The 72,089-nt window shown below is 44.5% G+C and overlaps 1 protein-coding gene and 2 long non-coding RNA genes across 3 annotated transcripts; 2 read left to right on the top strand and 1 right to left on the bottom strand.

Annotated features, from left to right (window-relative positions):
• Window positions 1-1,944: 1,944 nt before the first annotated feature.
• LOC123406098 (replication protein A 70 kDa DNA-binding subunit B-like) lies at window positions 1,945-6,161 on the bottom strand. The gene is made up of 13 exons (XM_045099587.1): window positions 6,022-6,161; window positions 5,086-5,359; window positions 4,902-5,004; window positions 4,661-4,791; window positions 4,501-4,582; window positions 4,291-4,423; window positions 4,024-4,178; window positions 3,520-3,940; window positions 3,305-3,429; window positions 3,046-3,198; window positions 2,481-2,546; window positions 2,194-2,259; window positions 1,945-2,112 (listed from the first exon to the last, which is right to left on the bottom strand). The coding sequence occupies exons 1-13, from the start codon at window positions 6,091-6,093 to the stop codon at window positions 2,031-2,033; spliced, it is 1,863 nt and encodes a 620-aa protein (XP_044955522.1). The 5' UTR covers window positions 6,094-6,161; the 3' UTR covers window positions 1,945-2,030.
• A 17,711-nt stretch (window positions 6,162-23,872) lies between these two features.
• Window positions 23,873-25,636, top strand: LOC123403014. The gene is made up of 3 exons (XR_006611387.1): window positions 23,873-24,147; window positions 24,246-24,424; window positions 25,396-25,636. It is a non-coding gene; the product is annotated as an uncharacterized LOC123403014 (long non-coding RNA).
• Window positions 25,637-41,925: 16,289 nt separating this feature from the next.
• LOC123402328 lies at window positions 41,926-42,617 on the top strand. Its single transcript, XR_006611258.1, has 4 exons — window positions 41,926-42,173; window positions 42,244-42,279; window positions 42,397-42,495; window positions 42,578-42,617. It is a non-coding gene; the product is annotated as an uncharacterized LOC123402328 (long non-coding RNA).
• Window positions 42,618-72,089: the final 29,472 nt, after the last annotated feature.

The raw sequence follows: 72,089 nt of genomic DNA, 5'->3' as shown, positions 1-72,089 counted from the left end.
CCGTCTGCCACGAGCTCTGCTGCAAAGTCTTCACCACCTTTATTGAAGACTAAAATGATTGCTGGAAGAGGCCTCAGGCCAAGTCCTAGTAAAGTCATCAACGTTCCTTCTCCATCAGAAGGAAGCGAAGAATTTGATGAGTAGACACTTCAAGAAATCATCAGGAACAAACATGAACGGGTTGCACAAACCTCCGGCAGCTCCATTCCTCTAGCCATGGACCCAAAGGTTTTAATCGAATTCATCGACCTCTCGTATGAAGATCCTAACACCCCTGTTGATGACTTAAAACTTCCCCTCGGTGTAAGCCACATGGTGGCCACTTTCATCAATGAGGCAAAGTGGAAAGAGCAGCAAGTCAAACAAGCAAAGGCTGCTAAAATCAAGAAGGAGAAATTCCTCAGGCAGAATCTTCTCAAGATGATGCATGAAGCACTTGTATCAACTCAGCCTGAACTCAAAACTCTAACAGACAAGTATACAACTCTTCACACTACTCCTGAAGGCGTCAAGGTGAATTTCATCAAGGCTGCATCAGATGATGTTGATGAATACAACAAGAGAACGGGCCCTCCAAAGTAGCAAATAGCCCCTCAGACAAGCTACACTATTCAGCTGACTATGGAAGACGAAACTGATGAACCAACCACTCAAGAAATTCCTCAAGATATTCCAGCTGAAGAAAATGCTCCAGGTGACGAGACTGCCAGGCCTGACACTGCACCAGTGCCTGAAGAAACTGTCCCTTCTCCACAACTCCCAAATGGGAAGAAAGTGACTCCGTCTGCATCAAACGTGAAGAAGACCAAAGCTGCTGAGAAAGAAGCAAAGAATAGAAAAGCTTCTATGACCTCAGAAACCTCAGAGGCCAAACGCTTGAAGGTTACTAAGTCAAAGTCTTCAACTGCCCCGGTGGATGCTATTCCTCTGAATGTAGCTCCATCTTACTTGATCGTTCCCTTCGGAGTTGACTATGTCATTCCTGAAGGTGATGAAGAAATGGAGGATGCTGAAGATGAAGAAATAATGGATGAGGAAATACGGATAGACGATATTCCGCAGTCCACCATTCCTCCAAAGAGCACTGAACAACAAGTGGGTGATGATGATAATAGGTGCAACACTCCAGTGATTCATGATGATTTCTGGGAAGAGACACATCCTCGCTCACCCAGGTGAACTCAAATTCCTCCGACTCCTGCTGCAACTGAAATCCTCACAGGTTCTGATGGGAAAACCTTTCGTGAGGAATCTGCTCAAGAATCTTCTGCATCAGCTGAATACAATGCAGCGACAAATACTGCAACTACCTCCTCGAACAAGCAAATTCCTCAGATTGAGGAAAATCTTCAAACTGAGGAAAATTCTCAAACTGAAGAAAATGCTACTGCGCCCAACACTGAAGCTGCTATTGTTGTGGTAAACACAGAAACAACAATGATAGTGGCTACTCCTCAAGAATAGCAACACAATCTTCAACCACAGCAGAATCAACCTTTCTCCAAACGGCCAAAGTTCCAGAAATAGGCATTCTATGAAGAACGCATGTACTTCACTGGCGAAAATCCATATGATAAGCTTCGCATCAGGCACAGGAAGTTTTGGACAAGAAATCAACTCAACTATTATGCTTCAGTGCTCTGTGGGAGAAACAAGATATTTCAGTATACCCATATTCCTCATTGTGATATGGAGGAAATACCTTGCTTTGCTGCAATCCTCAACATTCTTCATGAAGCTGGATTACTGCCTTTCTGCACTGACATCAGTGATTGGAACACTGACATCATTCTTCAGTTCTACGCCACTCTTCACAGCTCTAGCGACCCAAAGGATGTCAATACTTGGGTTTTCGATTGGATGACTCAGCACATGCACTACAAAGCGCCTGCAACTAAATTGCTTCGAGCTCTTCCAATCTCAATTCCCTCAGAGGATGCAGTTCTTATGTATGATGAACGTGAACTACCCAACAGACTGATGGAAGTCCTCATGAAGCCTTTGTCACTATTAGTTTTATTCACTTTTTCTTAATTTTCTTTGTTGGCAGCCACCGGCCTTCGGCGGCTCTTCCCAGTGTCAGAAGGAGAGACAACAGTGTTGTCCATTTTACTGCAAATGTTATAATAAATGGAAGTACATCAGCCTAGGAGACAAATTATAATGCAACGAATTCTCGGAGGGCACACTCACGATTTCTTAGGAGGGGTAGGATCGTCAGCGGAAGTTGGGGACACAAGTGTAAGCTCTTCAGCGCTACTGTCATTCATGTTCCAAAAATGAGTTCAGAAGAGACACATATAAAGCAGACGAACATCACATTATAATATTTGTGTTCTCAAAAATAATTCAGAAAAGACACATAGACAGAGGAACATGACATTATGATATTTCACATCGATAATGTCATGCTATATTGTGTAAACAATGCTCGTACTACAGAAATTAGAATGCATCGAATTCTCGAAAAGGATACTCACGATTTCTTAGGAGGGGTAGGATCGTCAGCGGAACTTGGGGATACAACTGTAAGCTCTTCAGCACTGCTGTGATTGATGTTACGAAAAAGATTTCAGAACAGACACATAGAAAGAAGATGAACAGGATATTATAATATTTCACGTGCACAATATCATACTATGTTCTGTAAATAATGCTTGAAAAAGTAGTTGCATCAATAAAGATGGATTGTAGAACTGAATAACCAGCATGATTCAAAAGAATCCAAGAAAACCAACAAGCTGAGCGAGGGGGTAAGATCTAGCCTACAACAACCAAATAATTTGAGTAATAATAATTGACTGCATAATTACATCTTCAAACAAAGATAAATATTAGTCCGCGTAGATGTAAGGTAGGACTAATAAGTAACTAAAAGGTACGCAAAGTCCAAAATGGAACAACGTGTATTAAATCCGCGGTTCAGTCCCAGAGCTCAACTAAAATGGAGGTGAGATGAAACATGGTGTGCAAAGTATGGAAGCAGAGCAAAAAAAATAGTGTGTATAAGCTAAACCAAAGGCAGACAGAGAGACAGAGAGGAACCTGGATGGAGGACTGCAGTGTTGTGCTAGATGCAGGGTTAAAAGAGGGGCACATGCAACGCTCTTAAGTGTTTTGCTTTGTACCTCCAAGTTCTTGTCCTTGTTCCTCTTTTGTTCATTTGTGCTTTCTACCTCCAAGTTCTTGTCCTTGTGCCTGTTTTGTTCATTTGTGTATGGCACAAGCGAGATTAGAATGACTTTATCGAAGACAACAAAGAGCGAACGATAGTTCTTTTCAATTTGAGGAGAAACATATATACATGGGAAGTGTAATTGGCAGTAGTGCAGTTCCATCACTTGAAGCATCATTTGGAGTAAACTCGGTTGACGACTCTACTCCAACAAAGCCATCAGTAGCCTTTCTCTTCAGGAGATGACGAAGTGGCTAAAGATAAGAGGGAAAACCGTTTTGTTAACACAACTGCATGATGGACATAATTTAGCTAACAAATACTTCAGATTTTGAAGGGCATACCACGCGTGATGCACTTGTCTTTTTTATTTCTTTTTCAGCCACTATGGGGAGCTCGGGGATGGTGTCTACAGAGTTGTCTTTGGTGGAAAGAGTAAGCGCATGATCTCTTGAAGATCCACTTGGGGTCGCTACGGGCATCACCGCAGGAGCACGAGTATCATGTGGGATAGAGTTCTGCCTCCCAAGAAAGGTCTCAATGCCATTGACTTGGAATGAAATGTTTCTCTGTGAGAGGCTCTTCTGCGTCACCGAGACAGCAAGGGTGTATTTCTGAGACACAACTGCAGCAATTTCACGAGGAAGTCCAGATGACCTTAGGAGTGCCATTACAGATTTTCCAACAAGTTGTTGTGCAACTCGGTTAAAAAAGACAAACTCTGCTGCGCCTGTGCCATCTGTTCCTTCTAAAAAAAGACGGAATCTGCATAGGGAAAGGAATGGTTTCATTAATTGAGTGATCAGGAGGTGTGTCTTGCATTATGTTTTTTCGATATGAGATCATACTTTGGGTAAGCTTTCGTTGAGACACATCCTGCACTGCATCTGAACTCCGAGCCATAAGAGGTAGCAGAACGGTGGCACTTAGAGCATGATTGGAACCACCATGGTTGCTCAGGCATCACCTTTGTAATTGTGACAGTGCAAAGAAAATCCGTGTTCTGCCAAAGGAAAAGGTGTGGTACAGATGTTTTGTCAAAGGTTGTATTGTGTAATTTTTGGCAAGAACAAAAGCACACAGGATAACTGAATTAAGGCATGATAGAAATGCACCTCTGTTTCCCATGGATCCATGTTTCGCAGCTCGTCAACACTTTTGTGTGGGAGGTCACCTCGGTTGCGTTTTACGGCAAACTTCTCAGCACCATTCGATATCCATTGAATTTTTGGGAAATCATCACCCAACCTGTGTTTGCACAGAAATGTGGCTGAAATTGTGACAAGATGATCTTTAAATAACCTAGCTGTAAAGTGCACACAAACCTTTCAAAGCAGTCATCTATCTCAGGAATGTCCTCGTTTAGATACCATCTACATGCAGATCCTCCGCTCAGAGTTTCATCATCTGCGTAACAGTCGAGATCACATTCAGCGTGAAAAGGTAGTATTGACAACTGGTTGTAACACAAAATATTTGACTTACTATTGTAAGACTTCATCAGAAGACCAACAAAAATACCAATAACAGGTGAGTTTTGTCCATTGTCATAAACAAGTTGTGCTTCAAATTCAACAGCCCTTTGTCCCCAAAGAACGATTTTCATTTCAGTGTTCCTATAAATAAAATAACACACTGATATTTATAGTTGATTCACATGAGCTATTTCTGTGATGATGAAGACCTTGCTTATGCAAATATGTTCTAAGTCACTGATTAAGCTGACCTGTTATCTCTGAGAGCAATAACTCGCTTTGGAGTGTCAGTTGTGTTTGTAGGCATGCGTACGTGCGCTAGTTGTGACACACCAACAATCTGGCCAATGACATCTGCAACGGAATTTAAGGTTGAATACACTTTCTCATTTATGTAGTATATAAAAGTGTTTTATATTTAGTCACAGGGCTTACCAACAAAGAAATCCTGAGCACCAACACGCGATGGAAGTTCGGAAAATGGCATTAGCTTGTAGACATACATAGGGAACTCTGGATGAATATCCTCCGTATGCACAACAGTGGTCCATGGTGTGAACCTAATCATGTACTTGGCAGGGAATGGCTTGTAAGAAGCTTTGCTTGGAACAACCAAGAATTTCTTGAAGCAATAAACTTTTTGTTCTTCAACAAGCTGTTTGAACTTGGTTGCTTCATTTCCAGGAATTTCAGCATAAATATGGTTACCCTGTTGATAGATGAATTTTAGAGAGAAGAATAGAGAAAATGTGTGTGTTGGAGATTCAAATTAACATGCTACAATATAACACACAAAATGGAAAACAACAGAGTACCTCTGTGCGGCGTTCTAACTGTATGTAGTATAAAGGAAAGTAATCTAGAGAGCTAGTTATCTTATAAATTCATCAACATGCTGGTGAGGGTGAGTGATTTTTAAATTAAGGGCTCCATTTTCATATTGTGAACCACAATTCTGTATAAAGAAGGATGTTGTATATTACATGAGAAGTTGAAGGATTGTGTGATCCTAATTAGTAAAGGTGCAGTGACAAGTAGCAGATGGCATATTAAACCTAGGAACCTATATATTCATCAACTATCAGCGTATGGTGTGGTTCTAGAGTGGATCAAGTGGCATAGTTAAGAGTGTGCATCTAGCAAACAAAACGACAGACTTTGAATACCTAATCTCTTGTGACAGTGAAGCTCATAGTTATTGTCATAATTCATTTTAGTACAGGACTATCGCCATGTGATGCATGTATGGATGTAGGAAAAGTTGTACTAATAAAGGAGCATTATCATATTTCTTTATCAAGCAAACGGTGCTAATTATTACAGGCAAATTTTTTTGAGTAAATACAATATTATGTGGGAGAGAGGCGTTACCTTCTCATCCACCAACACAAGGTCAACATGTATTGGAGGCTGTCCATCTCGTGTTCCACAATAGTCCCACATACGTGCAACACGCACACAAATAGACCAGTGCCGACTTGCCGGTGACACATCAGACAGAGAGTGGAAAGTCATCTGAAAATGCACAAAAAGAACAAAAGGCGAGGACATAAATCTTTGAAGCAAAACAAGCTGGTCGGGTGAATGCAGGTTGGCAAGAGAATCGAATAAATATCATAGGAAGTGACTAAATTTTTTATGCAGCATAACTGATAGGGTGAATGGAGTTACCAGTAGAGTACAACCGCGAGCGCCAATAAAATCGAATAAACGTCGTACTAACTGAGCATAGAAAATATAAACCATTTGTTTGCAACGACAATGAATGTGCATTATTGGTATATAGTATATACACATATTACAAACGTGTATCTTTGAGTTATTGGAGCGATCCAAAGATTTCACGGTACACAATATTTTTTGTCCATCGTGTGTAGTTCTACTTGTCGTCTTCTATAACAATCTTCAGATCTGCCCTTGATGTGACGCGCGAGAGAGCTACATAGAGCTGTCCATGAGAGAATACAGGGTTTCTAAGATAAAGACCAACCGCGTTAAGAGATTGTCCCTGGCTTTTATTGATGGTCATTGCATAGCAAACTCTAATTGGAAACTGATGGCGTTCTAGACTGAATGTCCATTTTTTGTTTTTCGTGCAAAGCATGATCTTAGGGATGTAAACGATTTCACCTATGTTCGAGCCAGTCAGAATTCGTGCCTCAATCAAACGATCTCCTAAATCTGTGATCAGCATTCGTGTCCCATTACAAAGACCCTCACTCTGATTCAGGTTTCGCAGGAGCATAATCGGTATACCTTTCTTGAGAACCAACCGATGCTCTGGATAATTGTTCACACTAAGCATGTTCAAGTATTCAGTTGGGTAAATAGCTTCCATATCACTAAATTTTTCAGAAATTTTTAAGACACAGTCGTAACTTAGGTATTCTCTAGTCCGTCCTGGAACCATAATTAGCATAACATCATTGATCTCATCACATACGTCATGTGTAGGGCATAGTATCGCACGATCACAGAGATATGTTGGGTCCATAAAGTTATTAGTAAAGTCAATATACACAGCGTCTATGATAGCCCAAATCTTGTCATCACCTTCCATGATCAGAAGATCCAAAGGAAGTTCTATCCAAGATGGCTCTGTTTCATCACCTCTACGAAATGCAGGGAATGTTCCATCGCCAACAGCCAAGACAAAGTCACTGAACTTTGCTAATTGGACCGCAGCATTTGCATCAAGGGATGGTGCTTTTAATCTCATGTTTGTGTTTAAGTGTAAAACCTTTGCATGTGCCCATAAATGCGAACTTGTGATTGCTGCATTAATAGTTTGACTTCTTACACCACCTTCTACAACAGGTAGAATTTGCCTAAGATCCCCACCCAACACCATCACCTTTCCACCAAAAGGAAGCAGAGCTAATTCCTGGTTATCTTCAGAAAGCACATCACGCATAGATCTATCAACTGCTTCAAAGCAACACCGATCTCTCATTAGAGCTTCATCCCATATTATAAGCGAAGCTGATTTGATCAATCACCCAAGCATTGAACCGCGCTTCATATCACAAATGGCGGTTTCATGAATGTCAATGGGTATTTTAAAGCGTGAATGTGCTGTTCTGCCACCTGGAAGAAGCAAGGATGCCACACCGGAAGACGCAACGGTAAGAACAACCAAACGTTGGGATCAAAGGTATGTGGTAATAGAAGTCCATAGGAAGGTTTTCCCGGTTCCACCATAGCCAGACACAAAGTACAACTCTGGTGGTCCAGTGGTGACACTATCGACGATACGATGGTATGCAATGCGTTGTTCATTGTTTAGACGTTCATATAGACTTGGGCTCTAAACTAATAACTCCGGTACATTGTATGATAGTTCTTCATCAACCAGTCTATTTTCAAATGCATTTGAACTACTCTCAATAAGAGGAGGCAAGTTGTAATTTGATGGGCTATGACCATTTTTTTTAAATAGTTCATGCAGTTCCTGTAAAACCATGTGTTTTAAAGAGTCATCAGGCACATTGTATGACATATTATTTGAATTGCGTCGCAAGTTGTATACTATATCATCACCCATAGCTCGCCAATATTTTTCAAAAAAACCACGTTCGTCGCCTATACCACAATAGATAAACATCATAACAAAAAGTGAGCGAATCTGTCGGCCCATACCCCAGCGAACAGCCTCATCGAAAGCTTTTATCCACTCCTGATCATCACCTAACAAACCTCTCGCAGAACAAGCTTCTTTAAATGTGTCATACACAATACCTTCAAAGGTTCTGACATCTTCGTACGATTCAGCTGCTTTCACATACATAAGAAGCATTCACAGGTAATAACAATCACCGGCATTTGGAGGCACGTGATACATACGACCTATCTTTGTACCATGTCGTCTTGCATTCCACCTACGACGCTCTGTAATCCAAACAAAATGTTGTGGATACTCGCAATATGTCAGATGCCTACCTTCTGGAAATTGTGCATTTGCTTCAAACCACGCGGTTAGTGTTGTTCGTTGAAGGAAAGGTGTAGAAACTAATGATGGTAAGCTCGTAGTTGATTTAAAGATAACATTGTTCATGTTTGGAAGATGACAGGTAAGACGTTCAACAGGAGGGTAATGGTGGTGGATGTCATAGCCATACATTTGCCAAAGAGATTCTTTGTCACAAAGATATCGAGCTTTTAGAAAATTATTTATTTCATCTACTTCATATTTTTTGGCACCTAATTTTCCCCTCAGTTCAAACTTTCTACGTTTTACGCTACAAGAACTTTCTGGCACATCACTAACATCGTCATCAGCACCATGCTTTCTCTTTTTGTATTTTGTGAAAACAACATTTGAACGGTCTGTTCCTTTCGTCACGTATTTGAACAGGTACTTTAAGACCTCACTTTTATTGCACCACTCTACATTCATATGAGCTTGGAATTTCTTCAAGAGTTTCATGCAATACGGAACAACATGTCTGTTATCAAGAACAGTACCCTTTTTGTTTATTTTTATACCAGAATCACGTCGTCTATACATGACAAAACCCTTATCGTCAACTGTTGTTTCATTCTGAAATTCTTTTGGAAAAAAATTTGTGCACATATTATCTTTCATACAGGGGCAGTTTTTATTGGCCACACCACAGGGTCCGTGCATCATAAACTCTTCGACTAAGGCATAGCCAAGAGGATCCACTGCTGGATCAGGAATCTCGGCTGAGATGTATGAATTTGCAAGGTCGGTTACACCCGCGCCTGTCCTACCTTGAAGCCAGATAAGGACATGTATGTGCGGCAAACCGCGCTTCTGAAACTCCACACTCTATAAAACTATATCAATATAATGTAAGTGTTATCAAACTACTATAGAGCTATGGGACTGTTTACAAATCAATTGTGGGCACAATAGGTACCCGCGCATACAGGACCAAAAGTCCGACCCTTCATGATTCCATTCATGAACTGGTCTAGCTTCAGCTTGAAGACTCGACACACAAGATCAGATCGATCTGTGGTTTTTTGTCCAGGCTCAAATACAAGGGCATCTTTGATCTCAGCCCACTTTGGGTTACACGTGAATGTGACAAATAAATGAGGCGGACCAAAAACACGGCATATTGCTACACCATCTTGGAAATTTTGTTGACCATATCGATCTCCACCTGTGAAGGCTGCAGGGACAATTCTCTTTTTACCTATACTGCTACCGTCAAGATGTCCCTGCCCAATAGCATCAGCAACACCTTGGAAATGTTCGCATCTAAAGTCGTCTTGATGCTCTGCTATGTATGTTAGCCTGCCCTCTTCAACACTTGCGAAACTATCAACTTGTGATTGTGAAGATAATCTTCCACAGCAAAGAAACGGATTGAATTGATCTTTTTTATAATGATAGCAGTAGCAGTAGTACTCTGCCATTGAGACACGATTTCTACCCTCAGGAAGTGGGAGGTCACTTGTGATATCTACAGAGTGTGTAAAGTCTATCTCTCTGTGAGGTATGCCGAGCTGAAATCCTCGTCGACCATACGGGAACAATAAAGGGTACTGCAATGGCATGAAAGCGGGATGGAGGCTAGACACATGGTGTAGTCCTTTTTCCATACTATCTACAATAACATCGCGTTTATAATTTTCCACACCAAAATCACCAATAATTAGACCAGCAAGTTCATTGCATGCAGGCAGATTGTATTGTACTGAATCAGTTTTTTCTGCACCAACAATTCTAATACCAATTCTTTCATCGCCTTGGTTTTGAAGCCGATCTCTAGCCATTCTAAATGTCTGTACAAGAGGATTAAACTCATCAAGCATCTTCATTAAACCATCAGCTATCTCTCTATCAATACCACTGTCTTTTTCGCCATCTTCACTCATCACGGCATTAATTCGATTTGTTACCTCATTTTGTGTGTCATGAATATATAGCTCAACAAATTTTGGAGTGGCACCTCTATTTGGTAGAAGTGATCCAATACGGTGATACACCTGACCATGAATTTTAAATACATATGGACCACCACCTTGATTAATATGTTTATCAATATCTGCTCCCATGGAGGTGAAAGCAAAAAGGGAATTGTATTGTCTGATTTTATCCAAGAAGTGCTTACAACGTGAATCACCATCAAACCTAAGTAGTTCTGACAGAAAAGGTGGTGGGTTTTTAAATATGGGCATTGACACTTTACCGCCTTTGCAACATAAATTATATATGATGCGACGCTCAGACACACATGTTTCTCTCTTACATCTCTCACGGAACCAAAACACAGCGCCACAGAATTGGCAGTTGTACTCAGGCGCTCCCAGATACGACCTCTTGTTATACGATGCTGTAGATAGAACACATTAGATGTTTTCACAAAGTGTTCAAGGCATATGACCTTTAATCACAAAGGTACCTTTTAAGAACTCTGTGTAGTCAGAAGAAAATAGGGAGCGTGTAGTAGATGTAGTCTGGTAGGGGTAACCTTAAAACAAACAAAATAATTAATTTAGCACAGTCCCATAACGAGTCAGTTATTGTTTTTACACTCGATTGTGACACGACACAAGGATGGCAGACCTGTTTGATGCCATACACGCATTTTTCTCTTTCGCATTCGCTAACGCCTTCTTAACTGGCTGTATGTACGCGACACAACCGGAAAAAAACCAGCTCCTACGGTGTAATATGTGTTAAAAGGGTACTATGTCAATAGCATTTAATTAGACTACTGATGATCCGTACCCATAAATGCATTGTTTGCACCAGAGGATGATGATCCAGGCACATTACTCAAAGCGCCTAAACACGTGATTTACACATAAGTTCAAATCACACACACTGCAATGTTCTAATCAGAATAATAATCTACGAGTGTGTCAAACCGTAACACACTTCGAAACAGGGCGAGACGTGCTACCACTCTGTTACGACTTTGAGAAACTGATCGACTGCGTGCAGCAGCACGGTCGTCAGCAGGATCAGTGGGATTCATGTTCCCTGTTTTTTGATGTGCACAAATATAACATATGCTCAAAGAAAAATAAATGGAAACAAGTATATAGAAGGTAAGCAGAAGCAACTCAAGGCAGATAAAAAGAGTGGAAAGAGCACCTTAGTTGTAGAGTAAATATGGTCAGCACATGAAACAACGAGCCAAACTTGATTATCAACCGATGATACCAATTCCTGAGAAAATATAATGTAACATAAGTTCAGCAGACGGCCTAATTTTGTGACCAAGTAAATCATGACAACCACATGCTATATTCAGCAACAATCACTTCCTTATGAAATTTGTTATGTTATTGTATATGTGTTTGTTTTCTTATTCCTATAACGCAAGCTTTGGTATCTATTCTGAAATCTATAGGTGTGACATGTTGCCTAGTGACAATGGAATCTTCCCTTGGCATCTATTCTGAAATAGAAACAGTTTTCTTAGGGTGGATAGCTTTTCGAAATCTGAAGGTATGGTTCCTGTGAAGAGGTTATCTTGAATATCTACAACAGATAGGCTGCTGCAGTTAGCCAAGGAGGTCAGAAAATGCCAATCCCTTGACTCTGTAGCCTGCAGCTCATTATTTTCTGCTTCAAATACAGTCATATATGTTAAAAGATACATAACACTGAGGAACTCGGCATTCGGAACAGGCAAAGTTAAACGAGCGGCAGCAATGAATATCTCAATACTGAAGATGGTACCTTCAGCCTGCTGCTTCACAATTTCACACCAACAAATACAGAAGCTAACACTTGCTGGATACATAAACTATAAACAAAGTACTCTACACTTGACAAAAAAATAGAACTATCATAACTGAAAGGTAGACAAGTTAATTGACACTTTTGTGATTGGAAGATACCGTACAACAAATAATCAAACTACTGGTAGTTGTTCACCTTGACTGAAGCAATGCAGACTCACAAATAGAACAGAGAATGAAGTGTACGTAGTAACTTAGAAGCGGTAGAGTTATGAACATTGTTCACGGTGAGGCCCCTAAATGGTTCCTACAGCTATTTTATACACTCAATCCAATGCCCTCTCAGCTCCGATATATGCATCATGTAGCCAGAAGAAATATCTCTCCAGAGCCGCCTCGTATGGAGCGGGCACTCTCTAACGAAAAATCGATGCAAATCATACCTGAAGGACAGAGAGGATCCACTAAGCAGATGAAACAACGATCCAAGGCTGACGATGAACCGAGCAGTGCGTTTTCTGAAGAAAAAGGAATTGCAGACATAAAAACAAACACCTTATGAGCGTCAGTTAACTGAGAAATGTAGCATTTGTTATATGATTGTACAAAAGAACAACTATCTGAATGTTTATAATATATCTGAAGGAAGTAAAAGGATAACACTAGAAGCCACACAAAGAATATTCACTCAATTAAGAAAGAGGTTGTTCTAATCGAACTTGATAAAGAAAATAACAAGAGGGGCAAGGAGAAGAAGAGAGCACATACATGAACTTGACGGGGTTAGGATCAGCGGGCCACCGACTGCCGATCTGTGTCCCCGTCATGGCGTTCAATCACCTTGAACTCCAGCACCGCCTCACCTGAGGGCGGGCCAAGCCTTAGCCATGGAGATTCAGAGATTTATTGAAGAGAGGGAGTAAAGAATGGACAGGGTGAGTGGACTTCCACCAGCGGCTTCCTTGCCAATGACAAACTCGAGGGGCAAGCATGACCAGGCACAACCAACATATAGACAAACAGGGGAGAGAGCCTGGATTGGATCAGGGACTCACCGGTGACGACGCCGGTTCGGTGGAGCAGCGCTGCGGTTTGAGCTCTTCCCGGGGTTGCCGGTGCAGCTGTGGAGATGCAGCACTCCCTTTGATGTCAGGGCTCGGTGCTGGCGGCTAGCACCGAATCGGTGGAGATAACGGCGGGTGGAGCAAGGCGGAAGGAGGAGCACAGGATGAGAGCGATGGACGTATATAAGAAGGAGATTGGACGCAATACAACGGCTGCTATATGAGCTGCGTCCACCACACCGCAAGGACAAGTCAGAGTTTAATACAGTTCATAGACCAGTGCACCGGGCGCAGCAAAAAATAGGCTCCATAGCCATCTCTCACGCCCACACGCAACGCACCTGACACACGCACGAAACGTCCCTGCCGTGCTCGAAACGACCCTGCCACAGCTTCAGCTCGGGCCTACCTGAGATGGCCAGAAAATTCAATCGTCGCGTGCCCATCCATGCACGGGAGCGCTACCCTGCGGCCCATCCACGCGCGAACATCCACGCACGAACAGTGCCGTTTGCCTATGTAGAATACGCGAGAACGCGCCCTTGCTGCGTAGCTTCTTGTTGTGGATGGTAACGACCTGGATACGCATGCGGCAAGAAGTTGGGTGCATGGCAAAAGAGAAGGTGCATATGAACAACAATCATAGTCATTAAACATGTTACTCTTGCAATGTCTGTATTAATTAATTAGAGCCTGGGCTATTCATTTTGTTAATTCTCGGATTCTTACTATTTTCTAAAACTTTTAGTCATCTAAAATGTAAAGTCTTCACAAATCTACCAAAATAAGAAATTAGACAATTCTAATTGTATCACACTTTCATGTAGATAATACTTCCTCCATCCGGAAATACTTTTCCTAGAAATGCATGTATGTAGACTTATTTTAGTTATAGATACATTCATTTTATTCATCTTTAGGACAAGTATTTTCGGACGGAGGGAGTATATTAAGTGAAGTGTTTATCACCTCGGTCGATGTATTCCAGTTCTGCTAATCCATGATGGTTAGTACGCCGGAAAAGCGTAACCATTTGATTTGATAATATCATTTCGCCATTAAACTTGCTGAAAATTACTAACCTATGTCGTGATGTAAAAATATTGTCTCCTCTCAACCTAGACTGATCGTTTTCCAGGTGAGATCGAATAAGTTCAAATCATTTTTTTCTGGACATGGTAGGTACTGGAATGAGAGCATAACAGTCATTCTATTGCGATAGAGTACCCGAGTCATGTGAAATAATAAAGCTTGTGATAGTACACCAGTATACGTACAAGTGAGAATTAATAATACCATATCTATATGCACGCTCTTTGCATTCCACGGTTTCAACATTGACATAGTGGTTCTGACCAAAATCATGCATGTGATTAAGCCTCCTTCGAGGTGTTCGATCAGAACATTAGCTGTGATGGTAACATGATTTACCATTTTAGTAGGAGAGAGCTGGATAGTTATTTTCCTACATTGAATCCTTCAATGCTCTATTTCCATTGGTTTGGTAATTTGACAAGCAAGATATATATGTGTGTGAAAATTAGTTGATTAAATTTATGCACTGATTTGGTTGTTCATTGGACTGCTGCTAGCTTATTGGAGGTGCTCGCCTTATATTTGATGTAATGTTTTAGCAAAAAACCAATGTCACGATCATCTTTTGGGTCTGTTTGTACATACTACCAAAAAGGCATATCCTGATACAAAATTGAACAACATATCCTACAAGGTTAAACTAAAAAAACATATCATGGTAAAAGGCCTCGAATTAGAGTCAGATGTATTAGTCATACACTCATATGACTTAAAGTAACACTAAATTATTGTTGTAATGTTATATCCATATTTCTTTTCATTGACATTACATTGAAAATTCACTAAGGGTTGGCTCTTATGATTTGTCGCGTTGAAGTTCATATATATTTTTTCCTTTTTCATCGATGGAAATACTAAAGTGCACATACAACTAGGAAGCAAAGTTTATTTCCCCCACTCTCATTAGCCTTTGAGGTACCTGCTATTCTTAGGTCACACAATTCAAGGACAGCGTACATACATGATAATGATTTCAATTAACTATTACATCACGTGTTTCTATATATTTCTATATAGGCTGCTCTGTCATAAGGGATCATAATGTTCATTTCCGCCAAAGAGTACTACAATTAAACTCAAACATGTCAAAAACAAAGGAGAAAGGGGAAGTGATTTTGTTGTCGTGCATGGGAAAATACGATTCTATATAAGTCATGGGATAAAAATCTGATAGAACTTCTCAACTTGTAACACGACAAGCTATATCTAAATTGTGGAATACCTGCTCATGATTTTTGTTTCACATCAAATGTTCATTTACATCATATTTTATTTCCGTTTGCATGATCATATTTGGCATGCTAATAACTCTTTCTATCAGCACACATATTCTCACATGCCAGATGCCAAATTTATGTAACCTTAATAAGGCAAGGTTGTTTCGAAGACAGATCACTATGCTAATATTTGTGCTGGGAATGCACTGTGAAGTCCCGATTCATTCATTCACAGAACATAAATCGTATAGTGATGGAACTTTTTTGGCCAAGAATAATGGAAGCCAAAGAAAACGTTTGTGCATGTTTCAAACAAAGAAGTTCGTGTACTTCGGTTATTCATGTAATTCGGTTATTCATGCAAGGAGATGAAATATTTAGAAATTGGTGTTGTTCTAGAGAAAATCTATAGACATATTCCTCTAACTTCCACAACAGAAAAAAAAATCAAATATATTTCTAGATCAATTTAAATAATTAAAGTAATATGTGTTAAAGATGATTTATTTATTGTGCTTGTATCTATAATTTCTAAACAAATATATACATACAAATAATGTTGAAAGTTCGCATCATAAAGAATGTCCATGTCTAAAATGGTATGTATGTATTAATAATTAGTCAATTGCACGGAAAAATATATGAAAAATAATTTAATTTATTGTTTGACACGTGAGTTGTCCAATTATCAATGAGAATAAATTATGTCTTCTTCACCCTGTTTATATTTTTTCCTCATCCCATTCGAAAGATCATGCAAACGTCATCTCGCACTTGCTCAACTAGTCATTTCACCATTACGTGAACCACACAATGCAAATACATGTAATACAAACTATTCTAATATGAATGTTCGTTTATCTAACATCGCATATAAATTATATGCTATATTCTAAGTGGATATATCGATCTAGTAACACACACAAATGACACTGTGGATATTAGTATATTACTTTTCAGATGGCATGTTCCACCCCAAAAAAAAAGATGTTACATGCATCTTTGATATTTAATTTAGTGCAACATTTGCCATTGTTAAACAACCTTAAATTTCATATCAAGTAATTTGATTATCCATAAAAACGTAAATTCTTGAAGTCTCTCAAATAGGTAGAGTTTCCCTCGTATTCGCGAGGGCCACATTGCTAGTTGAAAGGAAAGCTGAACTGGTCGAAGCCAAAGGCCTGGTTCAATCTTGGAAGACCAGATATTTGGGAAATTATCTTGTGGGTCAAAATGCACTTGATGTCCTGCGATGGGTATGCAGCGAATCTAAAGAGGGGAGAGAGTCTTGAAAAATTGAATAATATTTGGTCTCAAGAGTCATGATGGGCACATATGGCTTGAGCGGGTAATGTCGATGATGTTACGTGGCTTTATACCTGAGGATGAATGGCTAGTACTGGCAGAGTTGAGCTATTTGTTCTGTATTCTTTGTGCGAAAGAATTGTCGCCTGGCGTGGTAGATGACATGGAGGAGTTGGTTCCAGAGTTGCTTTGCAAGTTAGAGAAGATCTTTCCACCGAGCTTGTTTAATCCAATGCATCATTTGATTTTACATCTCCCTACCGAGGCAAGATTGGGTGGGCCTGTGCAAAATAGTTGGTGCTTTGCAACTGAGAGGATGCAGAAGACGCTTTGAGCTAAATGTAAAAAATAAACATCGAATTGAAGAATCGATGGCCGATGCATTCATTACTGAGGAGGTGACAAACTTATGACAGCACACCCCGAAGCCAAAAATCGTCATTTGCATAATCCGAAGCCTCGGTACAATGATGGCGACCCTAAATAAGGTGGATCCAACCTCAACCTATTCAAAGGGAAGCTCGCACCAGCCGGTGCTTCAAAACCAATAACGTTGGATGTCGAAGAATGGCGGACCATTTCGTTGTATATCTTCAACAACCTAACAAAAGTGCAGCCATATATAGAGTAAGTTCTCGGTACATTTTTCCGCAACTTCTAATTCCTTTGAACTACTCTTATTCCCGGATATTCGATACATTTGATACGTCACCAAATTCTTGGATGGAGAGGTTATCCAAATTGATTTCGTCGAAGAGTATGATTTTATGGCAAAGCATGGAGGCGGCTATCCCGGTTTGATCTTTTGGTTCAAAAAAGGGTAATTATCAATAATGGACCATTTGATTTCTTGGTCTAATTTGCGGCTAATGCAACAATCATTTTGTCTTAAACTTGTAGGCTAATTCAGAGTCTATGGACGCCGAATTGAGACAAGCCGCTAATGGTTTTGACTATAAGGTCCGTTCATTTGAGAAATACAACATCAACGGGTATCGCTTGCGTACCTTTTGCAAAGAGCTATCTATGCCCGATCGGAAATCTACAAATTGTGGTGTCTCTTCTATCGGCGAAGGAGGTACCAAGTATTATGGAAGAGTTGAAGCAATTTATGAACTTTAATTCTATGGTGAAAACCCACCGAACGTCGTAGTCTTCAAATGTTATTGGTTCCAGCCGAAGGAGACTAGAAGCACTCATGAACATATAGGGCTAGTCAAAATCAATCAAAGAACCCATTTAGATGTTCTTGATGTCTATGTTACGGTTCAACAGATAACATTTTTCTATCTACCGTGGGTCTGCCAAACTAATAAGAATCTGAATGGTTGGATTGTTGTTTATGAACTGCCGCCACAGGCTAGACCACCTCCCCGAGATGAACAGGATTTTGAAACTCACATTAACCCACACACATATGATGGAGAATTCTTGCAAGAAACACGTCTTTCGAAGAAACATTTCAAGAACCGTAGTACTTCACCCCAGAATATGGAAGTAGACAACGATAGTGTATCCAACTTCACCCTTGAGCCAGAACCAGCAGAGCCGGAACTAGAAGAGGTTACTGCTCCGGATGACCTGTCAATGCTTGATCGATTGTAGAAAGGCCTTCCACAAGTTGATGTCGGTGAACCCGATGAGAACGTCATTCATGAAGACACGCGTGATAGTGATGATGATGATGCATTTATTGATCCAGACTATTATTAGTTGTATGCATCCCAACTTAAATTATATATGTACATATTATTATTCATGTGAGGCATTTTTTTATGTTGGACTAATTTATTTTACTCTTTATCATGGCACGTGTTGATAGATGGTGGGTGCGGGTCTAGATCGCTCGGCGGCCCACGTGAGGGGTACTTCCATTCCACCCCAGTCTCTCCGTACAGTCTTGGCAGACAGTCTGGGGACACCCGCGGGTGCTTCTTCGTCAGGGGGCGTTGCCCACCGGCAGAGGAGGTCCTGCAGGGAAGAAGGCGAAGGGTACATGATGTGGCCACGGGAGAGCTATGCCGACTGCTACGCCGTCCTCGCCGCCCGCCCCCCAGCTGATTCACCTCAGCAAAGGACTACTATGGTGGACCCGTTTGAGGTGGAGGTTACGAGGACTCTGGTCTAGGAGCCTTGGGTCGATGGGTATTCGACCCCTGAGACTCTGGTTCCTGAGGCTTCGGCCCATGATACTCCTATACCAGGGGCTACATCCCAACAGACTCCTGCCCTAGAAGCTTCGGCCAACGCAGAGACGTCCAGATGGAATACCTGGCCGGATCGACCGAGGGGCCGTGTGTCCTTTCTGATGGTGGCCGGGAGATCGGTGATAAGTTTACAAATAGTGAGGGCGAGGTGGTTGAGGGGGTCACCGTGTACCAGCGTGGTAGTACACGTCTCCCGGTCGTGTCGGCGACCCGCGAGCAGAGGTGGTGATTAGGCCTGAACAGGTGAAGTAAGTGCATTTCCTCTTTTTGTACCTTTTGCCTTCAAGTTTCTTCAAATATATATATTGTGTTGACCTTGTCATACTACAGGGGTTGGAATCTCCCCCTTGTAGTACGCAAGTCGAACACCATCCTTGGTGTGCTTTGTCGAGAAAAGTTTCGATGGTTTGTCACGTTGCCCGGTGAGGGTGAGCTTCCTACACTAGGATTTACCTAGGAGCACTACCAGGTTGCCCAGCTCCCGCCGGAGGAGATTATCGATTTCGTCTTGTGCCACATGAGGGCCGAGATGGTGATCAATGGATTTTGGGTAATTTCTCCTTTTACACAATGTAAAATGAACAATATAGCTAGTTATTGTACTAATCAGTGTTGTCTCGTTTGATTGCAGACCTTCTACAGGTGTGAGGAGGGATATGAGGAGGTGGCGGGCAATGTTATCGAGGCCGAGTGCAAGCGGCTATTACAGAACTTACGCCACGAGGCTCGGCCGTAGGTTGTTCGACACTACTACGCCACGCGTGGTATTAAGAAGGACAAGAAGTTGTGCCGTGGAAAGTATCTGAAGAAGGAGCAGTACATGAAGGTAATTACCTATTCTTAAGGCCTTGTACGTAGTTTTCTTGATTTGATTCGTAGGCGTAGAGCTCAAATTTCTTCTTAGTAACTTATAGGTGCCCCCGAGATGGTGTGTGGATCAGATGGATTGTTGGGAGGCGCTGGTGGATGAGTGGTGTACAGGCCAATAGCGAGACATCCACGACAATATGAAGCACCGGCGTGCCCAAATGGTTGGTGTGCCACACCATCAAGGCAGCACCAACTTATTCAGTTCGGATGGAACTGTGTGATTTCCTTCATGATTCATGCAATTCATTCTTCATGGTACCTTGACCCCTTTACTAATACTTTGTTCCTCTGTTTTAGGCGCCTCACAATAAGACGGATGTGCTAGAGTTGTATGACCTCTATGGCATGGCCCATATTGCCTCCTACAAGAAGGCCAAGGAATTCTCTGAGTGTGACCTCGATCATCCATAGAAGGTCACCAACATCTCCTCCCACCACAAGCTAGTGAGATATAACGACGAGGGGCAGAAGAGGAGAGGGGAGGACTTTAACCCTAGCCAGGAACCTTTGGATCCAGATCTGGTGATGATATCTGGTGGCGGGAGGCCCCATGGCTCGATAACGATTGGAGATAGGCTGATTCATTGTCCTCTCACTCCCCCGGAGATCAAGGCGCGCCAGACGAGCTCCTGTCCTAGGATAAGGCCTCGTCCATGGCCTGTCGATCTTGCCGGCGTGGTTAGTTATACGGACTCAGAAAACTTTCATCTATTACATTGTGTGTGTCACCATTCATGATTACAATGCTAATCAGGACTGGTGTTGCAGGTTGCTCTTCTGAAAAAGAGAGTGGAAACCTAGGCGCTTCTAGAGGAGAGGGACCAGGCTACGAAGGAGAACATGACTCGGTTGTTGGAGGAGGAGAGGGCACAGAATGAGGCGGCTAAACGGGCCATGCACGATCTCCTTGTGGTAAGTTTATTTTTCGCATTAGCCAAATCATGCATGTAATGTTCGTTTCATTACTAACTGATATGATTGACCCTTCAAAACCAAATGTGCAAGCTATGTGCCTCCAGAACGGTCAGACCCCTCCACCGACTCCAGACATTTGTGGGGTTGGAACGGTTAGTTTCATTTTAATGGCCATTAGTTACTCGTATTAACATTTGAGTGTCATCATGCTAACGAGACATTGCAAAATATCTTTGGTGCAGAATAACTCCCGAGTCGCATCACACACCCCTTCTCAGGGGCAACCTTCTCCAAGTGAACCCACCCCTAGCAACCCCCATGATTCACATCCTTGATGATGACGTCGGTAAGTTTTTCCTAGTGTTCTGCGGCATACTTAGATTATTTTCTCCAAAATGACATATTTAGCTAATTATCCTCGAAAATGACATAATTAGCTTATTTAGTTTATTTATGATATAATTATCTTAGTTAGGTCAAAAATAGCACAAGAACATTGGTTAGCTCATAAGTTAGCGTATCTTCCTCCAAAATGACATAATAAGCTGAAAATAAGATAAGTAATCATCTTCTCCTTCTTTTTCTCCTTCTTCTTATTTTTCTCCTTCTTCTTATAGTCATCTTCTTCTCCTTCTTCTTCTTCTTCTAGTTTTATTCTCCAAAATGACATACTTAGTTAATTATCCTCCAAAATGACATAATTAGCTTATTTAGTTCATTTATGACATAATTAGCTTAGTTATGTCAAAAATAGCACGAGAGCCTTGGTTCGCTCATAACTTAGCATATCTTCCTCCAAAATAACATAATAAGCTCAAAATAACATAAGTAATCATCTTCTCCTTCTCCTTCTAGTCTTCTTCTTATTCTTCTCCTCATCCATCTTCTTCTTCTAGTTGTATTCTCCAAAATGACATACTTAGCTAATTATCCTCCAAAATGACATAATTAGCTTATTTCGTTCAATTATGACATAATTAGCTTAGTTCGGTCAAAAATAGCACAATAACTGTGGTTAGCTCATAACTTAGCGTATCTTCCACCAAATGACATAGTAAGCTCAAAATAAGATAAGTAATCATCTTCTCCTTCTTCTTCTTTTCTCCTTGTTCTTCTAGTCTTCTTTTTCTCCTTCTTCTTCTTCTTCTAGTTTTATTCTCCAAAATGACATACTTAGCTAATTATCCTCCAAAATGACATAATTAGCTTATTTAGTTCATTTATGATATAATTAGCTTAGTTAGGTCAAAAATAGCACGAGAACCTTGGTTGGATCATAACTTAGCATAGCTTCCTCCAAAATGACATAATAAGCTCAAAATAACATAAGTAATCATCTTCACCTTCTTCTTCTCCTTCTTCTTGTTTTTCTCCTCCTTCTCAATATCTTTTTATTCTCCTTCTTCTTCTTCTTCAATTTTATTTTGCAAAATTACATACTGAGCTAATTATCCTCCAAAATGACATAATTAGATTATTTAGTTCATTTATGACATAATTATCTTAGTTAGGTCCAAAATAGCACAAGAACCTTGGTTAGCTCATAACTTAACATATCTTCCTCCAAAATGGCATAATAAGTTCAAAATAAGATAAGTAATCAACTTCTTCTTCTTTTTCTCCTTCTTCTTCTAGTCTTGTTCTTTTTCTTCTTCTCCTTCTTCTAGTTTTATTCTCCAAAATGACATACTTAACTAATTATCCTCCAAAATAACATGATTAGCTTATTTACTGAATTTATGACATAATTAGCTTAGTTAGGTCCAAAATAGCACAAGAACCTTTCTTAGCTCATAACTTAGCTTATCTTCCTCCAAAATGACATAATAAGGTCAAAATAAGATAAGTAATCATCTTCTCCTTCTTCTCCTTCTTTACTTTTTCTCCTTCTTCTTATAGTCTTCTTCTTCCCATTCTTCTTCTTCTTCTAGTTTTATTCTCCAAAATGACATACTCTAACAGCCCGAGACCGATGCTCCAGAAGATTCCCCTTTTATCCCGTTGCCGTTGTGTGATCATTTTTTTGTGGCATTCATCATCGCGTCATGCACATCATCTGCATCCGTTAGTAGTTGTCGGTTTGAGACCAACCACACACGCACACGCCCATGGCATCATTAAAATATTATTTTTAAAAGTGCATATAAAATTTTATCGAATTGGGTTGAAACTTTGCATGCGGTCTTGTTTTAATGTAGATAGGCCGCCTGCGAGTTTTCGTTGCAATCGGAGTTCATTTGATACCCGAACGGTCGACCGTAGGGCATCGTAATCGATTATCGTCGGACGTTTTTTGGTGTTTAAAATCTTGTGCTGGGCCGGAAACCTTCCCTCTCGACCCAACCATCTCATCACAGCCCATTAGCCTACCCAATCCTAGGGCGCAACCGAAGCCGTCCGATCGAGATCGGAGAGTCTGCAAACGCCCCTATCCTCCCCTCCCTTACCTATATATAGACATGTGACCATCCTAATTTCTAGGGATTCCCTATGTTTGTCTCAACGCCGCCGCCACCCTCTCCCTCGGGATCTCGTCCCGACCAACCCCTCCTCCTCGTTTTACGTCCGCATCCAAGAAGAGCTAGCCCACAGCCACAGTCGAGCTCCTGCTCCACCCAACCAAGAGGCCGAGGCGCCCGAGTTCGCCCTCCCATGCTACCCATCTGTGGCCAAAACCTCCCGAGATGCTCCCGCCTCCTCGCACGAGCACGAACCCAAGGAGCTCGATCTGCTCCTCCTCCTTGCTACAGCAGCAGCAGCAGCATCTGCGGACGTGTCCGTCGCGCGCACGCCGAAGCCAGCAGGTTGCCCCGTGCCCTTCCTCTGCTCTCCCATCTCAGTTTATTCTCTTCTCTCAACTGCACATCTCTCTCTTTTCTCTCTCTCTTAGAATTAGGTACAGTCATCATTTTTTGGAGCAGTAGCGCCTCGAGCCTCGACGGAGATGCCCATTGTCCCATGTCGGAGCTCCCCCGCTCCTCTCTCTCTCTCTTCCTCCTTCCTGCTCTCGTTTTTCTTGCTCTCTCTCAGAGCTCTCCCTCTTTGTTTTTTCGCAGCTACAGGAGCCATGGTCGTTGCCGTGGAGCTCTGCCTCCCCCCCCCGATCTGCTGCCTCACCACCATGCCGGCGAGCGCAACACAGGAGCGTAGCAGGTCCTGGCCGTGCCTCCACCTTGCCCTCTCTTCTCCTCTCTCCATTTTCCCTCTGCCTCTCTAACCTCTGTTGTCTCTCTCTTTTCGTAAGAAATCAGGAACTAATAGAGCAGGGGTTCGTTTCATGTACGCATCGTACCGGAGCTAGCTGCCACAACGAATGGGTCCGGTACCCCATGCCCGACCTCCGGCCTCGATCCCCATGTCCGGATCCGTCAAAACCCCGTCCCTCTCAGCTTCTCTTCTACATGGCCTCCGGCCTCTCTTCTTCCCCAATGTGAGCAAGCTCCTATGTAACTGAAATTCAATTTTGTCCTAGATCCATTTTGACAAGGTGATGTTATATTCTGTCGCCGCTGATATCCTCCGTAAATAGTCTGTTAGCCGAGATGGTTAGGATAGCAGTGCTACATCCTGGAGGTCTTCGGATGAAATCCCCACGAATGCACATTTTTACTTCTTCATTATTTGTATTTTCAGAGTATCAAGTAGTGCATCTATTTTATCTACAGCCACGACCCTTTGTAATCACTTGCATGTACATGTCACACTTGTTATCCTGTTGATCCACATCCAGGAGGTCTTGGGGTCAATTCCCAGGGTGCCCAAATATTTATTCCCCGACATTTTTTTTGATTATTCCGCACATCCGCACATTTATTCTTTTGCACCGACATGAGTTGTTAGAACAGAGACATGTCGTGGTTGTCATTCCATGCATGTTGCATTCATGACATAACATCATGTGTCGCAAGTATCTTTTAGACTGTAACTCCATTGAAGTTGAGCTATATATGTAAGTCGACTAGAATAACGTGTATAATCACACGCTCCACTTTATTTTGCCGTTTAACAAACATAAAAGGTGTTTATGACAGATCTGGACAGATTCGAAGTTAACGTGTGGGGTCATTTCAGAAATGATATATGTCGTTTCCGACCTCATTTAAAATGCCTAGATAGGTAGTTTATTTGTGCTTCACCTCTTGCCATGTTTAAACAACATTTATTATCCCATGTACCTGAATAGGAGTGAACTAACTAATTAAAATGTGGAGTTTCGTCAATATGCAACTCGTTGCATATTGAGTTTACTTAATGTGTAGTGTGTGATTGTTGTGAATTGCCATGCCATGCCTTGCATAACTGAAATGGATATGGATCATATTATGTTGTGCATCATATAGTGCATGTACCATGGTTAATATTATGTGTTGATTTTTTTTCTGGTTTGCTTCGTCTCGATAGAGTTCCGAACCGCTTCGGAGTGTGAGGATTCGTACGACTACGTCGGTTCGTCTGCTTCACAGATTCATTCTTAATCCAGGCGGGATCACACGCGAGATGAACATTTCCCTAGATACCATTACTATCATTGACAGGTTAGTTGTCTCGTTTCTTTCATTATGTCTCGTTGCCTACCACTTATTTGTCAGCCACTCACAAAAATAGAGAGGAGAGGTGGGACATTTTATTGGAATTTTTAAAACAAGTTGAAAAACACAAGATTCACCTATTAAGTAGAAAGGGGTTTGAACCAAAGTGCTAAAAGGTTTTGAATAGCTTGCTGCCCCCACTCCCATGCACAAGATCATAAACACACTCACCACATGATCATCAAGGTGACACAACACACGAGATCATGCAAACAAGCAAAAGGAAAAGAAGCAAGATATGCATGATACATGAGATTCACATGAAATGACAAGGCTACACCCTCAACTCCATAACATTGCCTTAACATAGTTGCCACATATGGAAAGGATTACAAAAGGGTAAAAAAGCACTTGGGCTGTTACAACTCTCCCACACTACAAGAGGATCTCGACCCGAGATCTAGGACTGGAAGAACTCTGGGAATTCAGAACGAAGGTGGTCCTCGCGCTCCCAAGTGGCTTCTTTGTCTGAGTGATGTGACAATTGCACTTTGAGGAACTTGATTGACTTACTGCGGGTCTTGCACTCAATCGCTTCAAGAACTGCAACTGGATGCTCATGGTAGGATAGGTCGGGCTGGAGGTCGATATCCTCGAGATCAATTGTGCGCTCGGGAGTCTTGAAGCATCTCCAGAGCTGAGAGACATGAAACACATCATGCACATTTGAGAAGTTGGAAGGAAGCTCTAACTGATATGCAAGATCGCCTCTCTTGCAAACAATTCTGAAAGGACCAACCAAAGAGGAGCAAGCTGTCCTTTGATGCCGAAGCGTTGAGTGCCCTTCATGGTAGACACTTTCAGATACACAAAATCATCAAGCTATAAAGTCATGTCATGATGCTTACTATCGTAGTATCTCTTCTGACAGGACTGCGCTACTTTGAGATTATCCCGAATGACACGACACATTTCTTCTGCTTCAGCAATCATGTCATTCCCAAGAATCTGATGCTCACCAGTCTCTGACCAATTAAGCGGGGTATGACACTTCCTGCCATAAAGAATCTCGGATGGAGCCTTGCCTAAGCTTGCCTGAAAGTTGTTGTGCTATGAGAACTCGGAAAATGGTAGGTAGTCTTCCCACTTCATGCCAAAAGAAATCACACAGGCTCTGAGCATATCCTCAAGGATCTGATTGACTCTCTCAACTTGCCCACTTGTTTGAGGATGGAAAGCTGTAGTGAATCGAGTCTTAGTACCCATCACATACTAAAATGAATCCCAAAACTTGGAAGTAAAGATGCTTCCACAATATGAAGAAATGAGCATAGGAACACAGTGCGACGAGACTATCCTTGACGTATACAACTCTGCCAGCTGAGCTGCCGAGATATACTTTTTGACCGGTAGGAAATGAGAAACCTTGGTCAACTTGTCGATGACGACGAAGATGGCATCGTTGCCTTTCTTGGACTTTGGAAACCTAGTGACAAAATCCAACTCAACAAGATCGAGTTTCCACTCGGGTATAGGCAAGGGATGCAGAAGACCCGCTGGACGTTGATGCTCTGCCTTCACTCTGCGACACACATCACATTCGTTCACGAACTGAGCAATCTCACGTTTCATGCGAGTCCACCAGAAGGTTTGCTTCAGATCGTGATACATTTTGGAAATTCATGGATGTATCGAGAGAAGGGAATTATGGGCTTCTTAAATGATAACCTTCCTGAGCTCCCTGTTTGGAACGACGAGGCGGTCCTCGAAGAACAAGGTCTCTCTGTCATCAACACGGAAGAAATTATATTTGGGAATGCTCTTTGCCAAGCCAATCTTAACTTTCTTCACCATCACATCAAGAAGTTGAGCTTGTCGGACTTGGTCTTCCAAGGTAGGAGAAATCTGGAGATTAGCAAGAAATCCCTGAGGTACTAACTGAAGGTTGAGCTTCGTGAAATATTCACAAAGATCCAGCTGGAGAGGCTTCAGAATGAGACTATTGCATTAAGCCTTTCTGTTCCTAGCATCTGCAATGACATTAGCTTTGCCTGGAGTGTAGTCAATGCTCGAATTATAGTCTTGGATAATTTCCACCCAACGAGTTTGCCGAAGATTGAGACTAGGATGGGTCAAGATGTAGTTGAGACTCTTGTGATCGGTGTAGACCTCAACCTGTCTGCCCAACAAGAGATGTCTCCAAGTCATCAGAGCATGTACCACTGCCGCCAACTCAAGATCATGAGTGGGGTGATTCTTCTCACTTGGCTTCAACTGCCTCGAGGTATAAGCTACCACTTTCTTCTCTTGCATCATAAATGCACCAAGACCTTGAAGAGAGGCATCACAAAGCACTTGGTAAGACTTGGAATCATCAGGAGGAGTCAAGACTGGAGTACAAGTGAGCTTCTGTTTGAGTGTGTCGAAGGCCAACTAACACTCTAGAGACCAGACAAACTTCACACTATTCTGAAGAAGGCTAGAGAGAGGCTTAGCAATCTTGGAGAAATTCTCAACGAATCTTCTACAATAGCTTGCAATCCCGAGAAAGCTTCGATGCTCCTTCACATTCCGAGGAGGTTCCCACTCAACAATGGCCTGCACCTTTGACAGATCAACTTTGATGCCCTCGACAGAGATGATGTGTCCGAGGTACACAACTTTCTTCAACCAGAACTCACATTTGGAGAACTTAGCATAGAACTTATGATGTTTAGCTTATCAAGCACAAGACGGAGATGTTCTTCATGCTCTTCCTCGGTTTCAGAAAAGACCAGAATGTCTTCAAGATACAACAAGACAAATTCATTCTTGAATGGGGAGAATATATAATTCATCATCCGACAGAAGGTTAGTGGAGCATTGGCGAGACCGAAAGACATCACTGTGTACTCATACGAGCGAAAGCTTGTCCTGAAGGCAGTCTGGGAATGTCTCTTCATGAATGCGAATCTGATGATAGCCCATCTTGAGATCAAGCTTAGAGAAGATTTTAGCCCCTTTCAATTGCTCGAACAAATCATTGATGTTGGGAGGTGGATACTTGATTCTGATCGTCTTTTTATTCAATGGATGGTAGTCGACACAGAGTCGGTCCGTGCCATCCTTCTTCTTGACAAAAAGAACTCCACAACCCCAAGGAGATGAGCTTGGTCTGATCAGGCCCAGACGCTCTTACTCATCAGGCTGCTTCTTCAACTCTTTCAGCTCATCTGGACCCAGTTTATACGGTCGCTTGCATACTGGTTCAATACTCGGTTCAATCTCAATTACGAACTCAACTGCCCGGTGCGGGGGTATTCCTGGAGTTCTTCCGGAAAGACATCTTCATACTCAAAGACCACTGGGACTTGAGAAATTGGAGAGCTCTCACGCTTCTCATTTAAGGAAAACAGACGGATCATGTCATCATGCGCAGTGAAGATAATCACGTCCTCCGAAGGATGAGTTAGCTTGACTTCTTTAGCTTGACAATCAAGAAATGCCTTGTTCATAGCCAGCCAATCCATACCAAGGATCAGATCAATATCAGACTTCCCAAGGACAATTGGAGAAGCTGGAAAAGAATAACCACCCAACTTGACAAAGACATCCGGAACAAACCCATTAGAAGTCATTTGCATTCTCGGAGAAATGATTTTTAACGGCCTAGGAGTGTCTTCTATCACAAGATCATGCTTTGCAAGAAAGGTCTTGAAATGAATGAATGCGATGCACTAGAATCAAATAAAAGCTTTGCAGAAAAATCATTAACCAAGAGATTAGCCATTATCACATCTGAGGAGTTTTCTGCTTCTGCTGCATTCACCATATTGACTCTCGCAGACTTGGGATAGAACTTCACCATGCATTTCCTGGAGGCTTCACTGGAGGAGGGGGCAGAAGACGCTGCTGAGTGGTGCACTTGTTGGAGTAGTGACCCTTTTGCCCACACTTGTGACAAGTCACCTCTGATAGCTGACGGAATTGCACTTGTCGATTCCCTTGCTTGTGCTGCTGAAACTTGTGCTGGAAAGCTGGGTTGGGTGGGTGGGAATAACCACGACCACCTGACTGCTTGAACTGCTAAATCTGCCGAGGAGGAGACACCCAATATTTTTGCTGCTTCTAGATCACCTGAGTTGAGGACGAGGAACTCGAATCTCTGAAACGCTTCCTCGAATTCTCCACTTTGAGCAAAGCTGCTTCAGCCCTAAGAGCGAAGTTGTAGAACTTATCGAACATCGGGATCGTCCAAGGCAAGGGCCAACTGCAAGTCTTCCTTCAAACCACCTCTGAACTGATAAATCTTGCTCTCTTGATGTGGGATTTCTGTTTAGCATACTGAGCCAGCTCATGAAACTCGACATTGTACTTGTATACAGAAGATCCTCCTTGTTTCAAGCATCTGAACTTCTCACGCATCGCTTCCATGAAGCTAGATGGAATATAGTGAGACCTGAAATCTCTACAGAAATCATCCCAGTTGATCATTCTGTCGCCCCTGGAGTCCCTCAACTGTTGCCACCATTCTACTGCGTGTCTGTTGAGCTGAAAAGTTGCAAACTTGACAAAGTCCTCTGGTCGCACATTACTGCACTCGAAGTGCTTGTTCATGTCACGAATCCAGTCATCAGCGTCGAATGGATGGTCACAAGACGTGAAGGACTTCGTTTGGTTCGCCAGACATTGATTCAGAGTTGCAAACTGATGACCACCATGGTTGAAATTCCCCTGCTGCTGATTGTTCCTCTCTTTCAACAACTGAAGTAACATATGAGTGTTTGCATTTGTTGCAGCCATCACCACTTGCCATGCCTCTGGAGGAGAAGGCGATGACGGAGGAGGCAGAGGAGGCGGTGGAGGGTCAACACCCTCACGACCCGGATTGTGACAAGTTGGTGGAGCCATCCTGGAGATGGACACCATGTTAAACCAGAGATTAACATTCGAGGTAAAGCTAAATCAATAGACAGAAATATATGAATACAAATACTTAGCAATTGCATTCGAACAATAATTAGTAAGAATGCTTCCTCAAAGTAACTGTCGACAACATCTGAGTAAAATCCACTCGCAAACCAAGTATGAGCTAGGATTGCTCGGAGCAAATGTATGACAGAGATTCCATCCGATATCTTCGTGGATATGATCGCACGGGTTCAATCCTACAGTAGTCATCATGTACAAGGTAGTGCACACGACATAAGAAGCATCCCCAAGTCGTAGCAAGCTACAAGGTCTCTTTTAGACACAACGAGAACTGTTGTGAGATGACCGTGAACAAACGGATCCACTCAATGTCGAATCCCAACCTCACATCATGCATCTGTTGGAAGATTATCCTATAAGTAACTACCTGAGTTCCCACCTAAGAACTCCCGAAATTTCTGGTCATGCAATCTGGTCCACGGATACAAAGAGTAACATATCACTCAACTCCTATACTAACCCGTCCAGTGTATCACATCCGTCAAAACATAACCAGAATCTCAGAACTTCATCTATCTCAGACCCTCGTAATCAAAAACGATACTAAGTGTGGCGATACATCCGGAACTATCTGCACCAGTACTGGGAAAGCCGGACTCCTCTCTTCACCACTAGTATCGAAGCAATTTCAAAATCCTCCGTCCTTAGATACTAAGAAATATGAATGATAGCGATGTGCTCAAGAATCCCCTGGAGCTCAACTCACCAGAAGAAATCAAGTCAGACAGGAGGCACCAAGACAGAACTCTGTCACATCAACATCATATAGATTCCAAAATATCTGCGTGATCCTAAAAAAAATTGAGCGAGAAGAGGAGTAGAATTAAAATTTCTAAGTCGTGAACCTCACCAAAGCATAGAAGAGGAGAAAAAGAAACATGCTCTCCGATATAACTAAGACTCAAAATACTTTTTGCTAGACTCGACTCGGCCAAGTTCGATGACACAAAGGCTCATATGGTCGTAAGGCTCTGATTACCAACTTGTAATGACTAAGATGCGACCCTTTCCTTATTTGGGGCGCGGCCTCAAAAGGGGAAAGAGGCACATCTACGCGTTTCACAAGCAAGATAATCATAGCAATATAAATAACTGAAAGAGTGACAAGTAGGGCATACACTTGCCATCTGATAAAGTACATAGTCATACAGTCATACATTACTCGAACATGGAAGGGTCCGGCTAGGGACAAGATAAACAACAAAAGCTATGATATCCCGCATGCTGGCCCCACGATCACGACCACGACATCTAGCCCTCGGGATAAGTCACATACAACCTACCGCTGTCCTCATCAAACTCCCACTTCAGCTGGCTGTCATCGAGAACTCCTGCATCAGGGGTACGTGTACCTGTGGGTGTTTGTAGTAAACCGTGAACCACGAGGACTCAGCAATCTTATGACCTTGGTATCGAATCTAATTGTGTTAAATGGGTGAGGAAGGTTAAGTGTTTGAGTTTGCAGGAACCTAAGCTTATATGGTGGCTATCTTACGATGATCCGAGTTAACATATGGTGGCCTACGCAAGATGGTCGAAGACTAGGTTGATCACTAAGTGACCCTGAACACCTACTTACGTCATTCATAACCCCAGCGTGTTCTTGATCAGAGATGAAGCTCTAGAGGAGACAGTCACGGTTACGCACTCAGTTGGCAAGTTTTATTTGAAATACTTTAAGTTGTCTAGAACCGGATGTTAACAAAATATCCATGTTTGCGACATAACCGTGGGCACGGCTTTCCAAAAGATTAAACCCTGCAGGGGTGCTCCAACTAGTCCATCACAAATAACTACATGCCGCAAAGTAATCCTCTACCACGAAACTCGTGATCTCGTCGGATCGTTAAAGGAAAACCTCAACTCTGAGAGGATCCAAAGTCGCTAAGGTAAGACAAATCTGGAAAGACCTCCCAACGTGTCGACGATCCTGATAGGAGCTGCAAATCACGTTCTCAGGACACGACGGATGAGCACTATGTACAGTGGCCGGATAGACATCCCTCGAGTTGCCCCGGGTGGCCCCGCAAGTGGCTCAAGTTTGGAATAACGCTCATTAGGGGCACTGGCCGGGGGGTTGATTAGATTCCTCGGGGTAGCTATTCCCTATGCATTTAATTATTAAGTTGTTACCATATTAACAACAAAGTTGGGTCCTGTCAGACAAGTCTTAACACTATACGATTTACCGAGGGGGTTCCCAGAACAACCCCGAACGTGTTAGGAGCGCTCAGTCATGGAATAAAACATCGGTAGCCGAAACTAAGGCGGCAACAACGGAACGAATCAACCGGCAAAAGGCTAGGCCTTCCGTTATTTACCAAGTATATAGGTGCATTAATTAAATAGCAGTTAATATAATGGTATCAAATTGCCCATGTTATCACATGGACCAGGTGGCACCTGCAACATGCAACGCTATCAATTAGTGGTTGAGCAAGCCTACTTAGCCAAACAATATTTGTTAGGAGGGGAGGTTTTTGAGGTTTCATGGCAATGTTTGATGGCCTATATATCATGTGGTAGGCGGCGAAGAGGTAACAAAGGAAATGTAACACTAAGCATCACAAAGCTAGAAACGGTGTCAAGGTCATGATCATCTTGCCTATGATTCTTCAGACTGGAACTGCTCGTGTTCTTCCTACACGAACTCTCCACACTCCTTGAACTCGTTTCCGGCCTCGGTAACTACCCAAAAGAAACAATATCTAATAAACACTAGCAGCAAATGATGCAACAAACAACAATATGCATGCATGCACTACTCCCAACAAGCACATAAAATGACCCTACATCGATGAAACTATTACAACCTCGCCACAAGGGGATTTTTACAGAGATTCCCAAAATCAGAAACTAACAACACCATTGGATTCATTGGGATTTTCTACCCAAAATCCATATATCACACTCCAACCTTTGCATGTAGAAAACCATCACAAACAGGATAAGAAATCTGACATAGAATCATACTATGGCTATATTCAAGAACAGAAACTGTTCTTGAGACTGCCCAATTTAGCAAGTCCATATCTGGACATTTCCAGAAATGGAAATATGCAATTTTTAGCACCAGGAATATCCACAAACAACAAAAGTATAGGGAAATATTATGAGGAGGGGGTCCCACCTGGCAGTGGCCCCTCACAGGATGACATGTGGGTCCAGAGATCCCACTATCATACACACACACACTACCACACAACTACACACACGACTACACACTACCCACAACAGATCCACACACACATTGAACACACAGTTACATCTACAGAAAAACACACTACCACACAACTACATCTACACAAAAAGAAAAGGGAAACGTTTCCCCCCGGCGCGCCGGCCGAATCGTTCGCCTGGTCGCGCGCGGGTCGCGCTCGCTGACACGTGTATGCAATATTTTTTCGTAAAAATTGCTGCAACTGTGTATTTTTTTGTTACAAACGTTTTTCATGCAGCTTTTTTCTCGTATAAATTTGTTGCGACCAGCGTTCATATTTGCTACAAGCGGTTTTTATTTACTAGATTTGTCCAGTAAAAAAGTTGCATATCTGTTTGGTTGCAACTCGAGTTTGTTGAATTTTTGCTACAACCGGCATTTTGACTTTTGCTACAACCGTGTTATTTTTTGCTACAACCGGCATCATTTTTTGCTGCAACCGTTCACTGAAATAGTTGCATACACGTCACGTAGATTTTTGCTACAACCCGTGTTTAACTTTTGCTACCACGCATCATCTTTTTTTTTTGCTACGATCATGTAGATATTTTTTTGCTGTAATTAATTTTTTTGTTGCAACCATTGAGAAAAATGCTGCATAGCGTCGAAATTTGTTGCATGAAAAGATCTGGCAGTCCCCTGTGCAGATCGACCGACACCTAGTACTCCCCAAAAGAAAATAGGCAGAGGTGGGCTTCGAACCCAGAACCTCATACCAACATCGCCACACGGAACTGAGTGGGGTTATGAGCTTCCTATACTAGCTATTGAAGCGCAACAGGAGCAGAAGAAGTAAAAAATAAAAAGGGGGTCGCGCTATGCGGGACTCGACCCCAGGTCGAGATGGTCACAGAGTGAGGCTCAGACCCCTGCGCTACGCTCATGAGACGGACATAGAGGGGGTCTTCCTCTTTTGAGAAGGCCCTCGGCGCTGCACTCTGCTTTGGGACCAAAGCACCGGAGGACGACTGCAAAGCTACAGGCTACCACCGACAGGGAGGAGCACTGACGGGTGATGCAGAGCCCTTGGGGGTTCCATTCCCAAGGGAAACGCAGCGAGAGGTGGGCCATGGCGGCGGCGCGATGGGGCTGCACCCTCTGTGTGCTACAGCTCCAATTGACTCAAGCAGTGAACCGGCGATGCACGGGGAGGCCCTGCACAGCGACGCTGCCGACTGTGTCTATGCTACTGCTGGGCTACTAGTACGCATGCTACTGCTGATGTTGTGCTGCCATCTACTGCTGCTACCGCAAGCTTCTGCTGCCTGAAGCTCCTGCTCCAACCTGAACGCTGCACTGCTGCGATCCGCTTCTAACTCTGAAGTTGTTGCTTCTGCTGCTCAGCAACAGAGCAGAGCAGGCCGACATCCAAGCCCCTACTCCACGCGGCCTCTACAGAGGAAGGAGAAGACGGAGGGGAGCGGCCCTTTGCTCACATAGCGGCAGAGAGCCGATCATACGCGAGAGATGGAGAGGACGACGAGCCGGAGCGGAAGAAAACCCACCGGAGAAGGAGAAGTTGCCACCGTTGTGGACGTCGAGGTGGAGGTCCTGGCGCTGATCCCTTCGCAAAAATGGAACCCCCCGAAGGAGAGAAAGAAGATGCCGGATCACCTCGGCCCTAAGCTCCTGCTCGAGCTCGCCATGGCGGGAGCAGCTCGGGTCTCGTCCCCGGTGGCGCTAGGGAAGAGAGGAGGGAGATAAATGGAGGGCTAGGGTTGAGAGGAGGCTGGGGTGGCTCTTATGGCCCTCGGGACTCGAGCTCCACCGTCTGATGAAAGAGGGAGGAGGATCTGGTGGTGGAGCTCTCTTGTACTGCTGACGCACGCGAGGAGGAAGACGAGGGACGTGCTACGGGCTGCTGAAGGCCTCGTTTGGTTAAGGGGGATTGGGGAGGTTTTGAGAGGGAGGGATTTCAGGGGATTCGGTGAATCCCTTTGTTCCACCCAATCCTCTCAAATCCCCGGGGCTTTGCTTCCACTAGTACCCCGAGGAGGGTTTTGAAACACATGGATAGGAAGGGATTGAAGGGGAACGGAGGGGATTGGGCTAAGCAAACCCCTCCTACGAAATGGGCGCCCGAGGATCTCTGGGGTTTCAGGCCCTCCCGGGGATTTTCCTCTCAAAACCTCCCCAATCCCCCTTAACCAAACGAGGCCGAAGGGGTAAGCTGGGCCTCGAGGGGAAAGAAGGCTGGCCCAAGTCACTAACACTAGAAATAAAACAGAAAAGAGCCCCTTTCCTATTAACTAAAATAGCCCCTTACAAATTAATCCCCACACCAAATAAAGAGGTTTTTTAAACAAAATAGAAATACCTGCTAAGTATAGAAATACAACCTATTTATTAGAATAGGTTTAATTATTTTTAGACCAAGAAAAATAAATGCTTTTACAATAAAACCTTGGCTGTTTTAAGTAACAACAAAATGCCAAGCCTTGGAAAAAAAAAGAACCACACTAAGTCACTCACAAAAATAGAGAGGAGAGGTGGGACATTTTATTGGAATTTTGAAAACAAGTTGAAAAACACAAGAATCACCTATTGAGTAGAAAGGGGTTTGAACCAAAGTGCTACAAGGTTTTGAATGGCTTGCTGCCCCCACTCCCATGCACAAGATCATAAACACACTCACCACATGATCATCAAGGTGACACAACACACAATATCACACAAACAAGCAAAAGAAAAAAAAAAGCAAGATATGCATGATGCATGAGATGCACATGAAATGATAAGGCTACACCTCAACTCCATAACATTGCCTCAACATAGTTGCCACATATGGAAATGATTACAAAAGGGGAAAGAAAAGCACTTGGGCTGTTACAAAAGGCCCATTTATTACATCTCACAGGTAGGGACTCCCTCCAAGCAAAGGTATCCGCATTTCCAGAAGCTGGTGTATGGTATCTATCTCACCGTGAAGAAGGTAGTACATTACTTCCAAGAGCACTCGATCACTGTCATGAGTGACGCTCCCTTGCAGAAATCCTGCACAACAAGGTTGCCACTGGCCGAGTGGCTAAATGGGCGATTGAACTCCTTCCACTTGAGATCAAGTTTGAAGCCAAAAAGGCGATCAAGTCCCGAGCCTTGGTTGACTTCCTAGTTGAATGGATAGAACAAGATCAGCCAGCTCCTGGCGTTCCCGAACATTGGACCATGTTCTTCGACGGGTCCAAGATGCTTCATGGTTCAGGGGCTGGAGTGGTTCTCGTTTCCCCTAGGGGAGACTAACCGAACTATGTGCTCCAAATCCACTTTGACTCATCTAACAATGAGGTCAAATACGAAGCCCTCCTGTAAGGACTCCGCATGGCCATCTCACTCGGCATGCGACGTTTGATGGTCTAAAGTGACTCAGACCTCATTGTCAATCAGGTGATGAAGGAATGGGACATTCGAAGCCCAGCCATGACTGTCTACTCTAATGCAGTTAGAAAGGTAGAGAAGAACTTCGAAGGGTTGGAACTGCACCACGTACCCCGAGCCAAGAATCAAGTGATTGATGACTTGGTAAAGATCGGCTCCACCTGAAAAGTCGTTCTGAAAGGTGTGTTCCTTGAACACCTACGCGCCTCCTCTTTCAAAGAAGATGCTTTTATAGAAGAACATACGCAAGCAATCAGTCCATGAAATCCTACTGAAATCGATGTCCCGGCCGTGGTCGACCTCATCCATGAGATCCTGGTCATCATGCCCGAATGGACTCAGACTTATCTAGCTTACTTTCTCCCACAAGAACTCCCTTAAGACAAAGAGGAAGCATGCCAAATCGTTTGTTGGTCTAAATCTTTCGAAGTCCTTTGAGACAAACTATAGAACAAAAGTACTATAGGAGTAAGTCAAAAGTGCATTTCCCTAGAGGAAGGATTGCAGATCTTGCACGAGATTCACTCGAGAACCTGTGGACATCACGCATCCTCTCGGATACTGGTGGACAAGGCCTTCCTAGCGGGTTTTTATTGGTCTGAGCCAATGAGGCAGCAATACACCTGGTTAAGCTGTTAGTTGGATGCTAGTTCTATAAAAGTCAGTCGCACAAGCCTGCATCCACGTTGAAAACGATTCCGCTCACCTAGCCATTCGTCGTGTGGGGTCTCGACATGGTTGGCCCTTTACGGACTGGGACGAGTGGATGCACCCAGCTGCTAGTTGTAGTGGATAAGTTCACCAAGTGGGTCAAAGTGAAGCCCATCAAAAGCCTGGATTCAGTGACTGCCATAAGCTTCATTCGGCATATTATCTTCATATTCGGAGTTCCTCACGACATCATCACCGACAATAGAACCAACTTCGACTCGGACGAGTTCCGTGAGTTCTATAACTCCCAGGGCACTCGGATCAATTATGCCTCTATGGCTCACCCGCAGTTGAATGGCCAGGCAAAACGGGAGAATGGTATGACACTGCAGGGATTGAAGCCCTGACTGATGAGAAATCTCAAGTACATCACATGCGCATGGGTAGAAGAGTTTCTTGGGGAACGTAGTAATTTCAAAAAAAATCCTACGTCACACAAGGATTTATCTAGGAGAGACCAGCAACGAGCAAAGGGGTAGAGCATCTTCATACAGTTGAAGATCGCATAGCGGAAGCGTTATTGGGAACGCGGTTGATGGAGTCGTACTCGCGGCGATTCAAATCGCAGAAGATCCGAAACGAACACCGAATGTACAGTGTCTCTGCGTTCAACACACCTACAGCCCGGGAACGTCTCCTTCTTCTTGATCTAGCAAGGAGGGAGGAGAAGTTGAGGGAGAACTCCGGCAGCACGACGGGGTGGTGGCGATGGAGTATGTGGCTATCCGACAGGGCTTCGCCAAGCACCGCGGAGGAGGATGAAGAGGTGGAGGTAGGGATGCACCATGGGATGATCAAACCATGTGTGTTGCAGCCCCAAAACCTAGAATATATATAGGAGGGAGAGAGATGGGGTACGCCACCCCTAGGGAAACCCTAGGAGGTGCTGCGACAGCCCTAGAGAAGGAGGTGGTGCAGCAGCCCTAGAGGAGGAGGTGGAGGTTTGGCCTTGGGCCCCTTCCCTTGCGCCTTGGGCCTCCTCCCCTTGGCGCACCAGCCCACCGGGGCCGGTTCTTCTCCCCTTTTAGCTCATGTGGCCCTACGGGACAGTTGGACCATCCCGGTCGACCCTCGGTACCCTTTCGGTGATCCCGGTACAATCCCGATAAATCCCGAAACACTGCCGATGACCGAAACGGAACTTCCCATATATAAATCTTGACCTCCGGACTATTCCGAAACTGCTCGTGATGTCCGGGATATCATCCGGGACTCCGAACAACCTTCGATAACCACATATACGATTCCCATAACAACTCTAGCATCACCGAACCTTAAGTGTGTAGACACTACGGGTTCGGGAAACATGCAGTCATGACCGAGACATCTCTCTGCCAATAACCAACAGCGGGGTTTGGATATCCATGTTGGCTCCCACATGTTGCATGATGATCTCATCGGATGAACCACGATGTCGAGAATTCACTCAATCCCGTATGCAATTCCCTTTGTCTACCGGTATGACACTTGCCCGAGATTCGATCGTCGGTATCCTTATACCTTGTTCAATCTCGTTACTGGCAAGTCTCTTTACTCGTTTCGTAGCACATCATCCCGTGGCTAACTCCTTAGTCACATTGAGCTCATTATGATGATGCATTACCGAGAGGGCCCAGAGATACCTCTCCGTCACACGGAGTGTCGTGGTTTTGTCACGGCAGATGTCCTCGTGAAAGGACTTAAAGATGGAGTCATCGCACCTTGGTGGCGACTCGAAGTGGGTGAGCGAAAGCGAGACTCAGATTTACCCAGGTTCGGCCCCTCGTGAGGAGTTAAAAGCCTACATCCTTCTTTGTGTGTATTAGTGGTGGTCTTCGATTACAAGGAGGCGTAACTTGCCTGACCTAGCTCTCGATTCTCTCTAACTCGCCTGACCTTTCCCCGGGACTCGCCTTTATATACAGGTCGAGGCCCTAGGGTTTACAAAAGTCCTGCCATGCTACTCCTTGTAGCTTTCCCTATCTCTGAATCGTCGTGCTCTCCACGATTGGGAACTCCCTTGGTAATCTACCATCTGCACGACCTCTCGAACCGCCATCCAGCTTCTGGGCCACGAGACACGCTTTGAATGGTAAGTCGCCCCTTTGATGACCCGGCCCACTAAGGGAGGGTTATCCGCAGGTAATATCCCCAACATTAGGCCCCAAATTGTCTTGAATTCATTCATGTCAATAAACCTTCACCAATTTGGGGTGACTCTTACCATCTCTATCTTTCAACGAATGATAGGTCGCCACTCGTAGTAATTTTATCTGACCCACCGTGTAATCTTTGATGACATCACCTTATCCCCTTAATTCCGTGGTTTTTAATACCGCCACCACCCGACGGATCTTTTGCTCCATATTCACTTATCCCGAAAACCTAGGCGCCATTATCGCAGATTCTGACTTGTGGCCTCGATCTCTGCCTTGACAACCTCGATTCCCGTTCCGGCCCTTTAAATAACCGTAGGAGAAATGGGGGGGAAGCTCCGTCACCTACCTCCATCTCTTTCCTCGTCTTCCTCGCGCTCTTCCTCTTCCCGCGCCAGCACCCCGGCATCGTCACCGGCTCCTGAAGCTCCTCCGTCGACCGTGCTCTTCCGGGCGCCTTCAAGTCAACAAGAAGCGCGAAGTTCTCTACTTTCGTCCCCGGCACCGGTCTCCTTTCCTCATGTACACACATTCCCTTATCAGGATTAAGCCGAGAATGCCATGGCCATTGTTCCCGCGAGCTAGCTTCGTGACGCGACAAACGTCCCTTCCTGCTTTAGATCCGCTTTATATCTTCGTAATAGATTCAGGCAGTGGCAAACCATGGCCACTTTATCGCGTCCTTTCGTTATTTTAAGCCTTCACGTCGTGGATCCAATACTGTCGCTGCCTTATGTTCATAGCCTTTCATCATTTTTCCGAGCATTATTCCTTTATTTTGATCCACTCGTAGATCCATAGTTTACGCTTGTTTTTAGAAACATGTTTGTTCGTCTCCCGAGAATATCCCTAAGGAAAAAAGGACCCTTGAGAGTCACCCTTTAGCTCCCGCTTCCATAGCGACTTAAATTTATCACCATAGCTATGCCCCTTCCTTTCCAATTGAAGAGCGAGTTACAATATTTCAAAGATACTTCCATGAACCGCCCGAGTAGCGAGTTATGATGTATGTCACCCATTGGCGAGTCACCAAATCCTTCTAGAACATACTGTAGACCCACACTGGCGAGTTGGAACACTTCATAATTTTTATTGAATCGCCTTGTTCCCCTCTCTTTTGTAGTCATGGCTATTTCGAAGTGCAATTGGTTACCAACAAAAATCAATGACGCTACTCTCGAGAAGTTTGTTAAGGCGGGTCTTCTTGACAACAAGGAAACCATTGGTTGGAGAACCGCCCCGGGCGAGTTGATTCCCAATCCCGATGTAGGAGAAGTTGTCATCTTTACCGACTACCTTGAACGAGGTTTTAAACCGCCCGGGTCAAAGTTTTTTCGAGACGTCTTGCATTTTCTTAACGTCCATCCTCAAGACCTGGGACCCAACTCCATCAGCAACCTTTGCCAGTTCCAGGTCTTTTGTGAGGTATACTTGCAGAGAGAGCCCACAGTTCCTTTATTTTGGAACTTATTCCATTTGAATCGCCAGACCGAGTTTACCAACGGTCCCAACCATGAACTTGGAGGAGTCAACATTCAAAGACGTCGCGAGCATGGATTTCCATCAGTCCTTCTGCCCTGCCATCCCAAGGGCTGGGCCGAGTCATGGTTTTATTGCCGAGACACCTCCCCACCTGGCGAAAACCCACTCCCGGGTTTCACAGAAGATCGCCTGCCTATGGACTTCAAACTTCCCGAGAAACTCACAGAAGAGGAAGAGTCGGAATTTATCCCCATTTTCTCCGAGTTACGGTCTTTGACCAACAACGGGCTCATCGGGATTGATCTGTTCCGCTGCTGGGTGGAGTGGAATATTCTTCCCTTGAGTCACCAAGACGAGTTAATGTATGAATATGATGGTACGGTAAACCATCCGCAGTTCTTCCACCACAAAAGACTCTCAGAGAGTGACATTGTTGGAATCATCAAGAAGCTAACCGGTGAGCCTTTGGAAGAATTTGCCAAGATTGGGCTCAAGGCCTTCTGCCGCTCCAACCCGGTGCCGCCAGTAAGAATCCAAGCCGCCTTTCGTTTCTTTATACTTACCAATGCTCTTGGTTTGAAATTCACTTCTATTCATGAGAAAAGTGATCCATTTTGGCGAAGGGGCCCCAAAGTGACCGCCCAAAAGAACACCAAGCCGCCACCAAAGAAGAAGAAGAAAACAAGCAAAAGTAAAGCCGCCGCCAAAGATTTATCTAATCTCGGCGAGTCACGAGCTGAGGAAGAGTAGTCAGAGGTAAAACTTCCCCCTCACTCATTACCTGTGTATTCCGACTCATGCTTATACCATGCGTCTTTATGTGTAGGGCGAGGACAATGAGAGCCAAGATGATGCGGTCGAGGTAATTTCTATTTCTTCCGACTCACCTTCCCCTTCTCCAAGACTAGCCAGACGGATCTGTGGGAAAGTGCCCATGTCTCACCCATATGCTTATATGGACCCTGATTTCCTTTTGAAGAAAGCAAGATATACCCCCAAGCGCAAAACCCGTAGTCACTCTGGGGACTTAATCTCCGGACTGCCCGAGAAGACAACCGGTCGGAAGCGCACCAGCGAGGTACACTTTTGTTTTACCATACCCTTCCTTGTGTAAAATATGATTCTCAACTTCCTTAACTTTTAAGCTTTTATTCTACCAGAGTTCTCCCCCTACATCTGGCGACTCAGCAATGTCAGCTCTCACGCCGATGGTTCGTGTGCAAGGGTGAGTCCCTTTGTTAATCCCAATTTCTTCTAAATAACGATATGTGCTTTTAATCTTGGTGCCTTTGTCTCAGAGCGCAAGCGAAGAGAAGGAAAACTGGCAACTTATCTTCTGCTCCTAAAACAAATGTAGCCTTAGGCACGAGCGCCTCTGTCCCAGAGATCGATGAGGAGCAAGCGACGGCTCATGATATTCCTGTGGACGATATCCCCATGTACGGGATGACTCGCCCATAATTTTGAAGGAAACTGCTGACAAGGGTAACCCGCCAAGCCCTCTCAAGGCAACTAAAGATCCAGATGATGTCATAGTCACCGGTACTGGCTACTCCACTCCTCGAGTTGCGGTACTGTCCAAGCATACCTCCAAGGAATCTCGTCCTTCCACTGATCAAGACACCAGTAAATTCAAGCTCCCCTATTAAGAGAAGCTGGAATTTGACCAACTTTGCTCTAGCTTCGCAAGTCGCCTAGAGACGAGTTATGAGATGAACTAAACCTTGATTCATCTTATGAAGGTTAAGCATGAGGTACGTTTACTTATGTATCCTCTTCCACCCATTAGCCTTCCAAGGGTCGGATCATCTTTTGAAAGATGAGCCGGGTCTCAAATATAATTAAAATCTTCAACCTGCAGCCCCCAAGGGCCGGGTCATCTTTTGAAAGATGAGCCGGGTCTTGAATATAGTGAAAATCTTCAACCTACAGCCCCAAGGGCCGGGTCATTCTTTGAAAGATGATCCAGGTCTTGAATATAGTTAAAATCTTCAACCTGTAGCCCCCAAGGGCCGAGTCATCTTTTGAAAGATGAGTCGGGTCTTGAATATAGTTAAAATCTTCAACCTGTAGCCCCCAAGGGCCGGGTCATCTTTTGAAAGATGAGTCGGGTCTTGAATATAGTTAAAATCTTCAACCTGTAGCCCCCAAGGGTCGGGTCATCTTTTGAAAGATGAGTCGGGTCTTGAATATAGTTAAAATCTTCAACCTGTAGCCCCCAAGGGTCGAGTCATCTTTTGAAAGATGAGTCGGGTCTTGAATATAGTTAAAATCTTCAACCTGTAGCCCCCAAGGGCCGGGTCATCTTCTGAAAGATTAGTCGGGTCTTGAATATAGTTAAAATCTTCAACCTGTAGCCCCCAAGGGCCGGGTCATATTTTGAAACATGAGTCGGGTCTTGAATATTGTTAAAATCTTCAATCTGTAGCCCCCAAGGGTCGGGTCATCTTTTGAAAGATGAGGCGGGTCTTGAATATAGTTAAAATCTTCAACCTGCAGCCCCCAAGGGCCGGGTCATCCTTTGAAAGATGAGGTGGGTCTTGAATATGGTATGACTTTGAATAAAATCATACATTAGCCCCCAAGTGTCAGTAGTATTGCTTGCAATAATGTTGAAACATGTCTCCCCAAATTTTATGTGCACGAGTCTGTGACCCAAACTGAGTCAGCTTTAGCCGACTTAAGGAAGAATCTGGCTAAACAACAAGATGCACAATCTGAGTCGGAGAGGAAATACCGCTTGATTCTGGTTGAGGTGGAGAGGATGAAGGCTGACCATCAAAAACTGGAGAAGAAAGCCAAAGCTGACCAAGCCGCCATACTTAAGCGTGCTGAGCAAGCTAAAGAAAAATTGAAGCCGCCCAGCAAGAGCTTTTCGGCTTAAAAAAGTACATTTCCAACATGATGCTATGTTTGGTAAGCATTAACCCTTGCCTTTTGAAGAAATAATCTGGTCTCCCAAAAACTATCAAATACTGATGTGTCCTTTGTAGGCTCACGAGCCGCCAATCTTCCAGACGACTGCATGTTTAAGCTAAAGGCTATATATACCTTCACCGAGCAGCTATATACCGGGGGCGTGCTGACGATTAAAACGGTGATGGGCAGCAAGGAGCCAGTCAAAACCATCAAGAACATGCTCAGCTATCTGTCCATATTGCCTCCTCAAATAGAGGAACTGAAAAGATCAGCCGCCCGGAAAGGAGTCCTGAACACCCTGAGTCGGTGTTTAGCCTATGCCTCGAAGCTCAAACCAGAAGAAATAGCCGCTGGCTACCCTGAGCTGAAGGACGACGGGTTAGAGTTCACCGAGGAGGACTACCACCGGGTTATCATAGAATCCCACTTCTCGGCGACTCAACTGGCAGCCAGCTTGGATTTGAATAAATACCAAGCCGCATATGACGAGAAGAAAAAGAAGGTGACGCCTCCCTCGTGCGAAATTGCTAGCTTGGTTCCTCGTCGACCCAAGAATCCTTTTGACCTTGACATGGAACTATCCCTCTTCCTTGATGATGGAGATGAGTTCGTTGCCCTATCCAAGTGTAATTCGAAACTAGGCGACTTACAAATCGAAGGCGGAGAGAGCTCAAGGCAAGGTGACTCGGAGGCGTCTTGATTCGTCCCTAGGTGTGAGTGTGACTATAAAAAGACAATCTGATCCTTTCTTCTCTGGGGGATGACACCCATTTTGGCCATGCGAGCCACGTAATAGCTTGTTAGATTTTGTGGAACAACAATCAGTCAGTAGTATCTTTTGATGGAATCTTTCCTAAACCACTTTTATTCCTTGAATCTATGCGTGAATCGCGTGTAAATTTGATGAACCAGGGAGTGGCATAATTTGACAAAAAAGTCTTCACCTTATGTGTCAGGAAAAACATAAGCCGACTCAGTGAGTGCATGGCAAAGAATAGACCAACCCCCTAGATTATGGTAAAAAAAATAGATCAGCCCCCTAGGTTATGGCAAAAAAATAGATCAGCCCCCCCGGGTTATTGCAAATAGTGGTTAAGAAAAATGAGTCAGGGAGAGTTATAACCAAAGGCCGACTCAAAGATATTAGGAAACCTTGTGGTCTTGCCATCAATAAATAAAATTTTATCGACTCACTGAGCTACGACAGGATAAGACGAGTTTGCAAAACTCTAGTGTTACCCTTAGAAGGACTTTGCAAAAAGCCTTGTTGTTTTAGACCGGCTGATCACGCGCGAGTCAAGCTTCCGTGAAGCAGGTTCAATGAACCAATGGTTTCTCTATTTCCCATGTGTGACTCTGGCCGGTACCTTTTATGGTTTAACCAAGGCGAGTTCAGGGTCCAAATGATGGATTGACTCGCCCTGAGTACATAGGTCCATGTGGCGACTTGTTCAACACATCGTCTAGTATAACCATTTGTAATGTGGTAATTGTTTGCTAGCCAAGAGGGTATTCAGGCTGAATTCAATGAGTGGAAGCCCCCAAGTGACCTATGATTCAGGAAAAAGCCGGGCATAGGATCACAGAAGCGTATACACTCTTATTGCGAAACGACTTGGGGACTAGTAGCCCCCAAATAAGCCGGGTTAATTCTCAAAACCACATAAGGCGCCTATGTTTGAACCGTGCGACGTGGCAACGTTGGTCCTCTTTGGCTTTATCAATGCCCAGTTTTGAAGTAAGTGCAGCATGGTGACTTACGCTCTTTGATTTTGATAGCGTCCATGTTTCGACGACTTATAGAACAATAAAGACTCATGCTTTCAAAAGCTGAAATGGCAAAGGACCCCGAAATTCGTGGGTGCCGGCTTTATTGCTTTCATAATTCATGGATTACAATTTTCTGAGAACTGGTAAAAAAGGAGCTCATGGCTCTAAGTGTAGTAAGGCCGCAGATGAGCTATGTTCCAGGGGCGAGTTGTCTCAACCTCTGTAGTTGGGCGATCCGGGCGAGGATCCACCAAGTAATATGAGCCGTTTCAAAGATTCTTGCTGATGAAAAATGGTCCTTCCCACGGAGGTGATAGCTTGTGCATACCAGTATGATCTTGAATCAAACGGAGCACCAAGTCGCCTTCTTGGAAAGTCCGGCTCTTGAGCCAGCGGCTGTGGTAACGTCGCGAGTCTTGTTGGTAAATTGCCGGTCGTGATGCGGCCAAGTCACGTTCCTCCTCCAAGGCGTCCAACGAGTCTTGTCGCGCCAGCTCGTTGTCCTGTTCCACATAGGCGGCGACTCTTGGTGAATCGTGTTTGATGTCACTTGGTAACACCGCTTCTGCTTCGTAGACCAGAAAGAAAGGAGTCAAACCCGTGGAGCGATTTGGAGTTTTCCTGATGCTCCATAATACTGACGGCAACTCCTCCACACAACACCAGGGAGTACGTTCCAAAGGTACCATGAGCTGAGGCTTAATCCCCCGCAATATCTCCTGGTTCGCCCTTTCCCCTGCCCATTAGACTGGGGATGTGCAACCATGGAAACATCAAGCCGGATATGCTCTCATGAACAAAACTCTTGCATTGCACCTTTGGATAGATTAGTACCATTGTCAGTAATGATACTATGAGGATATCCGAATCTAAAAATCAGTTTCTTCAAGAATTTGATGGCCATATCTGCATCACGGCTGCTAACAGGCTCCGCCTCCACCCACTTGGTAAACTTGTCAACCGCCACCAATAGGTGAGTCTTTTTAGTGGAAGACATCTTGAAAGGGCGAACCATATCAAGCCCCCAGACTGCAAACGGCCAAGTGATTAGTATCATCCGCAATTCCTGAGCGGGCACGTGCATCCGGCGTCCAAATTTTTGGCAACCATCACATCGGCGAACGATCTCCTCTGCGTCTGTGTGAGCCGTCAGCCAATAGAACCCATGTCTGAAGGCCTAAGAAACCAAGGATCGGGACCCAACATGATGACCACAATCGCCCGCGTGAATCTCATTAAGGATCATACATCCTTCTTCAGGATAGACACATCTTTGAAATACCCCTGAGGTGCTTCGTTTGTGTAACTCGCCATTGTGTATGACCATGGATTTACACCGACGGACGATTTGGTGAGCTAATAACTCGTCAGCAGGTAACTCGCCTCTGGTGAGATATGCCATGTAAGGAGTTGCCCAGTCTGGAGTAGCGTGAAGAGCCGCCACAAGTTGAGACTCGGGGTCCGGTACCGCTAAATCTTCCTCTGAAGGCAGTTTTACCGAGGGGTTATGCAATAAATCCAAAAAGACATTGGGAGGAACAGGCTTACGTTGTGAACCGAGACGGGAAAGAGCGTTCGCTGCTTCGTTAAGTTGCCGATCGATGTGATCCACTTGATAACCATTGAAGTGACCCGCTACATCTAACACAGCTCGTCTGTAAGCCGCCATCAAAGGGTCTCGTGAATCCCAGGTGCCAGAAACCTGTTGTGCCACCGGATCTGAATCACCCAGACACCTGACTCGCGTGAGGTTCATCTCTTTGGCGAGTCGCAAACCATGGAGCAAGGCTTCGTACTCCGCTGCATTATTGGTACATGGGAACATGAGCCGAAGGACATAGCAAAACTTGTCACCTTGAGGCGAAGTTATCACCACACCAGCCCCCAAGCCTTCCAATTGCCTGGACCCGTCGAAATAGATGGTCCAATAAGTATGATCGGGCCTCTCCTCCGGGATTTGTAACTCGGTCCAATCAATTATGAAATCCACGAGTGCTTGAGATGTGATGGCCGTCCGAGGCGTATACCGCACATGATGGGATCCGAGTTCGATGGCCCACTTAGCAATCCGTCCAGTGGCCTCTTGATTCTGTATGATGTCGCTGAGGGGGGCGGAACTGACGACCGTGATCGGGTGTTCCTGGAAGTAGTTCTTCAGCTTCCGACTCACCATAAACACCCCAAAAACCGTCTTCTGCCAATGTGGGTAACGTTGCTTGGAGAGGGTGAGGACCTCGCTAATGAAATACACATCTCGCTGGACCAGATACTCCTTTCCTTCTTCCTTCCGCTCGACAACTACTACCACGATGACTGCCTTGGAATTGGTTGCAATGTACAGGAGCATAGGTTCCTTGTCCGTCGGAGCCGCCAACACTGGCGGGTTAACTAATTGCCGCTTCAAGGCTTCAAAAGCTTCGTTGGCTTCGTCCGTCCATACGAAACGATCAGTTTTCTTGAGCAACTGATAGAGAGGGGTGCCCTTCTCCTCGAAGCGACTTATAAAGCGGCTGAGAGCTGCGATTTGACCCGCCATATGCTGGACCTGGTTAACGTTGTCCGGTTTCCCCAGTGAGGTAATTGCCTCAATCTTGTCCGGGTTGGCTTCAATGCCACGCTCCGACACCAAGAAACCCAATAACTTCCCTGCAGGGACACCAAAAACGCACGTGGTGGGGTTAAGCCTCATCTGGTAAACGTGCAGGTTGTCAAAGGTTTCCTTGAGATCCTCCAAGAGCGACTCCTTTCGGCGAGACCTTACCACGAGGTCATCCACATAAGCATGGACATTGCGGCCTATCTGGTTGTGGAAGCAATTTTTGATGCAACGCTGATAAGTCGCCCCCGCACTCTTGAGCCCAAACGGCATAGACACGTAACAGAAGGCCCCGAATGGGCTTATGAAGGATGTCTTCTCCTGATCCGCCACCGCCATCTTGATCTGATGGTATCCCGAATAAGCGTCCAAGAAACACGGACGTTCACAACCCGCCGTCGAGTCAATAATTTGATCAATGCGGGGAAGGGCGAAGGGATCCTTCGGACAGGCTCTGTTGAGGTCAGTGTAGTCGATGCACATGCGGAAAGTGTCGTTCTTTTTGAGCACCAGGACTGGGTTAGCCAACCATTCAGGATGGAAAACCTCGATGATAAACCCGGCGGCCAGAAGCCAGGCTACTTCCTCTCCGATCGCCTTACGACGGTCTTCATTGAACCTGCGAAGGTACTGTCGAACTGGCTTAACTTTAGGGTCAGTATTAAGATGGTGCTCAGCGAATTCTCTCAGTACACCTGGCATGTCAAAAGGTGTCCATGCAAAGATGTCCCAATTCTCACGGATGAATTCGATGAGCACGCTTTGTTGGGGAACGTCGCAAGGGAAACAAAAAATTTTCTACGCGCACGAAGACCTATCATGGTGATGTCCATCTACGAGAGGGGATGAGTGATCTACGTACCCTTGTAGATCGTACAGCAGAAGCGATTAGAGATCGCGGTTGATGTAGTGGAACGTCCTCACGTCCCTCGATCCGCCCCGCGAACAATCCCTCGATCAGTCCCACGATCTAGTACCGAACGGACGGCACCTCCGCGTTCAGCACACGTACAGCTCGACGATGATCTCGGCCTTCTTGATCCAGCAAGAGAGACGGAGAGGTAGAAGAGTTCTCCGGCAGCGTGACGGCGCTCCGGAGGTTGGTGATGATCTTGTCTCAGCAGGGCTCCGCCCGAGCTCCGCAGAAACACGATCTAGAGGAAAAACTATGGAGGTATGTGGTCGGGCAGCCGTGAGAAAGTCGTCTCAAATCTGCCCTAAAAGCCCCATATATATAGGAGGAGGGAGGGGGACCTTGCCTTGGGGTCCAAGGGATCCCCAAGGGGTCGGCCGAGCCAGGGGGGAGGACTCTCCCCCCCCAAACCGAGTCCTACTTGGTTTGGTGGGAGGGAGTCCTTCCCCCTTCCCACCTTTCCCTTTTTCTTTTCTTTCCTTTGATATTTTCTTTCTTGGCGCATAGGGGATTGGTGGGCTGTCCCACCAGCCCACTAAGGGCTGGTGTGACCCCCCCCCAAATACCTATGGGCTTCCCCGGAGTGGGTTGCCCCCCTCCGGTGAACTCCCGGAACCCATTCGTCATTCCCGGTACATTCCCGGTAACTCCGAAAACCTTCCGGTAATCAAATGAGGTCATCCTATATATCAATCTTTGTTTCCGGACCATTCCGGAAACCCTCGTGACGTCTGTGATCTCATCCGGGACTCCGAACAACATTCGGTAACCAACCATATAACTCAAATACGCATAAAACAACGTCGAACCTTAAGTGTGCAGACCCTGCGGGTTCGAGAACTATGTAGACATGACCCGAGAGACTCCTCGGTCAATATCCAATAGCGGGACCTGGATGCCCATATTGGATCCTACATATTCTACGAAGATCTTATCGTTTGAACCTCAGTGCCAAGGATTCGTATAATCCCGTATGTCATTCCCTTTGTCCTTCGGTATGTTACTTGCCCGAGATTCGATCGTCAGTATCCGCATACCTATTTCAATCTCGTTTACCAGCAAGTCTCTTTACTCGTTCCGTAATACAAGATCCCGCAACTTACACTAAGTTACATTGCTTGCAAGGCTTGTGTGTGATGTTGTATTACCGAGTGGGCCCCGAGATACCTCTCCGTCACACGGAGTGACAAATCCCAGTCTTGATCCATACTAACTCAACTAACACCTTCGGAGATACCTGTAGAGCATCTTTATAGTCACCCAGTTACGTTGCGACGTTTGATACACACAAAGCATTCCTCCGGTGTCAGTGAGTTATATGATCTCATGGTCATAGGAATAAATACTTGACACGCAGAAAACAGTAGCAACAAAATGACACGATCAACATGCTACGTCTATTAGTTTGGGTCTAGTCCATCACGTGATTCTCCCAATGACGTGATCCAGTTATCAAGCAACAACACCTTGTTCATAATCAGAAGACACTGACCATCATCGATCAACTGGCTAGCCAACTAGAGGCATGCTAGGGATGGTGTTTTGTCTATGTATCCACACATGTAAATGAGTCTTCATTCAATACAATTATAGCATGGATAATAAACTATTATCTTGATACAGGAATTATAATAATAACTATACATTTATTATTGCCTCTAGGGCTTAATTCCAACAGTCTCCCACTTGCACTAGAGTCAATAATCTAGCCCTCACATCACCATGTGAACTACATTGTAATAAATCTAACACCCATACAGTTCTGGTGTCGATCATGTTTTGGTCGTGGAAGAGGTTTAGTCAGCGGGTCTGCTACATTCAGATCTGTGTGCACTTTGCATATATTTACGTCCTCCTCCTCGACGTAGTCGCGGATGAGGTTGAAGCGTCGTTTGATGTGTCTGGTCTTCTTGTGAAACCTTGGTTCCTTTGCTAAGGCAATGGCACCAGTGTTGTCACAGAACAAGGTTATTGGATCCAGTGCACTTGGAACCACTCCAAGATCCGTCATGAACTGCTTCATCCAGACACCCTCCTTAGCCGCCTCCGAGGCAGCCATGTACTCTGCTTCACATGTAGAATCTGCTACGACGCTTTGCTTGGAACTGCACCAGCTTACTGCACCCCCATTAAGAATGAATACGTATCCGGTTTGCAACTTAGAGTCGTCCGGATCTGTGTCAAAGCTTGCATCGACGTAACCTTTTACGGCGAGCTCTTCGTCACCTCCATACACGAGAAACATCTCCTTAGTCCTTTTCAGGTACTTCAGGATATTCTTGACCGCCGTCCAGTGATCCACTCCTGGATTACTCTGGAACCTACCTGCCATACTTATGGCCAGGCTAACATCCGGTCTAGTGCACAGCATCGCATACATGATAGAACCTATGGCTGAAGCATAGGGGACGGAGCGCATATGCTCTCTATCTTCATCAGTTGCTGGGCACTCAGTCTTACTCAATCTCGTACCTTGTAACACTGGCAAGAACCCTTTCTTGGACTGTTCCATTTTGAACCTCTTCAAAACTTTATCAAGGTATGTGCTTTGTGAAAGTCCTATCAGGCGTTTTGATCTATCCCTATAGATCTTAATGCCTAGAATGTAAGCAGCTTCTCCTAGGTCCTTCATAGAGAAACTTTTATTCAAGTAACCTTTTATGCTCTCCAAAAGCTCTACGTTGTTTCCAATCAGTAATATGTCATCCACATATAATATTAGAAACGCCACAGAGCTCCCACTCACTTTCTTGTAAATACAAGATTCTCCAACCACTTGTATAAACCCAAATGCTTTGATCACCTCATCAAAGCGCTTGTTCCAACTCCGAGATGCTTGCACCAGTCCATAAATGGATCGCTGGAGCTTGCACACTTTGTCAGCATTTTTAGGATCGACAAAACCTTCGGGTTGCATCATATACAACTCTTCCTTAAGGAAACCGTTAAGGAACGCCGTTTTGACATCCATCTGCCAGATTTCATAATCGAAAAATGCAGCTATTGCTAACATGATTCTGACGGACTTAAGCATCGCTACGGGAGAGAAAGTCTCATCGTAGTCAATTCCTGGAACTTGCGAAAAACCCTTTGCCACAAGTCGAGCTTTATAAACGGTCACATTACCGTCAGCGTCCGTCTTCTTCTTAAAGATCCATTTGTTCTGAATAGCCTTGCGGCCCTCAGGTAGTATCTCCAAAGTCCACACTTTGTTCTCATACATGGATCCTATCTCGGATTTCATGGCTTCTAGCCATTTGTTGGAATCTGGGCCCACCATTGCTTCTTCATAATTTGCAGGTTCATTGTTGTCTAACAACATGATTGATAAGACGGGATTACCGTACCACTCTGGAGCAGCGCGTGATCTCGTTGACCTGCGTGGTTCAACAGAAACTTGAACTGGAGTTTCATGATCATCATCAGTAACTTCCTCCTCAACCGGCGTCGCAATGACAGAGGTTTCCTCTTGCCCTGCGCCACCATCCAGAGGGATAATAGGTTCGACAACCTCGTCAAGTTCTATCTTCCTCCCACTCAATTCTATCGAGAGAAACTCCTTCTCGAGAAAAGTTCCGTTCTTAGCAACAAACACTTTGCCCTCGGATTTGAGATAGAAGGTGTACCCAACTGTCTCTTTTGGGTAACCTATGAAGACGCATTTTTCCGCTTTGGGTTCCAGCTTTTCAGGCTGAAGCTTTTTGACATAAGCATCACATCCCCAAACTTTAAGAAACGACAACTTTGGCCTTTTGCCACACCACAGTTCGTATGGTGTCGTCTCAACGGATTTCGATGGTGCCCTATTTAAAGTGAATGCAGCTGTTTCTAATGCATAACCCCAAAACGATAACGGCAAATCAGTAAGAGACATCATAGATCGCACCATTTCTAATAAAGTACGATTACGACGTTCGGACACACCATTACACTGTGGTGTTCCAGGCGGTGTTAACTGTGAAACAATTCCACATTGTCTTAAGTGAGTACCAAACTCGAAACTCAGATACTCACCCCCACGATCAGACCGTAGGAACTTGATCTTCTTGTTACGATGATTTTCCACTTCACTCTGAAATTGCTTGAACTTTTCAAATGTTTCAGACTTGTGCTTCATCAAGTAGACATAACCATATCTACTTAGATCGTCAGTGAAGGTGAGAAAATAACGATATCCGCCGCGTGCCTCCACGCTCATTGGACCACACACATCGGTATGTATGATTTCCAACAAGTCACTTGCACGCTCCATTGTTCCGGAGAACGGAGTTTTAGTCATCTTGCCCATGAGGCATGGTTCGCACGTGTCAAGTGAATCAAAGTCAAGTGACTACAAAAGTCCATCAGCATGGAGTTTCTTCATGCGCTTTACACCAATATGACCCAAGCGGCAGTGCCACAAAAATATGGTGCTATCATTGTTTACTCTAACTCTTTTGGTCTCAATGTTATGTATATGCGTATCTCTATCAAGATTCAATATGAACAATCCTCTCACATTCGGTGCATGACCATAAAAGATGTTACTCATAGAAATAGAACAACCATTATTCTCAGACTTAAAAGAGTAACCGTCTCGCAATAAACAAGATTCAGATATAATGTTCATGCTCAACGCAGGCACTAAATAACAATGATTTATGTTCATCACTAATCCCGATGGTAGTTGAAGTGACACGGTGCCGACGGCGATTGCATCAACCTTGGAACCGTTTCCTACGCGCATCGTCACTTCGTCTTTCGCCAGCCTCCGTCTATTCCGCAGTTCCTGCTTCGAGTTGCAAATGTGAGCAACAGAACCGGTATCGAATACCCAGGCACTACTACGAGAGCTGGTTAAGTACACATCAATAACATGTATATCAAATATACCTGATTTTTCTTTGCCCGCCTTCTTATCTGCCAGATACTTGGGGCAATTGCGCTTCCAGTGACCCATGCCCTTGCAATAGAAGCACTCTGTTTCAGGCTTAGGTCCAGCCTTGGGTTTCTTCGGCGGATTGGCAACAGGCTTGCCGCTCTTCTTCGAATTGCCCTTCTTGCCTTTGCCGTTTCTCTTGAAACTAGTGGTCTTGCTCACCATCAACACTTGATGTTCTTTACGGAGTTCAGACTCTGCGACTTTCAGCATCGCAAACAACTCGCCGGGAGACTTGTTCATCCCTTGCATGTTGTAGTTCAACACAAAGCCTTTATAGCTTGGCGGCAGTGATTGGAGGATTCTGTCAGTGATAGCTTCTTGCGGGAGTTCAATCCCTAGTTCAGCTAGACGGTTTGAATACCCAGACATCTTGAGCACATGTTCACTGACAAACGAGCTTTCCTCCATCTTGCAAGCATAGAATTTATCGGAGGTCTCATACCTCTCGATCCGGGCGTTCTTCTGAAAGATAAACTTCAACTCCTGGAACATCTGAAATGCTCCATGACGCTCAAAGCGACGTTGAAGTCCCTGCTCTAAGCCATACAAGACTGCACATTGAACTACTGAGTAGTCCTCCTTACGTGCTAGCCAAGCGTTCTTAACATCCTGATCAGCCGTAGCGGGTGGTTCATCTCCTAGCGCAGCATTAAGGACATAATCCTTCTTTCCAGCTTGTAAGATTAGCTTAAGATTACGAGCCCAGTCTACAAAGTTGCTTCCATCATCTTTCAACTTAGCTTTCTCTAGGAACGTATTAAAATTCAGGATGACACTTGCGTGAGCCATGATCTACAACACAAATATATTCAAAGTGGACTTAGACTATGTTCAAGATAATTAGAGTTCAGCTTAATCAAATTATATGCTAAACTCCCACTCAAAAAGTACATCTCTCTAGTCATTTGAGTGGTTCATGATCCACTTACACTATCCCAAGTCCGATCATCACGTGAGTCGAGAGTAGTTTCAGTGGTAAGCATCCCTATGCTAATCATATCAACTATATGATTCATGATCGACCTTTCGGTCTCATGTGTTCCGAGGCCATGTCTGCACATGCTAGGCTCGTCAAGCTTAACCCGAGTGTTCCGCGTGCGCAACTGTTTTGCACTCGTTGTATGTGAACGTTGAGTCTATCACACCCGATCATCACGTGGTGTCTCGAAACGACGAACTGTAGCAACGGTGCACAGTCGGGGAGAACACAATTTCATCTTGAAATTTTAGTGAGAGATCACCTCATAATGCTACCGTCGTTCTAAGCAAAATAAGGTGCATAAAAGGATTAACATCACATGCAATTCATAAGTGACATGATATGGCCATTATCACGTGCTTCTTGATCTCCATCACCAAAGCACCGGCACGATTTTCTTGTCACCGGCGCCACACCATGATCTCCATCATCATGATCTCCATCAACGTGTCGCCATCGGGGTTGTCGTGCTACTTATGCTATCACTACTAAAGCTACATCCTAGCAAAATAGTAAACGCATCTGCAAGCACATATGTTAGTATAAAGACAACCCTATGGCTCCTGCCGGTTGCCTTACCATCGACGTGCAAGTCGATATTTCTATTACAACATGATCATCTCATACATCCAATATATCACATCACATCATTGGCCATATCACATCACAATCATACCCTGCAAAAACAAGTTAGACGTCCTCTAATTTTGTTGTTGCATGTTTTACGTGGTGACCAAGGGTATCTAGTAGGATCGCATCTTACTTACGCAAACACCACAACGGAGATATATGAGTTGCTATTTAACCTCATCCAAGGACCTCCTCGGTCAAATCCGATTCAACTAAAGTTGGAGAAACCGTCACTTGCCAGTCATCTTTGAGCAAAGGGGGTTACTCGTAACGATGAAACCAGTCTCTCGTAAGCGTACGAGTAATGTCGGTCCAAGCCGCTTCGATCCAACAATACCGCGGAATCAAGAAAAGACTAAGGAGGGCAGCAAAACGCACATCACCACCCACAAAACCTTTTGTGTTCTACTCGAGAAGACATCTACGCATGAACCTAGCTCATGATGCCACTGTTGGGGAACGTCGCAAGGGAAACAAAAAATTTCCTACGCGCACGAAGACCTATCATGGTGATGTCCATCTACGAGAGGGGATGAGTGATCTACGTACCCTTGTAGATCGTACAGCAGAAGCGATTAGAGATCGCAGTTGATGTAGTGGAACGTCCTCACGTCCCTCGATCCGCCCCGCGAACAATCCCTCGATCAGTCCCACGATCTAGTACCGAACGGACGGCACCTCCGCGTTCAGCACACGTACAGCTCGACGATGATCTCGGCCTTCTTGATCCAGCAAGAGAGACGGAGAGGTAGAAGAGTTCTCAGGCAGCGTGACGGCGCTCCGGAGGTTGGTGATGATCTTGTCTCAGCAGGGCTCCGCCCGAGCTCCGCAGAAACACGATCTAGAGGAAAAACTATGGAGGTATGTGGTCGGGCAGCCGTGAGAAAGTCGTCTCAAATCTGCCCTAAAAGCCCCATATATATAGGAGGAGGGAGGGGGACCTTGCCTTGGGGTCCAAGGGATCCCCAAGGGGTCGGCCGAGCCAGGGGGGAGGACTCTCCCCCCCCCCCAAACCGAGTCCTACTTGGTTTGGTGGGAGGGAGTCCTTCCCCCTTCCCACCTTTCCCTTTTTTTTTTTTTCTTTCCTTTGATATTTTCTTTCTTGGCGCATAGGGGATTGGTGGGCTGTCCCACCAGCCCACTAAGGGCTGGTGTGACCCCCCCAAATACCTATGGGCTTCCCCGGAGTGGGTTGCCCCCCTCCGGTGAACTCCCGGAACCCATTTGTCATTCCCGGTACATTCCCGGTAACTCCGAAAACCTTCCGGTAATCAAATGAGGTCATCCTATATATCAATCTTTGTTTCCGGACCATTCCGGAAACCCTCGTGACGTCCGTGATCTCATCCGGGACTCCGAACAACATTCGGTAACCAACCATATAACTCAAATACGCATAAAACAACGTCGAACCTTAAGTGTGCAGACCCTGCGGGTTCGAGAACTATGTAGACATGACCCGAGAGACTCCTCGGTCAATATCCAATAGCGGGACCTGGATGCCCATATTGGATCCTACATATTCTACGAAGATCTTATCGTTTGAACCTCAGTGCCAAGGATTCGTATAATCCCGTATGTCATTCCCTTTGTCCTTCGGTATGTTACTTGCCCGAGATTCGATCGTCAGTATCCGCATACCTATTTCAATCTCGTTTACCAGCAAGTCTCTTTACTCGTTCCGTAATACAAGATCCCGCAACTTACACTAAGTTACATTGCTTGCAAGGCTTGTGTGTGATGTTGTATTACCGAGTGGGCCCCGAGATACCTCTCCGTCACACGGAGTGACAAATCCCAGTCTTGATCCATACTAACTCAACTAACACCTTCGGAGATACCTGTAGAGCATCTTTATAGTCACCCAGTTACGTTGCGACGTTTGATACACACAAAGCATTCCTCCGGTGTCAGTGAGTTATATGATCTCATGGTCATAGGAATAAATACTTGACACGCAGAAAACAGTAGCAACAAAATGACACGATCAACATGCTACGTCTATTAGTTTGGGTCTAGTCCATCACGTGATTCTCCCAATGACGTGATCCAGTTATCAAGCAACAACACCTTGTTCATAATCAGAAGACACTGACCATCATCGATCAACTGGCTAGCCAACTAGAGGCATGCTAGGGACGGTGTTTTGTCTATGTATCCACACATGTAAATGAGTCTTCATTCAATACAATTATAGCATGGATAATAAACTATTATCTTGATACAGGAATTATAATAATAACTATACATTTATTATTGCCTCTAGGGCATAATTCCAACACGCTTTCCTATTTGGGGTCCAGATCCGCCCCAATAGTGAACTGCTTGGTGGATTCGCCAGGTGTAAAGTCTATAACCTTGGTATCGTCCGTCGATTTAAACTTGAGGGGCGGCTCAGAATCGATGGTTGGCCTCTTGAGAGGCATCATGTCTGCCGGGTCAACATTAGCTTGGTGAAATTTGAGCTCTTCAGCCGCGCAAGCCAACTCGGCGTAAGCTGCGTCTCCTTTTTCACATTCTTGAGCTATCTTCCTACCTCCGCTGATGGCAATAGGACCCTTAGGCCCGGGCATCTTGAGTTTGAGATAGACATAGCATGGGCGGGCCATGAATCTGGCGTACGCCGGCCGTCCAAACAACGCATGATAGGGGCTCTTGATTTTGACCACTTCGAACAGGAGAGACTCGCTCCTGTAATTTGACTCTGTGTCAAAGGCCAGGTTAAGTTTAATCCGCCCAATTGGATACGCCGACTTACCGGGGATGATGCCCTGGAAGACCGTGGATGATGCCATCAGGTCTTTCTCCAAGAGGTTTATCCGTCGGAAAGTATCGAAGTATAAGATGTTGATGATGGTGCCTCCATCCATGAGGACCTTGGAAAGGGTGTACCCTCCGACTTGGGGAGCCACAACTAAAGCCAAGTCGCCAGGGTTGTCTACTCGGGGGAGGGGGGGTGGTCTTCCCTGCTCCAGGTTATGGGCTGTTCAGACCAGTGAAGGTATCGAGGGAGCGCCGGTTCACCTATGCTGAAGGTTCTATGCTTCACCTTGTGATTCCGCTTGCAGGTGTTGGTGGTGAACACATGATACTGCCCGCTGTTCAATTGCTTGGGGTTATTCTCAAACCCGCCACGATCTTCCTATCACTCGGGATCCCCTTGCGGGGGGGGGGGGGGGGGGGTGTTCGAACACTCCCGATGGGTAGTACTACTGATTGTGAAGTTGGTACTTCCCAGCGTTGGGCTGTGACCCGCCCTGTGGTCCCGGGTTAGGAAAACCACCGAACGGGACCTGGCGTGACCCGGATGCGCCGGGTTGTTCCTGTCGCTGGCCCTGTTCACCACCTTGACCTCTTTTGAGAGCCTCGGCCCGGAATTCCTGCATTACGTATCAATCCTCCCAAGAGTGAGTCACTGTTCCCTCCGCCATGGCATGCTATGGACAAGGGCCTTTGAGCATCTCGTGATAATTGCGCGGTCTCTTCCCACTAAAGCCCCGCTTCTTCTGGCGCGGGTTTCCGTTGCCGGTATTAGTATTAGCGACAAATTCCGTAGAACCCTCCTGTTGTCTCTTTTTTCCGTGCCCACCAGAGTGGTGGTAGCCCCGGCCCTGAAACTAAGAATGGCCCTTGTGTAACTCGCCCTTCCTGGCGGTACTAACTTTGTCTTCGTCCTCCCCAGGATCCTTGGTGTCGTCCAACTCAGCATACCTAGTGAGGGTATCCATTAATTCGCCCATGTCCTGTACTTTCCTCTTAAGTCGCCCTAGCTTTAGTACCAGAGGTTCGTAATGGCAGTTCTTCTCCAGGATCAACACCGCCTGAGCCACCGAGATGCCTTCTGATGAATGAATAACTTCCGCGACTCGCCGGGTCCAATGGTGGGCCGACTCATCTGGCCGCTGAACGCAGTGCTGTAGGTCGACGATGGTCATCAGGCGTTTGCAAGTCCCTCTGAAATTCTTGATAAAGCGCTCTTTTAGCTCCGCCCAGGTGTTGATGGAGTTGGGTGGTAAGTTTTTCAAGCACGCACGCGTCGTCCCTTCGAGCATCATAGTGAAGTACTTAGCGCAAACCGCCTCAACATCGAGCATGTCCATTGTGAGTTCGTAACTCTCGATCCATGACCCTAGTTCGAGATCTGGCGAGTAATTAGGGACCTTCCGGGGCCCTTTGAAGTCCTTTGGCATTCGCTCATTACGCAGAACCGGAGCAAGACACGATACACCAATGTGCTTGCCTCCAGCATCCAGGGGTGCGGGAGGTGGTGAAGTGTAAGCTGGGTAGACCTGACCTGCCGCGGCTGCTGTTTCTATTTGACGCGCAGCTCGTGCCGCGTCCACGATATCTTGAGCTCACGTGTCGGGCATCCCAAGCGGGTTATGTTAAGGGAATAGCCGTGGTCCGCTGGTTACCGCGGGTAAGTCCTCGTCGCGACTCCTGGTATGGCTCGCCTGAGGCGTGGGGTGCACCCGATCGAGGCTATGAGAATACTTCGCGTGCTTGACCATGGTCGTCTTTAGCATATCGATGGCGTTTCTGGCATCTATCTCCGCCGGGGAGTTTCCATAAATCGGCAGGGACTCCAAGTGGCGGGTTGCCGCCAACACATTGTCCACGGGATTCGAGAAGTGACCCCGTGGCGTCTGGAATCGAGTCGCATGGGCATCCATTGGTTGAGGCGGCGGTGGATTGGGCGGTGAAACCGGACCTCCCCTTGGAACAGTTTGTAAAGGTCGATCAGGACCCGCCCCGGGGGTGCGCGGGGTGTCGAAAAGGCGAGTTGGCTGTAAGTCAGCCAGGATACGCCCGTGATGCCTCCTTTGGTGAATGGCGTCGGACGTGTGCTGCTGTCTCTCGAGCCGCCAACCTTCGGTGTTCAACCGCTCCATCTCTGCTGCGATCGCAGCCTACTGTGTCTCCACCCTGGCGGCTTCTGCTTCCATATCCCGTTGCGCCTTGGCCATCGCCTCCCGAAGCTTTGCTAGCTCGGCGTTGATAGACTCCTCATTCTCGTACGTAACGGTGGTTGCCATAAGGCTAGCGACCTCCGCCGCTAATTCCACCATGGTTTGTGCTGGGGGTTTGGACGTCCCACCGGTCTCGTTGTTGCCGGTTGGATTTTGCTAAGGCTGTGCCGACCCCACCATATAGATGGCGATTTGTCGATGGGATCTCTCGAGGACCTCGGGGTCCATTGCCAACGACAGCCCTCTGAGTTGTCCTTCCTGAAGAGGCTGGATTGAATCTGTCTCACCCATGGATGACTCGCTGTTAGAATTGACGGGGGTGATCTCCTGGACCGCCGCTACGTCTTGTACATTGTTTCCCTGCGTAAAACCGACGAAAACGTGGCGAATCCTGTCCCACCGTGTGGTCGGGAGGACGTACTTGGCCGGCTCGACGATGGTGGTGGAGGTGTCCGGCTCAGGCACGGGCGTCCCAATCATGGCGATGAAGATGCTGATTTTGCCGGATGGGACTCGGTAGCCAGATTCGACTGAATCGGCTTCCGACTCCCACAGCGAGTTGTCGATGTAGTACCTCCCGCGGCGGCTCTTTGGCATGATGTCGATCGCATATCTTTCTAACCCTGGTAGGGCTCCCTTTGAGAACTTAACTGTCGTGGTTTTGTCATGGCAGATGTCCTAGTGAAAGGACTTATAGATGGAGCCATCACACCTTGGTGGCGACTCGAAGGGGGTGAGCGAAAGCGAAACTCAGATTTACCCAAGTTCGGCCCCTCGTGAGGAGGTAAAAGCCTACGTCCTGCTTTGTGTGGATTAGTGGTGGTTTTCGATTACAAGGAGGGCGTAACTCACCTGACCTAGCTCTCGATTCTCTCTAACTCGCCTGACCTTTCCCCAAGACTCGCCTTTATATACAGGTCGAGGCCCTAGGGTTTACAAAAGTCCTGCCATGCTACTCCTTGTAGCTTTACCTATCTCTGAGTCGCCGTGCTCTCCACGATTGGGAACTCCCTTGGTAATCTACCATCTGCACGACCTCTCGAACCGCCATCCATCTTCTGGGCCACGAGACACGCTTCGAATGGTAAGTCGCCCCTTTGATGACCCGGCCCACTAAGGGCGGGTTATCCGCAGGTATTATCCCCAACACAGGGTGACAAATCCCAGTCTCGATTCGTAAAACCCAACAGACACTTTCGGAGATACCTGTAGTGCACCTTTATAATCACACATTTCTCCTAATGATGTGATCCCGTTATCAATGACATCCAATGTCCATGATCAAGAAACCATGAACATCTATTGATCAACGAGCTAGCCAACTAGAGGCTCACTGGGGACATGTTCTGGTCTATGTATTCACACATGTATTACGGTTTTCGTTTAATACAATTATAGCATGAATAATAGACAATTATCATGAACAAGGAAATATAATAATAATCAATTTCTTATTGCCTCCAGGGCATATTTCTAACAGTGTCCCACTTGCACTAGAGTCAATAATCTAGTTCACGTCACTATGTGATTGCGATGAGTCCAACACCCATACAATTTTGGGGTTCGATCATGTCTTGCTTGTGAGAGAGGTTTTAGTCAACAGGTCTGAACTTTTCAGATCTGTGTGTGCTTTATAAATCTCTATGTCTTCCTATAGATACTGCTATCATGCACCATTTGGAACTATTACGAATGACTGCTCCACTATACGAATCCGGTTTACTACTCAGAGTTATCCGGATTAGTGTTAAATCTTGCACCGACGTAATCCTTTACGATGAACTCTTTAATCACCTCCATAATCGAGAAAAATTCCTTAGTCTGCTAGTTACTAAGAATAACTTTGATTGCTAAACATTGATCCATTCCTGGATCACTCTTGTACCCCTTGACTGACTCATGGCAAGGCACACTTCAGGTGCGGTACACAACATAGCATACTTATAGAGTCTACGGCTGAAGCATAGGGGACAACATTCGTCCTTTCTCTTTCTTCTGCTGTGGTCGGGCTTTTGAGTCTTACTAAATTTCACACCTTACAACACAACCAAAAACTCCTTCTTTACCGATCTATTTTGAACTCCTTCAAAAACTTGTCAAGGCATGCATTTGATTGAAAGTAGTATTAAGCACTTTGATCTATCTCCATATATCTTGATGCTCAATGTTCAAGTAGCTTAATCCAGGTTTTCCTTTGAAAACACTTTTCAAATAACCATATATACTTTCCATAAATTCTACATCATTTCTGATCAACAATATGTCAACCACACATATTTATCAGAAATTGTATAGTGCTCTCTCTCACTTCTTTGGAAGCACAAGTTTTTCATAAACCTTGTATAAACCCAAAACTTTGATCATCTCATCAAAGCGCATATTCCAACTTTGAGACGCTTGCTCCAGTCCTTAGAAGGATTGTTGGAGCTTCGCATACTTGTTAGCATTCTTTAGGATCGACAAAAATCTTCTGGTTGTATCACATACAACCTTTCCTCGATGAAACCGTCGAGGAAACAATATCTTGACATCCTATCTGCAAGATTTCACAAATAATGCAACAACTACTAACATAATTCCAACAGACTTTCAGCATCGCTACGAGTGAGAAAGTCTCATCGGAGTCAACCTTTTGAACTTGTCGGGAACATCTTTGCGACAAGTCGAGCTTGCTTAATGGTGACTTTTCACCATCATCGTCTTTCTTCCTTTTAAAGATCCATGTGTAGTTAACAGTCTTACGACCATCAATTAGTTCTTCCAAATTCTACACTTTGTTTTCATACATGGATCCTCTCTCGGATTTCATGGCCTCCAGCCATTTGTCGAAATATGGGCCCACCATCGCTTCTCCATAGCTCGTAGGTTCATTGTTGCCTAGCAACATGATCTCCAAGACAGGATTACCGTACCACTCTGGAGTAGTACGCATCCTTGCCGACCTACGAGGTTTGGTAGTGACTTAATTTGAAGCTTCGTGATCACTATCATCAGCTTCCACTTCAATTGGTGTAGGTACTACAGAAACAACTTCATGCGCCCTGCTACACCTACTAGTTGAAGTGATGGTTCAATAACCTCATCAAGTTTCCACCATACTCCCACTCAATTCTTTCGAGAGAAACCTTTCCTTAGGAAAGTACCCGTTTCTAGAAACAAACACTTTTGCTTCCGGATCAGAGATACGAGGTATACCCAACTGTTTTTGGGGTGTCCTATGAAGATGTATTTATCCGCTTTTGGTTCGAGCTTATCACGCTGAAACTCTTTCACATAAGTATCGCTACCCCCAAACTTTTATGAAACGATAGCTTAGGTTTCTCTAAACCATAGTTCATACGGTGTCATCTCAACGGAATTACGTGGTGCCCTATTTAAAGTGGATGTGGTTGTCTCTAGTTCCTAACTCATAAACGATAGTGTTAATTTGATAAGATACGTCATATTATGCACCATACCTAATAGGGCACGACTATGACATACGAACACACCATCAGACTATGGTGTTCCAGGTGGCATGAGTTGTGAAACAATTTTCATGTGAACCAATTTTCACATTGTCTTAAATGTTTACCAAACTCGCAACTCAGATATATATGTTTACCTCCACGATCATATCATGGACACATTATCGTCTTGTCACAATGATCTTTAACTTCACTCTGAAATTACTTGAACCTTTCAATAATTCAGACTTGTGTTTCATCGAGTAAATATACTAGTATCTACTCAAATCATATGTGAAGTAAGAACATAATGATATCCACTGCGTGATTCAGTACTCATTGGACCACACACATCAAAATGTTTTACTTCCAACAAGTTACCTTCTTGTTCCATCTCACTGGAAAACGAGGTATTCAGTCATCCTTCCCATGTGGTATGATTTGCATGTCTCAAGTGATTCAAAATCAAGTGAGTCCAAAGATCCATCCGTATGGAGCTTCTTCATGCGTTTTTGCACCAATATGACTCAAGCGCTAGTTGCACAAGTAAGTGGTAAAATCATTACTAATTTGTATATTTTGGTAACAATATTATGAACATGTGTATTGATACATCTCCAACGTATCTATATTTTTTGATGGTTTCATGCTATTATCTTGTCAAACTTTGGATGTTTTGTATGCCTTTTATATCTTTTTTGGGACTAACTTATTAACTCAGTGCAAGGTTCCTGTATTTTCCGTGTTTTTGACCCCTTTCAGAGGAGGATTTTAAACGGAGTCCAAACGGAACGAAACTTCCAAAAAGATTTTTTCCGAAACAGAAGAAGATCGGGAAGCTTGAGAACCAAGGCAGGGGTACACCACGGACCCCACAAGCCTCCTAGTCCCGGCCAGGGGGGCCCGCGCCTCCCAGGCTTGTGGGCTCCCTGGGCCACCTCTGCCCTAGGTCTTCCGCCTATATATTCCCTAAAATCCCATAAAAAATCAGAGATCATCGAAAGTACTTTTCCGCCGCCGCAAGCTTATGTCTCTGCAATATCCCATCTGGGCCACGTTCTGGTGCCCTGTCGGAGGGGGGATTCGTATACGGAGGGCTTCTTCATCAACACCATGACCTCTCCGATGATGCGTGAGTAGTTCACCATAGAGCTACGGGTCCATAGCTAGTAGCTAGACGACTTCTTCTCTCTCTTGGATCTTCAATACAAAGTTCTCTGTGATCTTCATGGATATCTATCCGATGTAATCTTCTTTTGCGGTGTGTTTGTCGAGATCCAAAGAATAGTGGATTTATGATCAGGTTATCTATGAATCTTATTTGAGTTTCTTCTGATCTCTTATATCCATGATTTCATATCCTTGTAATTCTCTTCGAGTTGTGTGTTTTGTTTGGCTAACTTGATCTAGATTCTTGCAATGGGAGAAGTGCTTGGTTTTGGGTTCATACCATGCGGTGACCTCACCCAGTGACAGAAGGGGTAGCGAGGCACGCATCATGTTGTTGCCATCAAGGGTAAAAAGATGGGGTTTTCATCATTGGTTTGATATTATCCCTCTACATCATGTCATCTTGCTTAAGGCGTTACTCTGTTTGTCATGAAGTCAATACACTAGATGCATGCTGGATAGCGGTCGACGTGTGGAGTAATAGTAGAAGATGCATAAAGTATCGGTCTACTTGTCTCGGACGTGATGCCTATATGTATGATCATTGCCTTAGATATCGTCATGACTTTGCGCGGTTCTATCAATTGCTCGACAGTAATTTGTTCACCCACCGTAATATTTGCTATTTTGAGAGAAGCCTCTAGTGAACACTATGGCCCCCGGGTCTACTTCACACCATATTTTCAACCTTACTCTTTTTCTTGGTTGCACTGTCCAACTTCGGATCTCACTTTGCAATCAATCTTGAAGGGAATGACAACCCCTTTATAGCGTTGGGTTCAAGCTCGTTTGTGTTTGTGCAGGTACTCTCGACTTGACGAGATTCTCCTACTGGATTGATACCTTGGTTCTCAAACTGAGGGAAATATTTACTGCTCCTGTGTTGCATCACCCTTTCCTCTTGAAGGGAAAAACCAACGCAAGCCCACTCTCCATCAACGTGTAAATCTCTGGCGCTGTTGTCTGTTGCCGTAGCAGAAGAATTTCTCGCGTCGTTGCCGGGGAGGATCAAGTCAAGAACTCACCCAAGTAAGTGTCGCAAACTCATCTCTTGCATTTACTTTTTTGCCTCTTGTTTTCCTCTCCCCCACTTCTGAAAAACAAAAATTAACAAAAATATTTGCCTTTTTTCATTTGCCTTTCCTTTGCTTGTGTGCTATGTGCCTTCAATATGCTTGCATCTTCGCTTGCTGAAAATCTATTGATATGGATCCACATCCACTTGCTAATCTCTTTAAGAGATCCAATTATGTTGATCCAATTGCTAGTGAGTTGAGTGCACTTGACTTTCTCTATGGAGTTTTGCTTGAGATGCGTGAATCTGAAAATCGTGATGAAGAAATTCATGAAGTGATTCACGAGGTCTCCTTGAATGAAAAGCATGATTGCAATGGTTTCACTATAAATTCTATTAGTGACAATCATGCTAAAAATATGCAAAACCCTAAGCTTGGGGATGCTAGTTTTGCTATGTCCACTACTTGTTGCAATGATCATGGTTGGGGCTATGATTTTTCTTATGATCTTGAAAAAAAATTTAAGCCTCATGATGAATATGATATTTGCAATAATATTGAAAGTGGGTTTGGAGAAGTCATGACTTTAGTTGATGATAATCCCACTATTTTTGAAGAGCGTCAACTTTGCATGCATGTGGATCATGAAAAGAATATCCTTTGTGATAGCTATATTGTTGAATTTGATTATGATCCCACATGTAATTTCTATGAGAGAAGAAAATATTGTGGTAGAAACTTTCATGTTACCAAATTACCTCTCGTTATGTTGAGATTGCTATTGTCTCTTTCTTCTTCCTTGCATTTGGTAACTATTGGTTGTCTTGACAATCTGTTTTCCTATAAAATGCCTATGCATAGGAAGTATGTTAAACTTAGATGTGATTTTCACATGCTTTATGATGCTCTTGTTGTGCTTCAATTCTTGTCTTTTGTGTGAGCATCAGTGAATTATCAAATGCCTAGCTAAGGGCGTTAAACAATAGCGCTTGTTGGGAGGCAACCCAATGAATTTATCTTTTTATTTCTGTTTTGTTGCGTCCACACCATCATAATTCTGTTATGATACTGTCTTTTGTGTTTCCTTTTGTGTTTGAGCCAAGCAAAACCTTTATGACTAGTCTTGGTGATGGTTGTTTTATCCTGCTGGAAAAAGACAGAAACTTTTCGTTCACTAGATTATTTTTCATTTTTATTAAGAAAGAGCTTTTGAGTTGATTCTTTTTTCTGCTGGTTCATATGCCTTTTTCCCAGGCATTCGAAAGTTTTCAGAATTTTTGAGGTACCAGAAGTATACGAAGTATACAGATTGCTACAGACTGGTCTGTTTTTGACAGATTCTGTTTTTGTTGAGTTGGTTGCTTGTTTTGATGAAACTATGGATAGTATCGGGGGGTACTAGCCATGGAAAAGTGAGAATACAGCAATCTAACACCAATATAAACATAAATCAAGATTGCTACAGTACCTAAAGAGGTGGTAGTTTGTTTTCTTGTGCTAATGTTATCACGAGTCTCTGTTTAAGTTTTGTGTTGTGAAGTTTTCAAGTTTTGGGTGATGTTCTCATGGACAAAGAGATAAGGAGTGGAAAGATATCAAGCTTGGGGATGCCCAAGGCATCCCAATCCAAATTCAAGGACACCAAAAAGCCTAAGCTTGGGGATGCCCTGGGAAGGCATCCCCTCTTTCGTCTTCAATCCATCGGTAACATTACTTGGACCTATATTTTTATTCACCACATGATATGTGTTTTGCTTGGAGCGTCTTGTATCGTAGGAGTCTTTTCTTTTTGTTGTGTCACAATCATCCTTTCTGCACACCTTTTGAGAGAGACATGCACTCATCGTGATTTTGCTAGAATGCTCATCGTGCTTCACTTATATTTTTTGAGCTAGATAATTTTGCTCTATGTGCTTCACTTAGATCTTTTAGAGCACGGCGGTGCGTGACTTCGTAGTTGGCTTATGCTATGAAAGTAGTCCCAAAGTTGATAGGTACCCAAAGAGGATACAAAAACCTTCATATTCATGTGCATTGAGTAGAAAGAGTCTTGATTCCTCTCAATTAGTTTTGAGACATGGATTTGGTAATATTAAGAGTTATGTTAGTAGGGTGTTGTGAATCTAGAAATACTTGTGTTGAAGTTAGTGATTCCTGTAGCACGCACGTATGGTGAACCGCTATGTTAGGAAGTGAGAGCATAATTGATCTATTGATTGTCATCCTTTGTGTTGAGGTCGGGATCGCGCGATCGTTAACACCTACCAACCCTTCCCCTAGGAGTATGCATTTAGCACTTTGTTTCGATTACTAATAAAAACTTCCGCAACAAGTATGTGAGTTCTTTATGACTAATGTGAGTCCATGGTATAGATACACTTTCACCTTCCACCATTGCTAGCCTCTCTAGTGCCGCGCAACTTTCGCCGGTACACAAACCCACCATATGCCTTCCTCAAAACAGCCACCATACCTACCTACTATGGCATATTCATAGCCATTCCGATATCTATTGCCATGCAACTCCCACCGTTCTGTCTCATGACTTGTGTCATCACTCTTATATTGCCATTGCATGATCGTAAGATAGCTAGCGAGATGTTTCAACGTCATACGCCAAGCTAGATTGTTGCACATCCCGGTACACTGCCGGAGGCATTTCCTATAGAGTCATCATCGTTCTAAGCTTTGAGTTGTGAGTAAATAAACGTGTGATGATCATCATTATTAGAGCATTGTCCCATGTGAGGAAATAAGAAAAAGAGCCCAAAGAGCCCAAATAAAAAAAGGGAAAGAGGCCCAAGAGCCCAAATAAAAAAAAGAGAGAAAAAGAGAGAAGGGACAATGCTACTATCTTTTTCCACACGTGTTCTTCATAATAGCACCATGTTCTTCATGATTGAGAGCCTCTCGTTTCGTCACCACCATATGCTAGTGGGAATCTTTATTATATAACTTGGCTTGTATAGTCCAATCATGGCCTTCCTCAAAATTGCCCTAGGTCTTCGTGAGCAAGCAAGTTGGATGCACACCCACTAGTTCTCCTTTTTGAGCTTTCACATACTTATAGCTCTAGTGCATCATTTGTATGGCAATTCCTACTCATTCACATTGATATCTATTAATGGGCATCTCCATAGCCCTTTGATACGCCGAGTCAATGTGACCATCTCCTCCCTTTTTGTCTCACAACCACCACCACACTCTATTCCACCTATAGTGCTATATCCATGGCTCACGCTCATGTATTGCGTGATAGTTATAAAAAGTTTGAGAAAGTAAGAGTGCGAAAACAATTACTTGGCCAATACTGGGGTTGTGCATGATTTAAATTAGTTGTGTGGGGATGATGGAGCATAGCTAGACTATATGATTTTGTAGGGATAACTTTCTTTGGCCTTGTTATTTAAAAAGTTCATGATTACCTTGCTAGTTTGATTGAAGTATTATTGTTTTCATGTCAATAGCAAAGTATTGTTTTGAATCTTACGGATCTGAACATTCATGTCACATGGAAGAAGTTACAAAGGACAACTATGCTAGGTAGCATTCCACATCAAAAATTCAGTCTTTATCACTTCCCTACTCGAGGACGAGCAGGAGTTAAGCTTGGGGATGCTTGATATGTCTCCAACGTATCTATAATTTTTGATGGTTTCATGCTATTATCTTGTCAACCTTTGGATGTTTTGTATGCCTTTTATATCTTTTTTGGGAGTAACTTATTAACTCAATGCCAAGTGCCAGTTCCTGTTTTTTCTGTGTTTTTGACCCCTTTCAGAGGAGGATTTTAAACGGAGTCCAAACGGAAAGAAACTTCCAAAAAGATTTTTTTCCGAAACAGAAGAAGATCGGGAAGCTTGAGAACCAAGGCAGGGGGCCACCAGGGACCTCACAAGCCCCCTAGCCGCATCCAGGGGGCCCGCGCCTCCCAGGCTTGTGGGCTCCCTGGGCCACCTCTGCCCTAGGTCTTCCGCCTATATATTCCCTGAAATCCCAGAAAAAATCAGGAGATCATCGAAAGTACTTTTCCCGCCGCCGCAAGCTTTTGTCTCCGCAAGATCCCATCTGGGGCACGTTCTGGTGCCCTGCCGGAGGGGGATTCGGATACAGAGGGCTTCTTCATCAACACCATGACCTCTCCGATGATGCGTGAGTAGTTCACCATTGACCTACGGGTCCATAGCTAGTAGCTAGATGGCTTCTTCTCTCTCTTGGATCTTCAATACAAAGTTCTCCATGATCTTCATGGAGATCTATCCGATGTAATCTTCTTTTGTGGTGTGTTTGTCGAGATCCGATGAATTGTGGATTTATGATCAGATTATCTATTAATCTTATTTGAGTTTCTTGTGATCCCTTATATGCATGATTTCATATCCTTGTAATTCTCTTCGAGTTGTGGGTTTTGTTTGGCCAACTAGATCTATGATTCTTGCAATCAGAGAAGTGCTTGGTTTTGGGTTCATACCGTGCGGTGACCTCACCCAGCCACAGAAGGGGTAGCGAAGCACGCATCGTGTTGTTGCCATCAAGGGTAAAAAAATGGGGTTTTCATCATTGGTTTGAAATTATCCCTCTACATCATGTCATCTTGCTTAAGGCGTTACTCTGTTTGTCATGAAGTCAATACACTAGATTCATGCTGGATAGCGGTCGATGTGTGGAGTAATAGTAGTAGATGCAAAAAGTATTGGTCTACTTGTCTCGGACATGATGCCTATATGTATGATCATTGCCTTAGATATCGTCATGACTTTGAGCGGTTCTATCAATTGCTCGACAGTAATTTGTTCACCCACCGTAATATTTGCTATTTTGAGAGAAGCCTCTAGTGAACACTATGGCCCCCGGGTCTACTTCACACCATATTTTCAGCCTTACTCTTTTTCTTCGTTGCACTTTCCACCTTCAGATCTCACTTTGCAATCAATATTGAAGGGATTGACAACCCCTTTATAGCATTGGGTGCAAGCTCATTTGTGTTTGTGCAGGTACTCCGGACTTGACGAGATTCTCCTACTGGATTGATACTTTGGTTCTCAAACTGAGGGAAATACTTACTGCTCCTGTGCTGCATCACCCTTTCCTCTTCAAGGGAAAAACCAACGCAAGCCCAGTCTCCGTCAACGTGTCAATCTCTAGCGCTGTTGTCTGTTGCCGTAGCATGTATCACTACGATCAAGATTCAATAAACCATTCATTTTAGGTGCAAGACCATTGAAGGTTTTATTCAAATAACCAGAATAATCATTATTCTCAATATATTGCAATAAACATAATCCAATCATGTCTAAGCTCAACGCAAGCACCAATTAACAATTATTTAGGTTTAATACTAA

This window comes from Hordeum vulgare, chromosome 6H, assembly GCF_904849725.1.
Source record: "Hordeum vulgare subsp. vulgare chromosome 6H, MorexV3_pseudomolecules_assembly, whole genome shotgun sequence".
Taxonomy (NCBI): Eukaryota; Viridiplantae; Streptophyta; class Magnoliopsida; order Poales; family Poaceae; genus Hordeum; species Hordeum vulgare.
This window is presented reverse-complemented; position numbering and strand designations above follow the sequence as displayed.

Excerpts from the sequence above, each read along its gene's own strand:
- LOC123406098 (XM_045099587.1), bottom strand. The coding sequence starts at position 6,093 with ATGTGGGACTATTGTGGAACACGAGATGGACAGCCTCCAATACATGTT. Across the intron at positions 2,260-2,480 it reads CCTACCCCTCCTAAGAAATC|TAGCGCTGAAGAGCTTACAC; the intron begins GTGAGTATCCTT and ends CATGAATGACAG. Across the intron at positions 2,113-2,193 it reads CCTACCCCTCCTAAGAAATC|TAAAATGGACAACACTGTTG; the intron begins GTGAGTGTGCCC and ends TAACATTTGCAG.